This window comes from Lactuca sativa, chromosome 3 (assembly GCF_002870075.4).
Source record: "Lactuca sativa cultivar Salinas chromosome 3, Lsat_Salinas_v11, whole genome shotgun sequence".
NCBI lineage: Eukaryota > Viridiplantae > Streptophyta > Magnoliopsida > Asterales > Asteraceae > Lactuca > Lactuca sativa.
The window spans coordinates 156526942-156599030 of record NC_056625.2 but is presented as its reverse complement, the minus strand read 5'-3'; the positions used below and the strand labels follow the sequence as shown (position 1 = coordinate 156599030).

The following is a 72089-nucleotide window of genomic DNA, read 5'->3' as shown; positions in this document are numbered from 1 at the left end:
AAGGACCATGCACCATCGGGTCAAGTACATACCAAAATATTTATGGACTTAGACACTAATCCAACAATACATTCAAAAGGATGGAGTCTAACTCCTTGGAAGAAAAAATGTGTAGTCGGGAAGCCTTGGAGACCTTAGGGCGATGCCCAGATTTATCTACTTGAGATTACTGGGGGGGGGGGGGGGGGCTGTCTCCACGTTCAGATGATGAAGGTGATGAAACAATCTCACATGATGAGGTTGAGTGGCATTCGAGTGTGGTATTGAATGGATGTGTGGCCATCCCAAGGACTACCGGAGCTTGTTGAGAGGCTTCAGTATCAGTTCGGTCACGCATTTGGCTAGAGGTTTCGGTTGTTTTTCTTTTCTTGAGGATAGATATTGGTTGTCTATCTTCCTCAGAGTCACTGCTCGATACAGTGGTGGGTTTGGATTTGCGTTTCTTGGAGGGTGCGGTTTGTTTTGGGGCATTCTTCTTAGGTGTACTAGATTTCTTCTTGGATGCCACGGTTTTTCTCCGTGGAGAAAGGTTAGATAGTGTGGTGGCAGAGGGGACTGCGGTACCCTCAGGGTTAATGGTCACAGATGGAAGAGGTGGGGTAGAAGGTATGGGATAATACCCTCCGTAGCCTCTATGTGATCTGAGACATCAGCAGTCTCAAGACCAAGAAAGGTGAGAATGTGGGTGGGAAGCCTGCGGATAGGTCCAAATAAAGTTTGATCAGAAGAGGGGTTGTACCTTTTTAGATCCTTAGTGACAAAGAAGTTGATGTCACTGCCCATGTTGATACCAGCATCCGTGTAACACCCGAAATCTGAAAGGTCAAGAAAGGAAAGGAAAAACCCTAAGTTAAAGAGGGTTGACTCGGCGAGTCTAGGGAGGAACTCGGCGAGTCGGATCGGGATCCGGGTGTAAAGTAAGTGACCGACTCGGCGAGTCGGCAAGTGGACTCGGCGAGTCTGGTCTGGGTTGGGAAACCCTAATTTTGGCACTTGGTACCCTATTTAAGCATCTTATTCTCTTCCCTAGGGCTCATTTGCGGCCCCTATAGTCCAGAACCAGAAACCCTAAGCCTTCATTGCTTATTCAAGCTTTCTTGCCATTTTGGGTGATTTGAAGGAAGAAGGAAGAAGGCACCCATTGGGGATTCAAGGATTGGCAGTAGATCCAAAGTTAGTGGGGTCTTCCAGAACATTTGAAGGTAATGAGTCGCTACATTCCCTCTTTTGCATATAGATCAACCTTTATCATGAGATTTGGGGCTATTAGGACAAGTTTATGAACCATTTCGAGTTAGAAGCCCAGATCTGAAGTTGCTACTTCAGATCTAAGTGTATCTTGGCCTAGAGAATCATAAAGCATCAGTCTATGGGTTGATTGTTAAGCCCCTTTGTCTCAAACCCTAGTTTATAGTGTTTTGAGCCTAGATCTCCTTAGCTACACGTAAAGCCTGCCACTTTACGTAAGGAATAGGCTTTAGAAGAGTGGATCTACAGTTTGGAGTCCATGCGTGACTCAAAAGCCTCTGAATATATGAAGGACTGAATAGACTCGGCGAGTCCTTCGAGTGGACTCGGCGAGTAGTATGAAGATGGAGATGAACTCGACGAGTTGGATGAACAACTCAACGAGTCTGTTGAAGATTGCCTCGGACTCGGTGAGTTTGTTCTTGGACTCGGTGAGTCAAGTCGCGAAACCCCAAACCCTTCAAGTTAAGACTCGAATCGGTGAGTTGAGTAGGGACTCAGTGAGTTGGTCAGGTCAGGACTCGGAAATCGGTAGACTCGGCGAGTCAGGGGCTGACTCGGCGAGTCGAGTCGCCAATGAATGGATTCTGAGCGTATGAACTCAATGAGTCAATAGTCAGACTCGACGAGTAGGGTTGACCAGGACTTTGACTTTGACCAGAGTTGACTTAGTTGACTTTTGGAGGACTGTCAGACTAAGTGTCATATTGATATTGGTAGCTCGGAGAGCTAGAGGAGCAACGGCTCAGAGGGTTGTCGGTTAGTAGCCAGAGGGTTATCAGCAGAGCTCAGCGGTTCAGGTGAGTTTCCTTCCAGTAGGAACGGGTCTACGGCCACAATGCCGGCCCGTTTAGTTAGCAGTAGTTCCAGACTTCGGTCCGATGCAGTAGTTCAGTATGCTTGGTGTCTTGTGATACAAACATGGTGTGAGTTATGTGTTCCGGGCTATGGTCTGATGCGGTATGCAGTATATGTGTTCATGTTATATGTTGTGAATCTGTTATGCTATGTTCAGTTAGCTTCGGACCTCGGTCCGATGCAGTAGTTAGGGTGCTTGATGTCGTTGTGATTCAAGCATGTTTTGTGTTATGTGTTCCAAACTCTGTTCTGATGCAGTATGCAGTATATGTGTTCGTGCTAGTCGATATGTTTATGCTACGTTATGTTCAGTCAGTTCCGGACTTCGATCCGATGCAGGGGACAAGGTCCCAACCAGTTCCGGACTTCAGTTCGATGCAGTCAGTTTCGGACTTCGGTCCGATGCAGTCAGTTCCGGACTTCGGTCTGATGCAGAGGGCAAGGCCCTAGTTAGTTCCGGACTCTGGTCCGATGCAGTTTCCGGACTTCGGTCCGAGGCAGAGGGCAAGGCCCTGGTTAGTTTCTGGACTTCGGTCCGATGCAGTGGGCAAGGCCCAGTAGATGCTTTATATGTTATTGTATGGTATGTGGTAGTTTGGGGGAGCTCACTAAGATTCGTGCTTACGGTTTTCAGTTTTGGTTTCAGGTACTCAGTTTTCAAAAGAGGAGCTCGGGATGTGACATCCCCAAAATCTCGGCCAGAAAAGACCGATTTTCATTTATGCTTTTAAATATTTTCAGAGTAAATCCTTTTGATTTGAAAGAGTTGCGGAATTTGTTCCCAAAACAAAACATGATAAAATAATATTTATCAAAGCATTTCATCAAGAGATGCATTTCATTATATAATCAAAACTCGGGATGTCATGTTCCGATACAGACCATAAAGCATAAACGATAAACATTACAAGTCATTCAACAAATATATACATATACAGACTTGTAAACAAAACAACAAGATGATCCATCCATCTTACGCCCTTGTGCCACTTCCTGTAATACAAATAAAACTGAGTGGGTCAGGCTTGGGAGCCTGGTGAGCATATAGGGTTTTCAACCCACAATAAATAAGTTATATTTAATTTCACCAACCAAACACTATCCCGATTTCCCATTCCCGTTATCCTCACTTTACGTCCCTAAAACAACTATCTCAAGGGACCTAATCTAGGATTTTCATCGGGACGGACATCACTGCGAAGGGGTTTCCTCAACAATAGATATCCTAAAGGCAACCATGAGGGGGATAGAGTACACCGGTGAACACATCGTTCACAACACCTACAGGTTATGAACCTGCTAGCGTTCCACTGGACTGTCTAGAAAGAGTCCGTGGTCGTTATCCATACTCCGCTGAATAACTAGATCAACAACAACAACAACATCGAGGCCTCTCATCTGTTTATTACACACCAACTATCTACCCATGTTCTACCCAACATATTAGTAGATAAAAATATACATTTGTATACATAGTTTAAAGAAAACCTGTATAGCATGCTTGAATCAACACATATATCACATAACAGATGAGGCACACACACACATAACACATATCTCATAAAGAAATAAGCAGATCTATAAGATAGAAGAGAGTGAATACTCATTCACACATAACACAACCAAATATATACACATAACACGTATTTTTATATAAAATACTTCGTATTATTGTATTAGAAGAAATAACTACACACTCACTTGATCAGAAGACGATCCGACAGCACTACGGCTTATAGAAGTAGTAATCCACAGCAGATCTGGAAGATCTCCTCGAAAATCGAACTTCTCGCGGGCAGAGCTTCGACTCGGGAACCGCGCTTCTCGGGATCTTCGGGGTCTCGGGACTTGCCTCGGGGCTAGAGTATGATACCGGGGCTTCGGGGTAGCTTCGGCACGAAAAACGATGCAAAAGACTAGAGAGAAGAGAAGAAATTGAACAAGAAATGAGGCTGCCTTCGGATCCTTTATATAGAGGCTGGAGCCTCGGAGTACGCGGGGCGTACAGGCGTACGCAGCGCGTACGCGTCCGAAATCGTCACTGCATGCGTCATCCGAAGTGTCGACACTATGCGGAGTACGCGATAGCGTACTCACGTACGCGGGGCGTACCTTGGATCAGACGGGTGACTCGGCTTCGGATAATACCTCCGAATTTTGAATTAAAAATAAATACAAAATGATTAACAAACTTCGGAAATTCATAACTTCTTCATACGAACTCCGTTTTCGACGTTCTTTATATCCACGCGAAGGTGAGACCATGCTCTACGACTTTCGTTTAGACTCCGTCGGCTAGTTTTGAGTTTATTTTTTATTAATTATTTTTAATAGGCCGCGACAGAAACTTTCGTTATAAATTCATAACTTCTTCGTTTGACGTCCGTTCTCGCCTAACTTTTTATCGTTTCGATACCAACAATGAGATCTTCGATCCTCGTTTAGATTGCTTCGGCTAAAAACCGCTCGATCTCAAATCGAGTATTTCGGGCTGCACACCGCTAAGCCGGAACTTCGATAAATCATAACTTCCTCATACGAAGTCAGATTTGGGCGTTCTATATATATTCGGAAACCTTGTTCCGACTACTACAACATTAACCAAAGATATTAAGTTTATTTTACACTTAAATTTTGACGCTTATTTTTATTCTTAATTAATCAGACCACATAATTAAGCAATTAAGCACAAAACACATAATACTCAAATAATACAATCTTATTATTTCAAAACGGGTTACAAAGGTTAACCTAGACTATTATATTGCTAATAACGGCAAGCCCGGAAACACAGGCGTTACAATTCTCTCCACCTTAGAATGATTCCGTCCCCGGAATCACACATCAACAAACAAATGCGGATAGCGACCCATCATGTCACTCTCCGTCTCCCAGGTGAGATTCGGCCCATTCGTGTGTTTCCATCGGACAAGCACTAACCCAACCATTTTGCGTCGCAACTTCTTAGTCTTTCGGTCAACAATTGCCTCTGGTTCTTCAATCAACCTTTTGTTCTCATCAATTCTCAATTCAGAAATTGGAATTATGTCGGGAACTTCTCCCGTGAACTTCCTCAAATAACACACATGAAAAGTGTTGTGAATTCCATTCAGTTCTTCGGGTAATTCGAGCTTGTAAGCTTGGTTCCCAATCCTCTGAAGAACTTTAAACGGTCCAATAAACCTTGGACTTAACTTTCCCCTTTTACCAAATCTTATAAGTCCCTTCCACGGTGAGACTTTAAGCAAAACCGAATCTCCAACTTCAAAAGTCATCGGTCTTCGCTTTTTGTCAGCATAGCTCTTTTGACGATCCTGAGCCGCTAACATTCTTTCCCTAATTACTTTCAGCTTTTCAGCAGTTTGATGAACCAACTCCGGTCCCATAAACTGCTTTTCCCCAGCCTCAAGCCAACAAGACGGCGTACGACACTTCTGTCCATACAAAGCTTGGTAAGGTGCCATCTTAATGCTCGAGTGAAAACTATTATTATAGGAAAATTCTACCAACGGTAAATGTTCATCCCAATTACCTAGGAATTCCAGAGTACATGCTCTCAGCATATCTTCAAGTGTTTGTATCGTTCGTTCGCTCTGACCATCAGTCTGCGGATGGTAAGCTGTACTTAAACACAACTTGGTACCCAATTCCTCTTGTAGACTTTTCCAAAACCTCGATGTGAAACGGCTATCACGATCCGACACAATCGTTAACGGAACACCGTGAAGCCTCACAATTTCCTTCACGTAAGAATTCGCAAGCTTCTCCATAGACCATTTCTCCCTGGCCGCTATGAAATGCGCACTCTTAGTGAATCGATCAACGACCACCCAAATCATGTCGTGACCATTCTTTGTTCTGGGCAGTTTAGTGACAAAATCCATAGCAATGTCTTCCCACTTACCCATAGGCACAGGCAAAGGTTCTAAACTCCCGTACGGTTTCTGATGTTGTGTCTTGACTCTCGCACAAGTCACACACTTGGCCACATACTTTGCAACATCAAGCTTCATCGTCGGCCACCAGTAGTAGGGTTTCAGGTCCCTATACATTTTAGTGCTACCCGGATGAATCGAGTACATGGTCTTGTGAGCTTCTTCCATCAGAAGATCTCTGACTCCTCCTGTCTTAGGTATCCAAATCCGATCTTGGAACACCTTCAGTCCATGACTGTTTACACCGAACACCAACGTTTTGCCCAAACGTTCCTCCTTTCTGTCATTCTTCTCAGAAGCTTCGCTCTGAGCTTTCTTTATACTTTCCAAAATAGTTGAGACAACTTCAATTCTCAACGCTCTTGGCCTTTTCCTTTCGGGATTGACTTTCCGACTGAGAGCATCAGCAACAACATTAGCTTTACCGGGGTGGTAAAGTATCTCGCAGTCATAGTCTTTAAGTAATTCTAGCCAGCGTCGTTGCCTCATATTCAATTCTTTCTGATTAAAGAGGTATTGGAGACTCTTATGATCAGTGAAAAGTTTGCACTTCGTGCCATAGAGGTAATGCCTCCATATTTTCAGAGCGAAAACTACCGCTGCCAACTCCAAATCATGAGTCGGGTAGTTCTTTTCATGCTCTTTCAGCTGTCGAGACGCATATGCTATCACCTTTTCTCTTTGGGTCAAAACACAACCCAAACCAACACCAGACGCATCGCTATAGACAGCGAAGTCTTCAACTCCATCGGGTAGAGAAAGTATCGGTGCCTCGCATAGCTTCTCCTTTAGCTTCTCAAATGCTTCCTTATGCTTCTCACCCCAAGCATAAGTAGCTCCTTTGTGGGTCAAAGCTGACAATGGACTAGCGATCGAAGAAAAGCCTTGGATAAACCTTCGGTAATATCCAGCTAATCCTAAAAAGCTTCGAATCTCCGTGGGACTTTTCGGTTGTTCCCACTTCGTCACAGCTTCGATCTTTGCTGGATCAACCATTATCCCTTCTTGGTTGACCACGTGACCCAAGAATTGGACTTCACGAATCCAAAAATCACATTTGGAGAACTTAGCATACAGCTTCTCCTTCTTCAAGACTTCTAACACTTCTCGCAAGTGTCTGCCATGCTCCTCCTGGCTTTTCGAGTAAATCAGAATGTCGTCTATGAACACTATCACGGATTTATCGAGGAACGGGTTACAAACCCTATTCATCAAATCCATGAACGCTGCTGGAGCATTGGTTAGTCCAAACGACATAACCAAGAACTCATAGTGTCCATATCTAGTTCTGAATGCAGTCTTCTCGATATCTTGCTCTCTTACTTTTAGCTGATGATATCCTGACCTAAGGTCGATCTTCGAGAAATAACTCGAACCTTGCAATTGATCAAACAGGTCATCAATCCTTGGCAACGGATATCTATTCTTTATTGTTGCCTTGTTCAGCTCTCTGTAATCGATGCACATTCTCATACTTCCATCTTTCTTCTTTACAAATAACACCGGAGCTCCCCAGGGCGATGAACTAGGTCTAATGAAACCGTTGTCCAATAACTCCTGAAGTTGCATCATTAGTTCCTTCATCTCCGTCGGTGCTAATCGATAAGGTGCTTTCGCAATTGGCGTTGTTCCTGGCAACAAGTCAATACGGAATTCCACTTGTCGATCAGGCGGTAATCCAGGAAGATCTTCGGGAAATACTTCCGGATAATCACACACCACTGGAATATTCTGCATCACCTTCTTTTCCTTCTTAGCATCAATCACGAATGCTAAAAACGATGTACACCCCTTGGTCAAACATTTTCTGGCTTTCATCAATGAAATGATTCCAGAATTCACTCTGCGTTTATCTCCATACACCATAAACGAATCTTTCCCAGGCGGGTTTACTTTGACTATTTTCTTCTTGCATAAAATTTCGGCGTCGTTGGCGCTAAGCCAATCCATTCCCAATACGATGTCGAAACCATTAAGTTCGATAGGCAATAATTCCTCGTGGAACTTATTCCCATTCAGATCAATTAAGATGTTTTTCATGCGATAGCTAACAGGTACAAACTTGCCACTAGCAACTTCGACTAATAAAGCATTATCTAGCCTAACAACAGGCAAAGCTAGCTTTCTACCAAATTCATGCGATATAAAGGAGTAGTTGGCTCCAGAATCAAATAAAATTTGGGCAGGCAATTCGTTAACGAGAAAGGTACCTGAAGCGACATCAGCTTCATCTTTAGCAGCTTCCAGTGTCATCTGGAATGCTCTCGCCTTTGGCTTTGGCGGAATGTTGGGTCTAGCTGCATCCTTCTTCTTCGGGCAGTCTCTCGACATATGACCCTCCTCACCACAACCATAGCAAACTTTCTTTGTGAGGGTACACTCATTGGCATAGTGCCCTGGCTTTCCACACTTGTAGCATGTGTTCGCCACCTCACATCTTCCATGATGCTTCTTCTTACATTTGTCGCACCATTTCGCTTCACCTCCACCTCCCCTCGAACCAGACTTCGAGAACTTGTTTTTCTTGTTGGACCCTGAAGTTCCATCGAACTTCCTCTTTTCTCCAACATCTATTCTTTCCAGACCCTTTTCCTTCTGCTGGGCCTCCACATTCTTAGCTGCACGAACAGCCGTTTTCAGAGTGGTTGCCATTTTGACTGTCGGACCAAAGTCAGCAGGCAGTCCGTTAGCAAACCTCTCAATCTTGGAGAGTTCCGTCGGCACTAGGTACGGAAACAACTTCATCTTCTCAGTAAATGCAGTAGCATAGTCATCTATGCTCATCTTCCCTTTCTTCAAGTTTTGAAACTCATTGTTCAGATCAATCAGATCTATCTCCGAACAATACTGCACCCTTAACTGTTCCAAGAACTCCTCCCATGACATTTTCAGAGCTTCTCCTCGTGGCATAGTATCTGCCAACAACTTCCACCAACTCAAGACTCCAGTCTTCAGTTGTCTAACCGCAAAGACGGTCTTCTGCTTGTTGCTACAGTCGCAACTTTCAGATACCATCTCCATTTCGGAGATCCAATCCATTATCTCAACCGGCTTTGGGCTCCCAGAAAGACTTGGCGGTTTGGCGCCCAAGAAATTCTTGTACATACGCCCATCCTTGTTGTTTCTCCTTTCTGGATTGTTCCTTCGTTCCTCTTGAGTCCCAACTTGACTCACCATGCGACTATTGTTCCCTTCCTCCGATTGCTCGGGAATCAATTCCGGTTCCTCAATAGGTATGATAGGTTCATCCCTATTACTATGCAACATTTGTCGCATCTCCTCCCTTTGTTCGGCTAGCATAGCCCGAATCATGGCTTGCACCGCAGCCATTGTTATTGGTTCTGGTGCTGCTGCTACAACAGGTATTTGCTCAATCACTGGCGGTTGATTCCTGTTTTCATCTGCGTTTCCAACGCCACTCCTTGTTCTCACCATTTTGATCTACACACCGAATAATTTCACCTTATTACTCCAAACGATTACATGCTAGTTCTAATATCGTATACATACGCTTAGAATCCTAAACACATAAACCTTCAGATCCGGTTGGCAACAAACCGTAGATCCGAACAAATAATATCATATATGGCAACATATATCATTTAGCACATAAAAGCATTTTAGGCAACTTTCCTAAAATAAACTAGTGCTCGTGTCTAAAATCCAACAGACACACATCTCAAAATTCCACTTAGCATTCTAAGTTTAAGTCTAGAAATCCTACAAATTCCTAGTTCGCTTAAACTAATGCTCTGATACCAACTGTGACATCCCCAAAATCTCGGCCAGAAAAGACCGATTTTCATTTATGCTTTTAAATATTTTCAGAGTAAATCCTTTTGATTTGAAAGAGTTGCGGAATTTGTTCCCAAAACAAAACATGATAAAATAATATTTATCAAAGCATTTCATCAAGAGATGCATTTCATTATATAATCAAAACTCGGGATGTCATGTTCCGATACAGACCATAAAGCATAAACGATAAACATTACAAGTCATTCAACAAATATATACATATACAGACTTGTAAACAAAACAACAAGATGATCCATCCATCTTACGCCCTTGTGCCACTTCCTGTAATACAAATAAAACTGAGTGGGTCAGGCTTGGGAGCCTGGTGAGCATATAGGGTTTTCAACCCACAATAAATAAGTTATATTTAATTTCACCAACCAAACACTATCCCGATTTCCCATTCCCGTTATCCTCACTTTACGTCCCTAAAACAACTATCTCAAGGGACCTAATCTAGGATTTTCATCGGGACGGACATCACTGCGAAGGGGTTTCCTCAACAATAGATATCCTAAAGGCAACCATGAGGGGGATAGAGTACACCGGTGAACACATCGTTCACAACACCTACAGGTTATGAACCTGCTAGCGTTCCACTGGACTGTCTAGAAAGAGTCCGTGGTCGTTATCCATACTCCGCTGAATAACTAGATCAACAACAACAACAACATCGAGGCCTCTCATCTGTTTATTACACACCAACTATCTACCCATGTTCTACCCAACATATTAGTAGATAAAAATATACATTTGTATACATAGTTTAAAGAAAACCTGTATAGCATGCTTGAATCAACACATATATCACATAACAGATGAGGCACACACACACATAACACATATCTCATAAAGAAATAAGCAGATCTATAAGATAGAAGAGAGTGAATACTCATTCACACATAACACAACCAAATATATACACATAACACGTATTTTTATATAAAATACTTCGTATTATTATATTAGAAGAAATAACTACACACTCACTTGATCAGAAGACGATCCGACAGCACTACGGCTTATAGAAGTAGTAATCCACAGCAGATCTGGAAGATCTCCTCGAAAATCGAACTTCTCGCGGGCAGAGCTTCGACTCGGGAACCGCGCTTCTCGGGATCTTCGGGGTCTCGGGACTTGCCTCGGGGCTAGAGTATGATACCGGGGCTTCGGGGTAGCTTCGGCACGAAAAACGATGCAAAAGACTAGAGAGAAGAGAAGAAATTGAACAAGAAATGAGGCTGCCTTCGGATCCTTTATATAGAGGCTGGAGCCTCGGAGTACGCGGGGCGTACAGGCGTACGCAGCGCGTACGCGTCCGAAATCGTCACTGCATGCGTCATCCGAAGTGTCGACACTATGCGGAGTACGCGATAGCGTACTCACGTACGCGGGGCGTACCTTGGATCAGACGGGTGACTCGGCTTCGGATAATACCTCCGAATTTTGAATTAAAAATAAATACAAAATGATTAACAAACTTCGGAAATTCATAACTTCTTCATACGAACTCCGTTTTCGACGTTCTTTATATCCACGCGAAGGTGAGACCATGCTCTACGACTTTCGTTTAGACTCCGTCGGCTAGTTTTGAGTTTATTTTTTATTAATTATTTTTAATAGGCCGCGACAGAAACTTTCGTTATAAATTCATAACTTCTTCGTTTGACGTCCGTTCTCGCCTAACTTTTTATCGTTTCGATACCAACAATGAGATCTTCGATCCTCGTTTAGATTGCTTCGGCTAAAAACCGCTCGATCTCAAATCGAGTATTTCGGGCTGCACACCGCTAAGCCGGAACTTCGATAAATCATAACTTCCTCATACGAAGTCAGATTTGGGCGTTCTATATATATTCGGAAACCTTGTTCCGACTACTACAACATTAACCAAAGATATTAAGTTTATTTTACACTTAAATTTTGACGCTTATTTTTATTCTTAATTAATCAGACCACATAATTAAGCAATTAAGCACAAAACACATAATACTCAAATAATACAATCTTATTATTTCAAAACGGGTTACAAAGGTTAACCTAGACTATTATATTGCTAATAACGGCAAGCCCGGAAACACAGGCGTTACACGGGAAGATTGCAGTGCACACACCATTTGTTCAGCCTGGGATGTTTATACTCTGATATACTTGACAGTTGTTATGACATTTTGAGATACATTGCTCATGATTTTTATATGAGGTTTATCGACTATGGTTTTCATTATTAAATTAAATGAAATTTTCAGACTATGTTTTTGGGACGTTTCAATCCGCATGTAGGTCAAATATGCATATGGACCAGAAGCGAGCAAATGTGAGCTCGGTTATGTTCTCCTTTGGGTGCTCTTTGGGGATATAATGGAGGAAATCGTCCCAAAGAATCTGGCCATAATTGACATCGTGGCCTGTGTAGATGCTCCACACTAGTTCAAGTAGCTTCAGCCCATGTTGTCGATGCCTCCGGTTCTGTCGGATAGACAGTGGATGATGAAATAGCATACGAACTGCCAAACCGCAGACAGTTGGTTCTTCTTAAACTCACCAATCCCTCGGATCGGTTTTTGATAACCCATCTGGTAGAGTGCGGTGGTGATGTCAGATAATGATGGTGTGAAAATCTTGATGGAGGGGTGGATAAGAAGATTAACGGCGGACAAGAACTTCTTTTTGGTCAAGATGACCAAAGAATCATTGATGAGGTTGAGATGCACTTCTTGGGGGTTCTCCAATGGTCGGTATGCAGAAAAGGCACACTTGAAGAGCGTAGAAACAGGGACAATGTCGGTGAATGCATCAAATGGACCAAACAAAATATGGTTCTTGAGAAACTTGATCATCAGCTTGGTTGGGGCATTATACGACGGATGATCTTCAAAAACGGCTCTGAAATTTCTTGAAGCTAACGATGGAGAAGTGGAACTAGTTGGATTCATGGAGCCTGAAGCCTTGGATTGCTTCTTTGATGCACCTGATTTCGCCATTGTGAGATAAGAGAATGGAGTTATTGAGAGTTATGGAAGTTTTTTAGAGTTGAGAGAGAAGAAACGATAATCAGAGAGCGTAAAAGATTAATGGGGGAGAAGACTGGTTTATAATGGGGGTGAAAGGGTTTTAACCCTAGGTAAAAGATAGAAGAGGGTAAGAAGTTGAATGGGGTTTGGGGGGGAATCAATTGTTTTGAGGATTAAATCTCAGCCACACGAAGATAAAACGGGTTTTAAAAGATTTTGAGAGATTTCCAAAAGGGATTTGCATTTAATGTAGGATTAGACGCATGTCAATACGTCAGGTAAATGTGGGGTGATGAGAGAGAAAGTTGTAACTGATGGGACGTGGTTGGGAGAGGAAAGGACAAATTGAGGATGGATTTATTTAGGAATCGTTCTTTTTGTCATCATCCCTAAAATAGGTCTGATACGGGGTTTATTCAGAAAGGGAATGTGACAGTTTCTAAAGAGAATGTTTGTATTTTATTTAATGAAAGATCATTAAATAGCACACAAAGATTCGAGAGTTAATGAAATTGTTGGAAGTTATTTTAAGATGATTGCGGATGGAATCATCATTGCGGTTGAGAAACTTCATCGCGGATGAACAAAGGAAAGATTGCAGTGAGAGATTGAGAGAAAAACACTTATGCAAAAGTTAGAAAACAAAGACAATTTAGGACCCATGAGAGATACGTATGATATATGGTTGCGGTATATAGACTGCGGTACCAAAATCATCTATCATATGTAGTTCTCTGCTAGAACCGCAACAGAGACCAATGATGGTCTGCGGTAGCTAACTCTTCAAAAAGAATTTCGGGTCTGGATTCATCATTCCCAACATTTTTAAGAATGCATTGAGTTTTGTAGAGTCAAGTGCTTTTATAAAAACATCAGCAATCTCTTCATGAGTAGGAACAAAGACGAGTTCAATATTACCTTTCAGAATATGATCTTTGATGAAGTGATACCGTAACTCAATATGTTTTGTCTTAGAGTGCTGAATAGGATTATGAGAGATCGCTATAGCACTTTCAAAGTCACAGTAAATTGGTATCCGCAGCATTCTGTACCCGTAGTCTAGCAATTATGTCTTCATCCAAAGAACTTGGGAACAACAGCTGGCTGTGGCCACATACTCGGCTTCTGCAGTAAATAGAGATACACACGTTTGTTTCCTTGAAGACCAGCTGAAAAGTCTTCCTCCTAGGAATTGGCATCCACCAGATGTACTTTTCCGATCGAGCTTGCGTCTTGCATGATCAACATCTGTGAAGGCTTGAAGACTAAAGTCATTGCCTGCGGGATACCATAAACCCATTGATTTTCTTCCTTTAAGATACCGAAGAATTTGTTTGGCTGCGGTCATGTGAGACACTTTTGGATCAGCCTGGTATCTTGCACACACACCAGTTGCGAAGACAATGTCAGGTTTGCTTGCGGTGAGGTACATTAGTGAACCAATAATACCTCTACAAGTCTTGTGATCCACCGATTCACCGGAGGGATCAACAGAGATCTTATAACCAAAGGCCATAGGGACCTTAGCAGAAGAGCAATTGTCCATTGAATATTTCTTCAGAAGTTCAATGGTGTATTTTTCTTGATGAATGAAAATTCCTTGCTGAATTTGTTTGACTTGAAGACCTAGAAAGAAATTAATCTCTCCATTCATGCTCCTTTTGAACTTGTTGGTCATGAGCTTAGCAAATTCATCTACCATGCCTTGATTAGTCAACCCAAAAATGATGTCATCCACATATATTTGTACCATCATGAGATGATCACCATTTTCTTTTCTGAATAGTGTGAGATCAATCACTCCTCTCTTGTACCCGGATGAAACAAGGAATTCAGAAAGTGTTTCATACCAAGCTCTTGGGGCTTGTTTCAAACCATAAACTGCTTTTTCAAGCTTGTAGCAGTGGTCTGGAAATTCAACATTTTCAAAACCTGGAGGTTGCTGAAGATAAACCTCTTCTTTTAGTTCCCCATTGAGAAAAGCACTCTTAACGTCCATCTGGTGTACCTTGACATTTTTGTGAGCTTCGTATGCTAGAAAGATCTGGATGGCTTCCATGCGGGCTATCGGAGCATACGTTTCATCATAGTCAATGCCTTCCAATTGACTATAGCCCTTTGCAACTAGTCTTGCCTTATTCCTGATGACAACACCAGATTCATCTAGCTTGTTCTTGAAAACCCATCTTGTACCAACAATAGTATGACCTTGTGGAAGGGGAACAAGTTATCACACTTTGTTTCTTTCAAATTCTTCTAGTTCTTCTTGAATTGCGGCTATCCATTCCGGTTCAAGCAATGCTTCTTTGATCATTCTAGGTTCTACCGCGGACATGAAAGCTACGTAGTGGCAGTGATCAGATAAGTCTTTGGAAGATCGGGTCTGGATACCTGCGGATGGGTTGCCAATAATTTGACCTGGTGGGTGGTCTTTCGTCCATACATGAAGATGTGGCAGCAGATGATCAGCAGTTGCGGTGGAAGGAATATCTTGGATGTCAGAAGAAGCTTCGGTTGGAAAAGGCAGTTCCCCTTGAATTTGAGAGCATCCTACTGAATCATCTTGATCTATTGGAGCAAAATTTTCTTGAGTAGGGAGAGGTTGAGGTTCCCCCTGGATTGCGGACGGGAGTTCCTCTAGAACCCGAGAAGGTTCCCCCTGGACTGTAGATGGGAGAGTGACAATTCTTGGATCGATTCTAGTGTCAATATTCTCTATGAATTCATTATCCGAATCTGAAGGTTTGTTTGATGGTAAAGCTACGCTTCGGGTAGGAATGTAAGGAGCATCAAGTACTGGAACCTCATCGGTTGTGACGAGATCCGAAGCAGAGCTTTCCTCCTCAACCGGAGAGGTGGAAGTATTGAGTGATATTACTTCAGATAGAGATGGACCAGATACATCGGCATGTTGTTGTTGAGTTGCGGGTGATTCTAGAACTTCGGATAGTTTTGCCGTTTCAATAGGATCAAAAAGATCATCATAGTTGACTTCAACTAGATTCAAAGATCTGGAAGCGGCTGGAATGTCACATTCCATGATAGTAGTGGTTTCGGTGGACGGAGGTGCGTTGCGGATGTGAGAATCATCAAATTTCTCATCAAAGCTTTCAATGATAAACCTTGTTCGTCTGATGAGAACTCGATATGCAACCTTGTTAGTGGAATAACCAAGGAAGATACCTTCGTCATATTTTGGTGCAAACTTGTTGATTTGGTCTCTATTGTTGATCACGAAGCATCTACATCCAAAGATATGAAAGAAAAGAACATTGGGTTTGCGATTGTTGAGACCTTCATATGGTGTTTTATTGAGACGCTTGCACACGATACTTTGGTTTTGAACAAAGCATGCGGTTGCTACTGCTTCAACCCAGAAGTAGAGAGGAAGTTGGGCGAAGTTAAGCATTGATCTGGCTGCTTCAACGAGTGTGCAGTTCTTTCTTTCTACTACACCATTTTGTTGTGGTGTATATGGTGCGGAGAAGTTGTGAGATATACCTTTGGAAACCAGGAAACTGTTGAGAAGATGATTAGTGAATTCGGTTCCATTATCACTGCGGATGCGTCTAACTGGAAGCTTGATTTGAAGTTCGATTTCTTTGATGAAGTTGATGAAGATCTGTGGTGTCTCTGATTTGAGTCTAAGAAAGAAGACTCATGTGAAGCGTGTGTAGTCATCAATAATAACCAGTATATACTTTTTGTAGTGGGGACTGACTACGGTTGAGGGACCACAGAGATCAATGTGTAGTAGCTCTAGTGGTTCAGAGATAGAAGAATCAATTATCAGAGGGTGGCTTGCTTTTGATTGTTTACCGCATTCACAAGCTGGACAAAGAGTATCGTTGCTGAATTTGAGAATGGGGAGACTGCGGACTAGCTCTCCAGTGACTAGGTTGTTGATGTACCGAAAGTTGAGATGAGCTAGCTTGCGATGCCACAGCCAGCTGACTTCGGAAACGGCTTTGGAAAGAAAACACAGCTGCGGTTTACCAATGATGAGAGAAACATCCAGAGGATACATCGTGCCTTCGGAGCGAGATTTGATTAAGCAAGTGCTTCGATCACCCGCCATTATGTAATAGAATTGATCGTCAAATTCAACACGATGTCCTGCTTTACATAGTTGGCCAACACTGATGAGATTGTGTTTAAGGCTTTCTACATAAGCAACCTTCTGAATGGAAAAGTTCCCCGTAGTGAGAACACCGTAACCTCGGATGACACCGTTTGCATTGTTGCCAAACGTGACATTTCCACCATTGCATATAGGCCTGAAATCCTGAAGGTACTCTAACCTTCCGGTCATGTGCAAGGAGCAGGCACTGTCAATTAACCATTCTTCTTCTTGTTCCTCCTTTCACAAAGCCTGAGAATTACACGGTTAGTTTAGGCATCCAAACAAGTTTGGAGCCAGGGACAATTGATGTATTTTTGAATGATGCATAGTCTGAGGTTGCATGGACAGGTCTTTTGTCAACTTTTAGACCTAGTCCTGGGTGTTTGTTCAGATTTGGATTGTTGCGAGTTTTTTGAAAAATACGAGGTTTATGACTTTGATTTGACTTGACATGAGATAAAACCTTTGGACAGTTGCACTGACATCTATAAAAAGAGAGTTTGTCATCGAATCTAACATTATGCTTGGTCAGCGGTTTATAGAGTGAATTGGACTTGGTACTGGTTCAAGGTGTGTAAGTTCTGAAAAGTTTGACAGGCATGTTGTTTGGTTTCTGAAAAGTTTGTTTTGAACGAGGTTTAGCACGTGTAAATCTTTGAGTCCCTTTAGGCGGATTTGGTAAGAGACCCTTCCATTTGTTGAAAGTTTGATGTGATTTTAAAAGTGTTGGAGTGGGTAAAATTCCTTTCCAATTAGGGTGATTTGAGGAATAGACCTGAAAAACGTAGTTTCTTACAAGTTTGACACCTTTTTGGGTTGTGTCAGAAGTAGCAGGAATGACTTTTAAAACTGAACTTCCCTTTTTGATTTTTTCCATGAAAGAAGAGTTTTTTGAAAGGCAGTTTGTGAAAACAAATTTTTCTGGACTCTTAGATTTTGGAATTCTCACATGTGTCTTATTTTTTTGAAAAACTTTGTCTGCTTGTGCCTCGAGATCTAATTTCTTCTTTGAAAGCCCTTTTTGCCAAAAATTTTGGTGAACCGCAGTCATTGTTATTCAACTGCGGTTTCCTGGAATTTTTCGAATGATTTTGAAAACGTGGGCTTGAATCATCAGAACTTGAGGGTTCTGGAATTTGAGAGCATTGGCCTACTTCGAAATTTTCTATAGGTAACTCATGAAATATTGGCTGAAGAGTTGTGGTACCTTGAACTGATGGTTTGGGTAGAGATGATTTGACTACCACAGAGTAGGTTTTAGATGAAACTGTGGTGGAACACTTCTGGGACATTTGACTACAATGTGGGACACTGTGATCTGAGGACAAAGATGGTAAGTCCTTTGAGACTTCGGGGCTTTCAAAAACAATTTCTTCATCAATTATGGATGAAGTTTGAGAATTTGACTAGATGGTGCCACTGATAGGAATTTGATCACATGTGTGACCAGAAGCCTCAGACACAATTTCCTCAATGACACAATTATTGCTTAAATTGTGTAGTCTACCGAAGTGAGTTTTGATATCTTCGGGAGAAGTCTTGTCATTGACAGGGAAATGAAATTCTCTATCAGGAGGGACATACAATCTGTCTTTGTTGATCCGGGGTGAGGAATCCATTACGGTAGGATACCCATTTGACCAACCCCAATTATATGTATTGTCCACGGTTCCATTGTTTACCAAATTTTCAATAGTCGCACTTTCATTAAACAATTTTTCAATTAAGATATTTAATCGTACAATTTCTCTCTGAGCTAAATCTCTCTGATTCAAAGCTATCTCTAATTGGGTTTCATTTAACATTCTAGCATCTTTTTCTAACTCTAAATCCTTCTCTAACATTGCCATCTTAAGTCTCTTGTTATTTAGTCGTCCTCTCACATGGAACATCTCTTGGGACGTAATGTTCTTCTCATCTAAGGCTTTGTTATAGTCTGTAAGGACGGCAGCACAAGTGTCATTAAGATCATCTATGTAGGGTTGACAGTCATGCATACTATAATTTAAAGTTTGGATCATGAGTTTTACCTGTTCAACGATGCTTAGAGTCCCATCCTTTGCCATGTAGCAGTAGTTTTTGTTCGTCAATGTTGACCCATTATTATCCATAGTGGCCAACATGCAGATTTTCCCTTTTCCTTTAACACTGCTGATGGTCTCTTCTTCATCTCCTGATGACCAAACTTGATGGTCTCTTTTAACATGGGCCACATATGCCCTTGCCTTTTCTTTTTCTTCCAACTCTTGAGCCATTCTAAGATAGAATGCTCTGTCATTGACTACATTGGCCTTACAATCTTTTGCGAAGTGATTTTCTTTATTGCATTTGTGACAAATCACAACATCTGTCTTATCTTCTGATTGAGTACTGGAGTCAGTGGTCTGAGAAGACTGTGGTACCTCCATTGGTTGGTTGTTCTGAGGTCCTTTGGGATATCGAGAATGGTTGTTCTGAGAACCGAAGTTACGGTTGAATGGAGGTTTGTTGAATTGTTGATTCTTGCGGAAAGAAGAAGGTGGTATGCGGTTGAACTGTTGGCTAACCAGAGCAATAGCCTTCTGAAATTCTTCTTCAGCATCATACTCAGAATCCGCTTCGTATGACTGCGGTGGGGTGTCATACGATGATGAGTAGGGTGAATGCGGTGGAGCTTGTGATATGAGAGCAAGCGGTCCTCCGAAGTCAGCACAGTCTTTGAGTACAGTGGATTCTTGCGCTTGGAGCTCTCCATAGAGCTTGTAGAGTGATAAAGAGTGAATCTTCCCGTTGCCTTGGACTATCATCTTAGCCGTGGTCCAATGTCTTCCTAAACTATTAAGGAACTAAAGATTGGTTTCATGGTTGCAGCGGATGGTACCAGCATTTGATAACGTTGTGACTATCCGGTTGAACCTCTTGAAGGAGTCTTCCAAACTTTCACCAGTATGAGCTTTGAAGTTGTTGAAGTCGTTGAGTGCGGTAGTGAGCTTCTTGTCTTGTGCTTGTTCTGAACCTTCGTACAGGTTCTTGAGTACATCCCAGATCTCTTTTGCAGACTTGCAGTTTATGATAATATCAAAGTTGTCAGGAGCAACACCACAAGAAATTTCATAAAAAGCAACAACATCATTTTCCATTTTATCGAGATCATCCTTGGTGGGACAGCTCATGGTTGGTTGACCTCCTCCTAGCCTGGTTGCAGCGCCGTCAGTTTGGACTGGTGTAAGGACCAGAACATGTGGTCCTTCTTCCACGGATCGCCACACATCTCTTCCCAGTCTTCTTAAGTACCTCTCCATTCTTTGTGACCAGTGATGATATTCATTAGCTACCAGTATTAGAGCTCAGTTAGAACCACCACACTATTTGAGACATTCAAAGATAACGATTGTGCCATTTGATTTTTTTTTGTTTTTTTTTTTTGTTTTAGAAATCAGCTTTAGTGGTATAGAAGGCCTTATGAAAAATCAGAGTTCCGATATTCAAAAAGCAACCACTTTGGCTATGATACCAATTGTTGAGAGAAGAACTTGGAGACACACTTGAACAAACGTTAGAACAAGTATATTACGGAATAGTTAATATCAAAGGATCATAAAGCTCAACAATAATATAGTTAGATAGTTAGTTGCGGAAAGTAAAGAAATATAAATGACAACAGTTTTTATATCAAGAATACACTTAAGCTGATTCGTAACAAGGAATGCATTCACTCGAGTTAATAAGGAAGATCAAGCTTAGTGATTAAGTCTAAAAGACTTGCTCCGTAGAGAGGTTATAGTTAGATATGTTTCAGTAGCAATTTAGAGTAAGAAGAATAGAAAGATAGAGAAATGAAGAAGATAACTTAGAAATATATTCAGAATAATTCATAAGTTATCAGAGATGAGTAGTACAGAGGTAGTAGAGAGAATTTCAAGAGTAAAAGAAGTGAAGTATCTAATACAAAGGAATGAGTCTCTATTTATAGAGACTTAGAACTAGACTACAACTCTATAAGCAGCGTGCAAGGCATGCAGGACAATAGAGTATATTACATAAAGATAAGAAAAATATTCTAGATAAGTAGTGACAGAAGTCTTATTGCGGTTGCTGATGAAGAACTGACTCCGGATGCTGAAATGGTTGCGGGTGTTGAACTGTTGCGGTAGGTAGATGGTTGCGGTATCTGAGTTCAAGAGGGTCACTTTTATGTTTCAACATAAATAATTTAATTAAATATAACTGGATTATTTTATTAAACCAAAAATTTTGACGGAAAGGTTAACGGATCTGAAATTTCATTAACGGAAAATGCGAAACATAAACGAAAAAAGTTTCGGGTTGTCACATCATCCCCCTCTTAGAGGGAATTTCGTTCGGAAATTTAAACCTAGAATACAAATCATGGATTAGGAAAGAGATGCGGATACTTCTGATTCATATGGTCCTCACGCTCCCAAGTGAATTCGGGTCCCCACTTGGCATTCTAGCAAACCTTCACTATCAGGATGCGACTTTGCTTTGCTCGTTTGATCTCTCTGTCCATGATTTCGACTGCTTCTTCCAAAAAGTTGAGGTTCTCATTGATTTCAATCTCGTCAAGAGGAATCACAAGTGTCTCATCGGATAGACACTTCTTTAGATTCGATACGTGGAAAACAGGATGAATGTTGCTGAGTTCCCGTGGTAACTGAAGTTTGTATGCTACAGGACCAATCCTAGCAAGGATCTCGAATGGTCCAATGTAACTTAGGTTTAGCTTTCCATGCTTTCCGAAGCGTATCATGCCTTTCCAGGGTGAGACTTTCAGAAGGACGCGATCGCCAACCCGAAACTCCAAGGGCTTACGTCTCTTATCGGCGTAGCTCTTTTGTCTATCTCGTGAGGCTTTCAAACGTTCCCGGATTTGTACAATCTTCTCAGTTGTCTCTCATATGATTTCAGGGCCAGTGAGAGTACTGTTGGAGATTTGACCCCTGGCTAGCTGCGTGTCGCCCACCCCAGCCCAACACAGAGGGGATCTACACTTGCGGCCATAGAGGGCTTCAAACGGCGCAGCCTTGATGCTGGTATGGTAGCTGTTGTTGTAGGAAAATTCAACCAAAGGAAGATGAGTATCCCATGACGCGCCGAAGTCAATGACGCAGGCTCTCAACATGTCTTCCAATGTCTGAATTGTCCTCTCACTCTGTCCATCAGTCTGCGGATGATAAGCCGTGCTCATATCTAATTTAGTTCCAAGAGCCTTCTGCAAAGACTGCCAGAACCTTGATGTAAACCTGCTATCTCGATCGGAGATAATGGATGCAGGTACACCATGAAGGTGAACTATCTCTTGAAGGTAAATCCGTGTGAGTCTCTCCATCTTGAAGCTTTCTTTGATTGGCAGGAAGTGAGCGGACTTCGTCAACCGATCGACAATTACCCAGATAGCATCGTGCCCACTCGGAGTTCTGGGTAACTTGGTGATAAAATCCATGGTTACCCTTTCCCACTTCCACTCAGGTATTTCTAGCTGTCGAAGTAAACATGAGGGTTTTTGATATTCAACCTTCACCTTGGCGCAGGTCAGGCACTTACCCACGAAGGTAGCAATCTCTGCTTTCATTTTTGGCCACCAATATAGTTGTTTGAGATCCAGATACATCTTATCCGAACCCGGGTAAACGAAGTATTTAGTCTTGTGGGCCTCATTCATGACAACCTCTCTGTAACCACCGAACTTTGGGGTCCAGATTTGGTTCATGAAATAGTACACTCCGTCTCCTTTGATCTCCAAGTTCTTGTCCATTCCTCGCAAATCTTCATCCGTCACGTTCTCGGGTTTTAAGGGTTCCCGCTGAGCCTCCTTGATTTGCGCGGATAGATGGGAATGGATGGTCATTGTTAGTGCCTTCACCTTACGCCCTGAATACTCCTTTCGACTGAGGGCGTCTGCTACCACATTGGCCTTGCCGGGATGGTAGCGAATTTCGCACTCGTAGTCACTGAGTAGCTCGACCCATCGTCGTTGTCTCATGTTTAACTCCTTCTGATTAAAGATGTGCTGCAAGCTCTTATGGTCGGTGAAGATAGTGCACTTGGTTCCGTAAAGATAATGTCTCCAGATCTTTAACGCAAATACCACTGCTCCCAACTCCAAATCATGAGTTGTGTAATTAACCTCGTGTGTTTTCAACTGTCTCGATGCGTAGGCGATAACCTTTCCTTGTTGCATGAGCACACAACCTAGGCCCTGATTAGATGCATCACAGTAGACCACGAAGTCTTCCGTCCCTTTGGGCAGGGACAAGATAGGTGCGCTGCACAGGGTCTGCTTCAATGTTTGAAATGCAGTGTCTTGCTTGGCTCCCCAACTAAAGGTTACCCCTTTTTGCGTCAGGGTAGTTAAAGGTTTAGCGATTCTAGATAAGTTCTGGATGAATCTGCGATAGTAGCCCGCGAGACCCAAGAATTACCAGATTTCTGTGGGTGTCTTCGGTGCAGACCAATTCTCAATCGCTTTGATCTTGGACGGGTCAATGTGTATCCTTTCCTTGCTAATCACGTGTCCAAGGAAATTCACCTTCCTGATCCAGAATTCGCACTTCGAAAATTTCGCGTATAGCTTTTTTGCCCTTAAAGTTTCCAACACCTGCCTTAAGTGTTGTTTATGGTCGTCCTCACTCTGCGAATAGACAAGTATGTCGTCGATGAACATAATCACGAACTTGTCTAAGAAAGGACGGCACACCCGATTCATCAGGTCCATGAATGCTGCCGGTGCATTAGTTAGACCAAAGGGCATTACTATGAACTCGTAGTGTCCATAGTGAGTTCGGAATGCTGTTTTGGGCACATCATTCTCATGAACTCGCAACTGATGGTACCCTGATCTTAGATCGATCTTTGAGAACTAACTGGCTCCCTATAGTTGGTCGAAGAGATCGTCGATCCTGGGTAGGGGATAACAGTTCTTGATCGTTAGCTTATTCAACTCTCGGTAGTCAATGCACATCCGAAAGGATCCATCTTTCTTTTTCACGAATAAGATCGGAGTTCCCCAGGGTGAAGAACTAGGCCTTATGAATCCTTTATTGATCAGCTCATTGAGTTGACTGGATAATTCTTGCATCTCCGCTGGCGCTAAACAGTATGGAGATTTAGCTATAGGAGTAGCTATGGGGATCAAGTCGATACGAAACTCGACTTGGTGATCGGGAGGAATTCCTGGGAGATCTTCAGGGAAGACATCAGGAAAGTTACAAACTTCGGGGATGCTCTCAAGGTCTCTAACTTTTCGCGTTTCGTCGACAACATGAGCTAGGAATGCATGACACTCCTTCCACAGATATTTTTGGGCCTTGACGCACGAAATGATACGGAGATTCGAACTGAGCTTATCACCATAAATCATAAGGGTTTCGCCAGAAGGAAGATTGAGGCGGATAGTTTTTTTCGAAATAAAGAATATCAGCATGATTGGAGCTCAACCAGTCCATGCCGATAATGAAGTCGAAACTGTTGATGGACACAGGCATAAGATCGATGGGAAACAAATAATTGTCTAGAGTAAGAGTACAGTCTATGAATATGTCGTTAGTGCTCTCCTTCTTTCCGTTAGCCATCTCGACGGTAAATGTTTCGATTAGAGGTTGGGATTTACACTTGATTAGATGTTTGAATGAATGACTAACAAAACTCCTCTCCGCACCAGAGTCGAAGAGAATGCATGCATAAGAGTTGTCAAGGAGGAACGTACCCGTAACAACGGTAGGATCAACAACTACTTCATTCTGGCCCGTAGTCAAAACTCTCCCTGTATTGCCACCAGTTGTTGCCTTGGGGTAGTTTCTCCTGTAGTGACCAGCCTCTCCACATCCATAACAAGTTTGACCAGCGCCCGCTCCCGGAGCCTGGTTGGTTGGTTGAGCCGGTGTCTTGCAGTATCGAGCTGTGTGCCCCTTCTTCCCATAGCTGTTGCAATTCAACTCACGGCAGGGTCTGTGATGATGGAAGTTACACTTGTTGCATAGGGGTAGTTTTCCAGCATAACCAATGGCAGGAGATTGAGTGGTTGGAACAGCAGTGGGAGCAGCAGCAGGAGCAGTAGCAACATGAACTGTTACTATTTGTTGCTTCTTGGAGGGCTCCTACGAAGACTGGCCCTTGCGCTTGTTACCAGACTTCTTCTTCCCACCGCCATCCTTTTGGGGTTCAGGGACAGTTGTCACTTCATCCAGATCGATTCCATTATCGATCAGAGTCTGTGCCAGATCCTTGGCGCTTTCAAATGTAGTCGGCCTAGCAGCCAAGACATTTCCTTTGGTGGGTTGCGTCAGTCCCCAGATGTACCTCTCGATTTTCTTGCTTTCCGGGGTGACCATTCTCGGACAGAGAAGAGCCAGATCACAAAATCTCGCGGTGTAGGCACAATTTCAGAACCCTTCATCTTTAGGTTCCAGAGTTCGTGCTCCAACTTTTGCACTTCGCCCCTCGGGCAGTACTCCGCTAGCATGAGCTCCTTAAGTCTTTCCCAACCCATGGCATTAGCCACTGGCAGGGTTAGGGTTTTGACTCGACCATTCCACTAGGTCAAGGCTCTGTCGGTGAAGGTGCAGGCGGCGAACTTCACCTTGTTGGCTTCAGAACAGACTCAAATTTCGAAGATGGATTTGATATTCTCGAACCATCGAGTCAGGGCGATGACACCTCCATTTCCATCGAAGGACTTGGGTTTTGCAGTCATGAAGTGTTTGTAGGAACACTCTTTCTGATGTCCCTGACTTCCATCTTGTCTATGGTGGGTCGGTTCCACCTCCAGCTCCACCAGCATTCACTTGTGCCATTGCTGCAGTCACGGCGGCTGTAACTGCTGCCTGGAACATGAAAAGGTCGAACTGAGGAGGTGGTGGTGGTGGCGGAGTGTCGTTGTTCCTTCTGATGGGTCTTGGTCGGGGAGGCATCTTGTTCTAGAAACAATCAGGAAGAAGAGGACGGTAAGTCCTCGAGATATATAGAAACAAAATATATCTCGTCCTGATAATGAAAGTATTCTACCAAGCGATAATCATAGAAAGGTTACTAACACAAGTAAGTTATCGCTTAAGGAAAGAGAGGTAGCAATACTTAGAGTGAATCTGCGTACTAAGTTTGTCTCTAGCGAAAATACTCCTATATATGTGAGATGATTTTTGGTAAGTTCCAGGCCTACTGTAGCACCACAGTCACCCCCAAACACATGTTGGTCATGTCTTGACTGAATATAGTAGATCAAGCTATATTCACCCTAGACATGATTACATAACTGCCCAGGTTTAACCGCAACGTTCCAGCATCCATAATACTTTTGTTCGGCTCTACTAGCGACACGAATCCTGTTATGTATGCATGCTCGTATACTTTTATAAAAATACTTTATATTTTGAAAGTATACTTTTAGTGTAGAGCACTTAGGCCCCTTAGTGTTTATAGTTGTATACCACGTAAGGTTCGGTATACTAGTTCGCTATAAACATGGGCTCTGATACCAATCTGTCACACCCCGAAACCGTTGGCGGAAACATTTCGGGGCGGAGGACGTCATGTATAGCATCACAACCAATGAATAACAACAATCATAGCAACACAACCATTACAGTGAATATTAAAAAAAAAACGTTTACATCTGTTTTGAAACTCAGTTTGAAATACATCCAATAGTTTTGCAAAATAAAACTTAAAAACTCTTAATGCTTTGGTTCCTCGAAAATCCAGCAAGTACCTGTCTACTGATTTCCTGAGAATACAAGCAGTTTAAAAAATATCAGCTTAAAGCTGGTGAGTTCATAAGCAGTAATTTGTAATGAAAACTTATTGATGAGCGAGCCGAAATGATTTTGTAGTTTCAAGAAAATTCGATATTTTCTTTAGTGAAAAACGTAGTGTGATCGATTTCGTATACAACCATAAATGTTCAATTTTGAAAATTGTATAGATATGCAAAATACTACTTCATGTGACTAGCTAAAACTAATCATGAAGTATACGTATTTAAATATAGAACCGTAACATAAATGATTTGGTTTTGAAAACCTTGGCTCGGCCAGTATGCATAGTGTGTTTAGTTCTATTTGGTATAAATAAAACTACTGAAGAAAACCAGGTTGGTAAACTATCGGTGATTTATACATAATGTGGGTCGTATAACCATGCTTGATATGATTAGAGACTTTTCCAACGTTCTTCAGGCGTTGACGTTAAATGACATTTGTACATCTCAGGCGTGCCCGCCTAACTGTAGCTAGCAGTCCAGATGTGGGATTGTCAGTCCTGAATAGATCTATTCACAAATTTCACGCTCTCCCTCCAGGAGACTCTGGTTATACAGTGGTAGGATTTATCCCTGTACACCTAAGGGTATAGTAATGAAGTAGCGCCTCACAGTATCGTACAATCTAGTTTACATGTAATGCAGTAGCGTTTTACTGTAGTAGAAATCAGAATGTATACCGCGAATAATGATAAATCACGGTTATGAAAATGATGATAAATGTGCCAACCCTATTTTTCCCAAAAAGCATTGTAAACACTCGAAAGCTAAAAAGCAACGAAATTAACCTCGAAAATAAAGTGTTCAAGTATCTAAGTTGGGATACATCAAATATTAGATATCATGCCAAGGTTTCCAAGAACATAAAGAACGCTCAAAACCGGGTTATATTGAAGAAATTATAACCACTCGTATATTTACGACACGAAGTTAAAACATTTTTTGACATAAAAAGTAGAATCTCAATAAAATACATTTTAGCCTTAAGTATCTAAACCAAAGTCGTAGATCTCGTTGAAAGGTGAGCGTACATAAAAAGATCGCCCAAATTGGACCCCGTATGAAGAAGTTACGAATTTTCAAAGTTTCGTAACAGTAGTAGAGGGTTAAAAACTCAGATTGAAGATCGAGTGTTATTTAGCTATCACCACCTAAACGGAAGTTGAAGATCTCCTCAGTGGTAATAAAACAATAAAAAGACAAACGAAAACCGACGTCGAATAAAGAACCTATGAATTTTTAACGAACTTTAGGAGGCTCGGCCTATTAAAAATATATCATTAAAAATAAAGTCAAAACTAGCCGACGGAGTCTAAAGGAAAGTTGTAGAGCATAATCTCACCTACGCGTGGATATAAAGAACGCGAAAAACGGAGCCTGTACGCGAAAGTTACGGAATTTAGAAGTCGGAAGCAGGGATTACGCCCCGCGTACTAGACCTAGAGTCGAGTCTCATCGACCCGCCCAAGCTACGCTCGGCTAGACCCAGTAGTCCCATCGACCCGCCCAAGCTACGCTAGCTAGACCCGAGTCGTAAGCCATGACGCCACTTTACGCCCCGCGTACTCCGGAAGTACGCGCCGCGTAAGGGGTTTTCCAGCCCTATAAATGGAAGGCATAAGCTTCGAGTTTAGGCACACCTTCACCATTTCTCAGCCATTCTTCCAGCTCCAGAGACCCTTTTCTTACCTTGGTTTCCGCACTCGAGCCCCCGACGAAAGATTTACGCTGCAGAAACCCCCGAAGAGCCCGACGACGCAACCATCCGCGATCGAAGTTCTGCTCAAACCTAGCCTCTCTCTTCAAACTTAGCGGGTGAGTTCATACCCCTACTTTTCAATTCTTTTCATGTTTTAGGGGGGGAATACAAGTACATTATGAGTCGAAGTATCATTTTTATAAACATCTTTATGCTTAGAAGGCTATTATATCACCAAGTTATTCTTACTAAATGAAAACATACTTTTGAGAAGCTATAACGAACATAGCTAACAAGTTATTCATACACTTTACGTATACATCTTGACAAATGAAATACTTTCAAAAGAAGTAAAGTCTTTTATCATCGTAAATCTGTTTATACCTAGTAATGTGAGACAGCTTCACGTACGTTTGAGTATGCATTATTAAGTCCTGTATTATATACCATAATCCCTTGTAGGGGGAGCGTGATACTTGTGTATAGATCTATACGGGATTGACAATCCCGCACCTAAGCTGTTAGCTACAGCTAGGCCGGCAGGCCTGGGGTGACAAATGTCATAACAGTTCCAACGCCTGAAGAACGTTGTTACAGGCCATCATTGTCAATAGCATGGTTATAAAACTCACATAAAAGTATAAAAACAAGTTAGATTTACGAGATTCATACATGCATTTCAGTTTTCCATTTTATTGTTAATACAAATTTTATCACCATTATTCAAGCATGGAAAACACTAATGCACTCCAACACGGGAAACTTTTCAAATCATTTATAGAAAATATTGGATTTTCTGAAAACCTCGTTCATCGATTTACTATAAAAAAGGACATACTTTTCAATGCAAAAACACTTATGAACTCACCAACTTAATTATTGACACTTTTTCGAAACCACTTGTATTTCTCAGGGAATCAGTAATACAGGTAACCACCAGCTTTTGGAGAAGGAAACACTAAAGATGTTTTATTATTGAACATTTATCATCTCATTGTAATATTCTTTTGCTATTATGTATAACGCAACAACATACGTTTTCATTATATATGTGATGGTTGTGTTACTTTCTTTACAATATTCAATGGTTGTGATACTACGTGAAGTCATCCACCCCCGAATGTTTCCGCCATTCTGGTTTGGGGGTGTGACAGATTGGTATCAGAGCATTGTTTATAGTGAACTAAGTATATCGAACCACATACGATATACAAACTATAAATACAAAGGGGACCAAAAACCCTCTGATGAAACATTTTCATGAACAAAATACTTTCTTTTAAAGATATACATTTTTAAAAGCATGCATTAATCTCGTATCATAACAAGTTTTACTAAAAAAGTATTAAGGCAAGTTACGACACTACGATTGAGCCTCGGGGTATGTAATCAGGTCGAGAATAAATGTAGCCTAATCAACTATATTTATCCTGGACTTGACCAATGTACGTCGAAGAATGGTCATAGTGGACAACAAGCCAAGAACTTACCAAATACAAATTAATTTAGTTTCGCCAAATTGAAATATTATAGGAGTATTATTAAAAATAGTTGTACAAATTATAGTTAAAAATAATAAGTCGTTAAATAAAATTTTCTTTTCTTATAAAGTTCTCATACATCCATCCTAGTACAGACAAATGGCCGGATTCCATTTACCAGGAGATCCCTACTACCCAAACCAAGGCAACGGCGGTTGGATAGAAGAAGACCCGGAAGAAGACCCAGAGGAAATCGAAGAAGAGGTCGAGGAAGAACCCGAAGGGGTGATCGAGGGAGAATTCGAAGTCGAAGTCGGAGAAGAATTCGAAGTCGATGAAGAGATCGAGGAGATTTCTAGCGGGACAGACTCCGAGCCAGAAGTGTACGACCCTCCCATCCCTCATCCTCCCGAAATCAGACCATATCAACCGGGACCCATTCCCATGTGGGGAAGTCACCTCTACTACTGGAGCCGCCAACAAGGTGTACGCCCTCCTTTCGGCATGTGCCGAGATTTTTACAATGTCAGTGGGGGAAGCTCAGCTGATCGAGCACTTCCTGTTCTTGTGAACGCTATAGCTACCCAGAATTACGAGACGGACAGGCAAGCAACCAGAGTTCGCGAGGTCAATGCTGCTACCCAAGGTAACGCCGCTGACATCCGCCGTTTGGAAGGACTACATGAGAATACCCAAATCTACACGGGGACGCTTCAGAATCAAATGATAACGGCTCTGGCAGAAATAAGAGAAATGAAGGAACAACAAGCAGATCTTGAGAGGCGACTGATGGGAGTCAAACGGTCGGATGCCGAGTCTAGCTCCAAACGCCGCAAGTAGAGCTTGTACGATGCCCAACAATTTTGTTATAGATTAGGATTTCGGATAAAAGTTTTCCTTTATTTCCCTTGTTTTCCCTGTTGTATCCGTAATCGGAGATCTCTAAGAGGATCAAATTTTTCCCGAACAAGATATGCAATGTAACACACCTCAGGTGTGACCTATATGTATAAATATGAAGTATTTCTTATTATATACCTCTCAGAAATTTCGAGTTTTAAATTTCTATGCCTACCTTGAAACCATAAACTAAAGTCAAAACAAATTACAAGATGCAACTAACACACGATTGTCAAAACATTAGAAACTTATAGTATTCATTCTTATTTTTCTCTACCAGAACATGCCTCCTCATAGATCAACACGCAGAAACTCAACTTCAACACCACCTCCACCACCTCCTCCAATTATGGACACCGTTATGTTCTAGACTGCTGTAACCGCTGCTGTAACTGCAGCAATGGCACAAATGAGCAACAACGGATCGGGGGGAGGAACAAACAGTTTTACAAATGGCCAAGGTCAAGGCCGTTCAGGGGTATGCACTTATAAGGACTTCACCAACGGAAAACCTATTCCCTTTTTCGGGACTGGGGGAGTATTGGCTCTATCTCAACGGATAGAGAAAACAGAAGCTGTATTTGAAATCTGTGCATGTCCTGAAGAAAGCAAAGTAAAGTTTGCCGCTTTTACTTTCTCCGAACGCGCCCTGACATGGTGGAACGGCCACGTCCAAACACTAACCCTGGTGGTGGCAAACTCCATGGGTTGGGAAAACCTGAAAAGAATGCTCCTTCGAGAATACTGCCCAAGGGGCGAGATTCAGAAGCTTGAACAGGAACTGTGGAACCTCTCGATGATAGGTTCGGATATAGCAGGTTACACCAACAGGTTCAGTGACTTAATAACGCTTTGCCCAGGCATGTTAACCCTGGAGAGCCAAAAGGTCGAGAGATACATCTGGGGACTATCACCCCAACTTCGTGGAAGTGTGCTAGCTTCCAGACCCTTGACTTTCGCTAGCGCCAAGGAACTAGCGCAATCTCTTGTTGATCATGGTGTCTGTCAAGGAGTCGCGGTTATCATGGCTGAACCAACCAAAGGGAACAACAACAATGAAATCAATGCCAACAACAACAACAAGAAGAAACTTTGGAACAAAAGGAAGGGACAAACTTCGCAAGAACCTTCAAAGAAGCAAATGGTTGCGGTTCATGCTGCTACTACCCCCACCACAACTCCTGTTACCTCTGCGCCAACAAAACCATATGCAGGGATTCTGCCCAAGTGCAGCAAGTGCAACTACCATCACCATGGTATTTGTCGCGAAATGTACTGCAAGAACTGTGACAGGAAAGGGCACACAGCCCGTTTCTGTAAAGCACCGGCACGACCAATCACTCAAGTTTCTGGCACTGGAGTAAGCCGGGCATGTTATGGGTGCGGAGAGACTGGACACTTCAGGAGGGATTGTCCCAAGGAAAGAAATATTGGCGGTGTGGGGAGAGTGCTGGCAGTAGGACAGAGAGAAGCAATAGCGGACCCCACGGTGGTTACGGGTACGTTTCTACTCAACAACACTTATGCATGCATAATTTTTGACTGCGGTGCGGAGAGAAGTTTTGTGAGTCATAAATTCAAACACCTACTTAATCAAAAACCCCAACCACTCAATAAAATATTCACTGTAGAAATGGCAAACGGTAAAACAGAACACGCAAACGATTTGTACGTAGGGTGCACACTAAGTTTAAACGAGCGCTTGTTTCGAGTCGATCTTATGCCCATTTCCATAAGAAGTTTCGATGTCATCATCGGTATGGACTGGTTGAGCCTTCACCATGCCGATATCCTTTGCCACGAAAGGGATGTTCGCCTAAATCTGCCAAACGGTGAATCTCTTGTCATTTATGGCGACAAACCTAGTTCAAGTTTACAAATCATTTCCTGTATTAAAGCACAAAAATATCTTCGTAAGGAATATCATGCCTTTCTAGCCCACGTAGTAGACAAGAAACGAGAATCGAAAAACATTAAAGATATTCCGGAAGTCTGCAACTTCCCGGATATTTTCCCAGAAGATCTTCCAGGAATCCCATCGGAACGTCAAGTCGAGTTCAGAATCGACTTAATCCCCGGGGCTACCCCTGTAGCAAAGTCGCCATACCGTTTAGCCCCAGCCGAGATGCAGGAACTATCCAGTCAATTAAACGAGCTGCTGAGCAAGGGATTCATCAGACCAAGTTTTTCACCATGGGGAGCGCCAGTCCTATTTGTGAAGAAGAAGGACGGATCCTTTCGCATGTGCATCGATTATCGAGAGCTAAACAAACTCACGATCAAGAACCGATATCCCTTACCGCGCATAGACGATCTATTCGACCAACTTCAGGGAGCAAGCTACTTCTCAAAGATCGATCTAAGATCTGGTTATCACCAACTGCGAGTACTGGAAGGAGACATCCCCAAAACGGCTTTCCGAACACGTTATGGTCACTACGAGTTTGTAGTAATGCCCTTTGGATTGACGAATGCTCCAGCAATGTTCATGGACTTAATGAACCGAGTATGTCGTCCCTTCCTGGATAAATTCGTGATCGTATTCATAGATGATATACTCATCTATTCAAGAAGCCAGGAAGAACACAGCAAACATCTCCGCCAAGTACTGGAAACATTAAGGGCAGAGAAACTTTACGCAAAATTTTCCAAATGTGAATTTTGGATTCGGGAAGTGGATTTCCTAGGACATGTTGTAAGCAAAGAAGGAATACACGTGGACCCCTCCAAGATAAAGGCAATAGATAGTTGGACTACTCCAAGAACCCCTACATAAATCCGGCAATTTTTGGGACTCGCCGGATATTACCGAAGGTTCATACCGAACTTTTCAAGGATTGCCAAGCCACTTACCACCCTAACCCAGAAAAATGCGACCTTCGACTGGGGAGAAAAACAAGACAGCGCATTTCAGACACTAAAACGAGCCTTATGTAGTGCGCCCATCCTAACCTTGCCAGAAGGAACGGAGGACTTCGTGGTCTATTGTGATGCTTCAAACCAAGGACTTGGGTGTGTCTTAATGCAAAGAGGGAAGGTCATCGCCTACGCCTCAAGACAACTAATGACGCACGAAGTGAACTACACAACGCATGATCTTGAGCTAGGAGCAGTCGTCTTCGCTCTGAAGATATGGAGACACTATCTCTACGGCACAAAATGTACCATCTTCACTGATCATAAAAGCCTCCAACATATCCTCAACCAGAAGGAACTCAACATGAGACAGAGGCGATGGGTAGAACTACTAAGTGATTACGAGTGCGAAATCCGATATCACCCCGGAAAGGCTAATGTAGTGGCTGATGCACTCAGTCGGAAGGAGTACTCAGGTCGCCGAGTGAAATCCCTAACTATGACAATCCATTCACACCTGTTCACGCAAATCAAGGAAGCCCAAATAGAAGCCTTGAAATCCGAAAATGTGACAGGAGAAGCCCTAAGAGGAATGGATAAGAACCTTGAGACCAAGAACAACGGAATTCGTTATTTCATGGATCGAATTTGGATACCGAAGTATGGTGGATTCAGAGAAATCGTTATGGACGAAGCCCATAAATCACGATACTCCATACATCCCGGCTCCGATAAGATGTATCTCGATCTCAAGAAGTTGTACTGGTGGCAAAACATGAAAGCCGAAATTGCTACCTACGTAAGCAAATGCCTGACATGTGCCAAAGTCAAGGTGGAATATCAGAAGCCCTCAGGTTTATTACAACAACCAGAAATACCCGAATGGAAGTGGGAGCGGATAACCATGGATTTCATAACAAAGTTACCCAAGACAACAAGCGGACTCGACACCATTTGGGTAATTGTCGACAGGTTAACTAAGTCAGCACATTTCCTACCGATCAAAGAGACGGATAAATTGGAGAAGTTAACAAGGACATACCTCAGAGAAATTGTACGACTGCATGGTGTGCCCATATCCATTATCTCGGACTGAGATAGTAGATTCACCTCAAGGTTCTGGCAGTCGCTACAAAAAGCTTTGGGGACAAGACTAGACATGAGTACCGCTTATCACCCACAAACCGACGGCCAGAGCGAGAGAACTATACAAACCCTAGAAGACATGCTGAGAGCTTGCGTAATCGATTTTGGCAAAGCATGGGACTCACATCTACCATTGGTCGAGTTCTCGTACAACAATAGCTACCACACCAGTATCAAGGCTGCCCCATTCGAAGCCCTCTATGGACGCAAATGCAGGTCACCTTTGTGCTGGGCCGAAGTGGGGGACACGCAACTAGCAAAAGGACAAGCAACTGACAACACGCTCACTGGACCAGAAATCATAAGGGAGACTACGGAGAAGATTGTTCAAATCCGAGAACGGCTAAAAGCATCAAGAGATAGACAAAAGAGCTACGCAGATAAGAGACGCAAACCCTTGGAATTCCAAGTTGGAGACCGTGTCCTACTCAAAGTCTTGCCTTGGAAAGGTTTAATACGCTTCGGAAAACGTGGAAAACTGAACCCTAGATACATCGGACCATTCAAGATCCTTGCCAGGATCGGTCCAGTGGCCTACAAACTTAGACTACCTCAGGAGCTCCACAACGTACACCCTACCTTTCACATATCGAATCTGAAGAAGTGCTTATCCGACGAGACCCTTGTCGTCCCTCTAGACGAAATTGCAATAAATGAAAACCTTCAATTTGTGGAGGAACCAGTAGAGATCATGGATCGGGAAATCAAAAGGACTAAACAAAGCCGCATACCCATTGTAAAGGTCCGCTGGAACGCCAAGCGAGGACCTGAATACACCTGGGAACACGAGGATCAGATGAAACAAAAGTACCCGCATCTTTTTCCTAAAACTGTAAACTCTATCTTAGATTAAATTTCGGGACGAAATTCCCTTAACAGGGGGATGATGTGACAACCCTATTTTTCCCAAAAAGCATTGTAAACACTCGAAAGCTAAAAAGCAACGAAATTAACCTCGAAAATAAAGTGTTCAAGTATCTAAGTTGGGATACATCAAATATTAGATATCATGCCAAGGTTTCCAAGAACATAAAGAACGCTCAAAACCGGGTTATATTGAAGAAATTATAACCACTCGTATATTTACGACACGAAGTTAAAACATTTTTTGACATAAAAAGTAGAATCTCAATAAAATACATTTTAGCCTTAAGTATCTAAACCAAAGTCGTAGATCTCGTTGAAAGGTGAGCGTACATAAAAAGATCGCCCAAATTGGACCCCGTATGAAGAAGTTACGAATTTTCAAAGTTTCGTAACAGTAGTAGAGGGTTAAAAACTCAGATTGAAGATCGAGTGTTATTTAGCTATCGCCACCTAAACGGAAGTTGAAGATCTCCTCAGTGGTAATAAAACAATAAAAAGACAAACGAAAACCGACGTCGAATAAAGAACCTATGAATTTTTAACGAACTTTAGGAGGCTCGGCCTATTAAAAATATATCATTAAAAATAAAGTCAAAACTAGCCGACGGAGTCTAAAGGAAAGTTGTAGAGCATAATCTCACCTACGCGTGGATATAAAGAACGCGAAAAACGGAGCCTGTACGCGAAAGTTACGGAATTTAGAAGTCGGAAGCAGGGATTACGCCCCGCGTACTAGACCTAGAGTCGAGTCTCATCGACCCGCCCAAGCTACGCTCGGCTAGACCCAGTAGTCCCATCGACCCGCCCAAGCTACGCTAGCTAGACCCGAGTCGTAAGCCATGACGCCACTTTACGCCCCGCGTACTCCGGAAGTACGCGCCGCGTAAGGGGTTTTCCAGCCCTATAAATGGAAGGCATAAGCTTCGAGTTTAGGCACACCTTCACCATTTCTCAGCCATTCTTCCAGCTCCAGAGACCCTTTTCTTACCTTGGTTTCCGCACTCGAGCCCCCGACGAAAGATTTACGCTGCAGAAACCCCCGAAGAGCCCGACGACGCAACCATCCGCGATCGAAGTTCTGCTCAAACCTAGCCTCTCTCTTCAAACTTAGCGGGTGAGTTCATACCCCTACTTTTCAATTCTTTTCATGTTTTAGGGGGGGAATACAAGTACATTATGAGTCGAAGTATCATTTTTATAAACATCTTTATGCTTAGAAGGCTATTATATCACCAAGTTATTCTTACTAAATGAAAACATACTTTTGAGAAGCTATAACGAACATAGCTAACAAGTTATTCATACACTTTACGTATACATCTTGACAAATGAAATACTTTCAAAAGAAGTAAAGTCTTTTATCATCGTAAATCTGTTTATACCTAGTAATGTGAGACAGCTTCACGTACGTTTGAGTATGCATTATTAAGTCCTGTATTATATACCATAATCCCTTGTAGGGGGAGCGTGATACTTGTGTATAGATCTATACGGGATTGACAATCCCGCACCTAAGCTGTTAGCTACAGCTAGGCCGGCAGGCCTGGGGTGACAAATGTCATAACAGTTCCAACGCCTGAAGAACGTTGTTACAGGCCATCATTGTCAATAGCATGGTTATAAAACTCACATAAAAGTATAAAAACAAGTTAGATTTACGAGATTCATACATGCATTTCAGTTTTCCATTTTATTGTTAATACAAATTTTATCACCATTATTCAAGCATGGAAAACACTAATGCACTCCAACACGGGAAACTTTTCAAATCATTTATAGAAAATATTGGATTTTCTGAAAACCTCGTTCATCGATTTACTATAAAAAAGGACATACTTTTCAATGCAAAAACACTTATGAACTCACCAACTTAATTGTTGACACTTTTTCGAAACCACTTGTATTTCTCAGGGAATCAGTAATACAGGTAACCACCAGCTTTTGGAGAAGGAAACACTAAAGATGTTTTATTATTGAACATTTATCATCTCATTGTAATATTCTTTTGCTATTATGTATAACGCAACAACATACGTTTTCATTATATATGTGATGGTTGTGTTACTTTCTTTACAATATTCAATGGTTGTGATACTACGTGAAGTCATCCACCCCCGAATGTTTCCGCCATTCTGGTTTGGGGGTGTGACAATAAAGCAGTGATATAAACTGTAACCGGTTTCTGTTCCAGTGCATATGTTTAGTAGAGAAGTTTCTATGCTTGATAAGTTTTTAGAGAAATACCAAACCATACCGATTATAGTTTATAATGTAATGAATAACGTATCTGTAAAAGCTATGCAAATTTTTAATGGAAACGCCCCTTATGCTCAATAAAGTATGAAGTTTGCATAAGTTTTATGTATATTCCTGAAAACGTTTATGTTTAGCTTTTAAGAAAACATTTATGTTTAGCTTATAAGAAAACATTTATATTTAGCTTGTATTCCCCCCTGAAAACCTTAAAAATACGGAAAAATATAGGGGTATGAACTCACTGTTGTTGCATGGAGCGGTTGACTGAAAAGAAGGTTCCCGAGTTTTTGCATGCGACACTTAATGAAATCCTATTATCAAATAAATACGTATATGTATCTAAATTAGTGATTTCGATAAATAAAGTGTTGGAAAACACTTGAATTTGGTTGAGGAATGTTACCGAGACTTGCTTGAATCGAAGGAATGAGTTTACTGCATTAGAACACGAGTTTACGGTTTCAAAACACGAGTTTACGTTTTTTGCAGATGGCCGAGTTTACGGCCATGAACTCAAGAACTGAGTTTACGGTCTTTGAAGCCCAGACCGTAAACTCGGAAAACGAGGGTTGGATGTTGACTTCGATGCGAGGAGTGATTCCAGACGTTCCAAAGTGACTCCAAACGTGGTTTTGATGATTTCCGAAGTTTGAAGGCGTTTTGAGTGTTTACGGTTAAGGTTCTTAGAGAGAGGATGAGAGAATGCGACCATAAACGTCCCAATAAACCAGTTTACGGTCGTAATCCCATTTTAGATCAAAAATGTTGTTTTCTCGAGATTTTCGGGTTTCCGCGCTATTTTTGGTTCCGACTCGTATATAATTTAATTAAATATAACTGGATTATTTTATTAAACCAAAAAATTTGACAGAAAGGCATTAACAGAAAATACGAATAACAAACCGAAAAAGTTTAGGGATGTCACAATTCCTCCTCTCTTGAAAACCACAACCCCAAAATCACATTCTTCCCCTCCTGATTTGTTCGATCGATCACCCACCGACCTCCACTATTCCGTCGTTGAAATCTCCATCGGAGGTTTTCGTTTTCTTTATCTCCTTTCCAAATGCTCTTACATTGTTTTTCCCCAAAGCTATCACTACTCACTGCCACCACATGACCACAACCTCCTAAACGCCACCACCACACACCGTGACCACCAGTTCTGAGTATGACGGTGGAGGTCCTCTACAACCATGGCTTGAGTAAGTTCTATGTACTTTGATATCCCTTGAAGAAATGCCACTTTTGGTTTCGTGTTTGATTTGAATCTCTTATTTATAAAGATCATCCTTTTCTAATCCTCGTTCTTTTGAATATCAGAGGTCAAGCTTTAATTATTTTTTCACTAGGGAATTTTGTATATCTAAACTTCATCGATTAATATGTCGCCACTTCCTCTTATTTCCATCGGTTCCTAAAACCGTATTCTCTGCTTCTATTTCCCTAAATTGTATGCTTCATCTATTCATGTGTTTCCTTTTGTGCTTATGAGTTCATTTTGGGTAATATTGGAGATTGAAAGTTGTTAACGTCTAGGAGTCCTTGTGGTATGGTAGGATTTGATAGATGTAAAGAATGCAAATGCCCCTTTCAAGCAACTATTTGATTGAATTAGAAAAGGGAAAACCTGTAAGATCTTACTTTCTACTCTACTTTACTGTCACTGAAATCAAGTTGTGTTTAAGATTTTCAATCATGGTGATTGTATGTTAGTTGGATTACAGGTGATTCTTCCTTCTTTATTTCTTCTCTTCCAATCATACCACGTATAATCATTCCATTGAAGTTGTTCAAGTTGTTCATTAGCTTACATTCTTTTTTTTTCACAACCACTTTTGGTGTACATGTGTAAGGTGGATGAACAACACCACCCAAACCCAAATACAGGTCTCAACCTATTTCTCAAAATCTTCCTTGCATCTTTCAAAATACATTTCGATATTGTTTTCTTTCATATTTATTTTTGTGCTTAGATTTTCTGTAGTTATGATTTTTATCAGGAGCTAGAGGAGTTTGTGGTGGTAATCTTTTGAGGCAATTATGATCGTTTTTCCATACAGTATTTAAATGTTCCTTTTTCTTATGAAAAGTTGCAGGTGGTGATGAAAAGGTTATCTATTTGAAATAGGTTTGTCTATATCAATAGAAAAAACAACCAAATCATTTCAACCTTCATTATTTTTATTCTATTTACTGCATATTAGGTGTTTGTGAAAATGCCACAATGAATCCATTTTAGGAAAGGGCCAAGTTGCCAACTAGGGATGAAACTATAATGGTATTTCACAATAAAAATCGTTTTCATCATATGTTGTACAAGACACCCTCTTATTTAAGATGAGGTTAATATGAAGGTAACTTTTTTACAAATTTATTTTTCCTTATTTTATTTTTGTTAAGTACTTATTTAAAAATCTTTAAAGATCTCAAAATTTATTCTAAGAGGAAGAAAAGAAGAGAAAGAAGTTATTACTTTTTATAGTAACCATTTCATAAATGGTGGTATACCATCTGGTTACTCAACTGGATGAAATCGATTGAGCAATAAAAAGGTCCCAAACAAATTTCAAATTGGATTTTTAACTAACTCATTAATTATAATTCACTGATGTATAAAATAAGAGTAAAAACAAAAAAAAACTCTACATTGTGTTTACATATATTATATTGTCACATTTTAGCAAATGAGTTAGACTATTAATTTAAGCTACAAAGGAACAACTTTAATTATATGGGTAAAACGGTCATTCGTTCTGAATAGAAGGGTGAAATGGTCATTCCCTCAGATAAATAGTAATTTTATATTCAACGGATGGCTTTCTCATATCCGGTTCAACTTTTGACCATTTTGCCACTGGTGTTATTTTGGTGAAATCCAACATTTCTGTTTTAACATTTGAAAAACCCAAATCTTGGATATTGGTTTCTTTATATTTTTTTTAACAGCATACTGTTTTTTTAATAAGTTCAATTATATAATAATATTACTTTCTAAAAGAACTAACTATAGATACTTTCTCATTAAAATCTTAGTTGGGTTTTGATATGCTTTTATTGCGTTCAATATTTTTCTTTTGTAAACAAAAGGCTCTTTAGTTGTTATTAAATAAAGTATTAGAACAAAGATAAAACTATACATTTTGCTTACATAGGATATAAGAAATTTATATTAAAATTCATCTTTTAATTGTGTAGTGGCTTAAACAAGAGGTTTAGCTCCATGCAATTATGCCACCCTAAAGTGGAAGAATTTCATAATGGATTCTAATTTATCAACCTTGTCGAAAACTAATTAATGAATGAAACTTTTTAATAATTGTTTTCAGGAAAATGACTTGAAAAGATAATGAGGTATCAAAATTAAAAAAAAAAAAAACCATTATTGTTATTTTAGTTTTTTCAAAAAAAGGAACAGGTTACCTAATTTCCATATAATCTGAAAATGAATTAATTAGTTAATTGAAAACACTTTTGAAAAAAACACAAACATCCCAACCACACTTTGTTGTTTTCTCTCCTGATATGGTAATGTCTCAAGTGCAATGAACTTTTATTGTTTTTTAATAAAAACGATTTCTTTTTTGATTTTCTTATCACAATAAAAATGTTTTTATATATTTTTTTGCTAGATGTAAGATTTTAAAATTTCAGATTTGGTGTTCGATTTAACGGAGATCTGGTGCTCAATGTAACTAAATAAAATCTTCCCGTTTTGTCCATTTTTTTAGCGTATCCATCCCCATAAAACGGAGATTCTTCCTAGTTAAAAGTAATTAAAAGTAACTTTCTTGAAGTCTATTTTATAAATAAGAGGAGGCTTTATGAGTTTGTTTTTCTCAAAAATAACCATTTTGTGGTTATTCCTCTATTTTTGACATTTTAATGAAAAATATAAATAATATTACTATGCTGTGTCGTAGTTAACTTCTTCAACAACAATATATTCATTTCATATAAAAAATTTAGCAACAATAATTAAATGACTAAACTAACTATTTTTCTTAACCATTTACACAAAATAAGGCATTTTTTTTACCTTTTCCTCAAAGTAGCCATACAGGCCACATACAAAATAGGATATATTGACTACGAAAATATGAGCCAAATGCAACACGGGCAGAGAAATTTGTGATTTTTTGTATTTGGGTTTAGTTTTCACAAAATATTAATAACATTTAAAGAATTATTTCACCAAAAATGAGTTGGGTCTATGTCCTAAATAAGTAACCAACTTTTTGTAATGTATTAAACGCTCTCTTATAGGAGGAGACTTTTTTCCAAAAATTATAATGTATACATAAAAGGATGGAGAGTTTATTATAATATTGAAGATAGATAGAAATAAATTAGTTAATTTTATAAAAAAAATAGTTTTAAAAATGTTAATTGTTAGAGAATTTTTTTACAATATGTTTTTGTTAAATAAAAGTTAGTAGACCGCTCATGTAATAAAAGTAACATTTTTTTTAAGGTTAATCATTGAAAATGTCCTTATAAAATATGATAAAGTACATGTTTGATGAAACGCCCAACAACACTTAGCCATCAGAAGATGAAAGTTATACACTAAACTCCTAATATTTTCATTGATTTGACAAGAAAGTTCTAAACTTTATTTTTTTGACAGAAAAGTCCAAATTACTGGCAGTTTTTGATACTTTAACCATTTTTTCCGGTTAACCGGTAATTAAGATTTTTTTGTCAAAAAAATAAAATTTAGGACTTTCTTGCCAAATCGTCAATTAGAACTTTACTGTAAAAAAAATACAGTTTAAGATTTTCTTGTCAAATCGTTGAAAATATTGGGACTTTAGTGTATACATGATTTTTTTGTTAGAAATTTAATGGTATGATATTCTTTAAGCATAAAAGTTACTGAAACCTTTTCTAGTCAACTAGATCCTATTGAAATCCTTAACGTTTGCTTCTTGTTAAATCGTTTTTTTAATCTCAACAAACCGACATTAAAAAAAATGGAGATAATAAAAAAAGAAAGAAGTAACCAGGGTTGTGTTGGCTTTTTGCAGTCCTAAAGTAGAGAAATAAGAAACCGAAAAAAACGAATTGCCCTTTTTTCAATATCGATTTGTTTAGATTAAAAAAACGATTTAACAAAAAACAAACGTTAAAGATTTAATTAGGATCTACCCGACTAGAGAAAGTTTCAATAACTCTTATACTTAAAGAGTATCATACCATTAAATTTCTAACAAAAAAAAGATATATACACTAAAGTCTCAATATTTTCAACAATTTGACAAGAAAGTCCTGAACTTTATTTTTTTGACAATAAAGTCCTAATTGACGATTTGACAAGAAATTTCTAAATTTTTTTTTTTTTTTTGACAAAAAAGTCATAATTACCGGCTAACCGGAAAAAAATGTAAAAATGTCAAAAATTGCAGTTAATTTGGACTTTACTGTCAAAAAAATAAAGTTTAAGACTTTTTTTATCAAATCGATGAAAATATTGGAACTTTAGTATATATATCCATCGTTAAAATTGCACGTTAAAATTGCAAAGGTAGTAGAAACCATATTCAATTTATATAAAAAGGTCGACAAGATAGTTCATACACCTAATTTAGTAATCATTGGAGTCTCTTTTGGGTTTTGTTTATTGGTATACAACAAAACTTGTATACTTTGTCATAAAGTGATACATAAGACACAAAAGTGGTATATTCTTGAGTGAATCTTTCACTATCTTTCTAAGTTTACTTCTTTTATAGATATAGGAAATATGCTTTATCTTTTTACCAACAATACTTAAATATTTTCACATGTAATATTAATGTACTTATAATTAGAGTAAGTTACAAATATGGTCCCTATGTTTTAATCCCAACGAGTCTTTAATACAAAATGTCATTTCCGTTTGATGATAGCAACCTAGTTTTACAAGCAAGCAATGTAAAAAGCCCAAACCTACTTTGATTTAAGGTAACTTCTAAGCTTCAAACAAAGCTTAAACTCTTAGCTTTTAAGTTTTAATATCAATAAGAATGTCACACACCAGTTTTCAAATGAAAAAGGTCATAAACAAATCTTTCACAAGATTTGTTTTAATATCAATAAGAAGGGGTATGTTCAAATTGAAGTAGCCACAATGCAAAGTTTTAATTCCAATGTGACTTGGACTCCTTACGGTCATTAAGCTCTAACAACAGTCATCGAGTAGACAACTGTATACCTGATTTACATCTCACATAACAGACAACTAACTGTATACCTGATTTACATCTCACATGATGATATGAGTTAGTTGCAGAACATGTAGGCCAACTAAGAGATTGCTACAACATGTCATATGACTTTCCTAAGGTCAAAAGAGTAACACTTTTTGCAAAAGTACAAAGGACCAAACATTCTTAACAAACTAACTTCCATGTATAACCAATTTTCAACAAGTATAGATAAGTGTCAAAAGAAAAAAAAATCAAAATTAGAAGCCAATTCCTTCACTTTAGTAGATCGATGCATCGAATCTTGGCTCATAGAAACAAACTTGACCATTATACAACCGAAGACCACAACCCGCAATCCAAGACCACACCTTTTTGTCCACATCATACAACAAACCTTTCCCTTGATTCCAAGAAGTAAAAAGAATCAAATTATCTTGTCCAAAACACTCAAATCTCTCAGCCGATAACCTCAACAAACCTCTAAAGTACCTCGGGGGCATTCTTGTAACTTCAACCCACATCACCTTACCATGATCCAACTCCCAAATCCTCATACTTTGTATAGTACTATAAACCCCAACTCTTCCAACCAAAAACAATCTCTTTTTTACCCCTGCAATCAAATACCCATCTAATAAAGATCTTGGAAACTTAGCAGGAACATGTTCCCAATACCCCGTGTCCACTCTATACACCATTAAACCAATCGGTGAAAGGGTTTCAAGATACAATCTTGAATCACAAAATGCCATTTTTGATGAACAGAAATTGACAGCTGGCATAGTTTGGTTGACTGACCATTGACCGAATCTTGAATCGTATACTTCAGTTGGTAAGGATTTGTCCCCGTAAAGATCGTTTGCAGCTATGATTTTGAAGGTGCGTTGACTTCGGTCAACCACCATTGTTAATTGTCGTTGAATGTTGTAATGCATGAGTGGAAGGATTTGAAATGTTTGTGTGAGGGGGTTGCAGATTAGGGTTTTGAAAGTTGACCCATCGAGACCCGAAAAGCAAACAAGCCCACCTGATGACCCGATTAAACAGATTGCCCATTGAGGAAGAAAGGTGAATGGGATTCTGTACCATTGTTTTAAGGGTAAGCTGAAAACTGAACATTGTGGTGTTTGAGATTGTGAATTGATGGAGGTTTTGTAGAATGTTAGAAGGCAAGGGCCATGGGAAGGGACTTGGGAATGGAATTGAAGAAAGGCGGAATCGAGTAGGATTGAATTCCATCTTTTGCAAACGGAACGGAGTCGGAAGATCATGAAAGGTGGAATCCGAGCTAGGATTTCGTTTAATAGATCTTCGGGTAACATGGCCCAGATATCGTCTTCCATTTGAACATCGGGTTGAGGAGATTTAGCGAATTTGGCGATTGTTTCTTCATCTAAACCTCTTGGTTTCGTCTTGATTGCTTTCTGCTTTGATGGACTAACGTTCCTTGACCCGACCCGTCGACCCATCGGGCTCGTGTTCCTCGACCCGCTTCCACCATTCGCACCCATCTTCACCAACTGGGTCATCAAATCTCGAGACTCCCCGATTCCGATTCCGATTCCGATTCCATTTCCGATCCCAACCACCATTTTTTCAAGAGCCCTAATTTGAAACTGAGTGCTCCTAAATCAAAAGCTCATTGATGACCCAAATACAGTTCGATTGTGGGTTAATAAAGAAAAAACCCCTAAATCTATCGGATTCAAAATTGGCCGACTTTTAAAAAAGCAAAATTGAACGGATCGATCAAAATATGAACAGGAAGATTCAAAGTATTTCAGTCAGAAATTACCTTTTGATGGCGGAATGGGTTCTTTTTGTTCTTGAAGGATTGATACTCGAATAACAATCATGGAAGATGATGAGTTGTGGATAGAAACAAAAAAAGAGTCAGGGTCAGGGGAGAGAGTAATGATTCGGCGTTGGGTGGTAATGGGTTCTGATTATTTTGGGAATAGTTGTTGAGGGGTTTTAATTCGGTGATAAATTAATGCAATATTTTAAAGAGTTTAAAGTGGGTGATTAATGCTATTATTATGTTTTTTTGTCCCCACAATTGATTTAAATTCAAAAGTTGCCGCTATTTGTTTGTTATGTCTCGATTACATGTGTACTTTGGAAAGGCCATGTTAATTCATTCATATGATTAGGGAGTAAGAAAAACCAAAACCAAATAATTTATCCAAACCATTTAGTTTGGATTATTCGGTTTTCCGGTTATTCAATTTGATTGATTGAATAAAAAAATTATTCAATTTAGGTTTAGCTAACCTTTTTTTTTTTTTTTTTTTTTTTTTTTTTTTTTTTTTTTTTTAATTCCGGTTCATCGAATAATCCAAATATGATATTAAAATATTAATTTTAAGTTTTATATTTATATTTTAAAACTTAGAATCATTAGTTAAACAAACCTAAAATCATCCAACTATGCTTAATTAACTTGTTCCTTGAAAACTCTTATAGAATCACTTCTAGTTATTTGTTAAACATTCTATACAAAATAAGACATTTATCGTTTTTAGGCTCGTTATTTTTTTTTAATGTTAAAAAAGAAAACTAACAATTGGTTTTTGAATTTTATTGAAAAACATTTTTAGTTTTATAAACTTGTAAATTGTGATATGTTATCTTCTTTTATTTAAAACTATGGAACCGACTTTTATTTTTCTTTGAGGAGCCACATTGGAGGTCTAGAATCTTTTGATCAATTTCCCTCCTATTTAAAAGCATGAAGCTTGAAGTAGACTTGATACTTTATTAGGTTATTTGAAATTTTTGATATAAATGAAATTTGGTTGAGCTTAAACTACGTTACCTGATACATGAATTATACCCAAACTATAACATCCTGATTTTCAAGTATTTTACATTTTGACCCTTGGTATGAGTATTGTTTGCAAATTTGGTCATGCATGACATTTCTGTAATTTTTGGGAATTGCTTGCGTACGTTGGGCGTACGTGGCCTGGACCCAAAACCCTTTATGGTTTATGCACTATTTATAGATCCTTAACTCTCAAAGCTCATTTCATTCATCAGCCTCCAACCTCATATTCGACCCTTACAATCCCTAATCCATTTTCAGAGCATCTTTGAGCCTTGAGTGTGTATTTTGGTAATCTTGAATGAGGAATAAGGATGAGGAGACCGTCTTAGAGGAATGGAAAACTTTGTATCCATAAACACATCATCATTTAACACTACTTAGAGGTAAAAAACTCTAATCTTGATAAAGGTTTGCTTAGATCTTAATTAACCATGATTGTATTCATTTTGGTGACATAAGCTTTATGTATTTGAGTATGGGTTACTCTAATTCATTTGAGTTGTCCTTTCATATGTTTTGGAGTGTCTAAGGTCATTAAAATGCAATCTTGGTTATTAGTTTTCTTCCATGCATGGGTTATAGTATCTTAATGAGTTAAGAAGTTAGGGTTTTTGGTTTTGAGCACCTAATAGCCATGTAAGATCATAAATTTGGAAACTTTATGATTAAGGACATCATTTGAGGACTAAATCTGGATTTTGGGCGAAAGAGCTTAAAGGATTAAACTCTTAATAGAAGGAAACGGTGGTAGATATATACGTTGGGTGTACGCTATATTAAGTTGGACGTACGAGGTCAACACCCTATTTTTTTTGTTAAGACCTTGAGTACGCTAAACGTACAAGCCGAGTATGTTGGGCGTACTCAGCTTAGTCAACTGGGCTGACTTTTTGGATTTTTTTGACTTTGATCAGATTTTGACCTAGGGGTATTTTGGTTATATTTATTTATAGTGAAGTTAGGTCATTTTCCAATGAATAGGTGACCGATAGAGCCAATATTCGGATCAGTGTGCTGTTCAGCTATCTTTTCAGACTGAGAGGTGAGTTTTCTTCACTATACTTGTTGGTCGAAGGCACCAATGTCAGCCTACTCGGTTATGTATCATGGTATGTAGGATGTTGCTATGCGATAGTGATTTGTAGATCTGCCTGTGAGTCTTTGGATTGGTTATGTGATTATTTGTGTTATTGGAAATATGTTATCTGTTATGTATATGTCGACATTGTATGGTTGGGTTGAGGCGATGTTGTTTTGTGCGAAAGCCAACAAACCTGGGAGCAAGCCAGACATAAGTTGTGGGCCTAAGGGGCAAGCCAAACTTATGATGTGGGATTGGGAGTAAGCCAGAAATAGGTCGGAAGGCAAACCAGACTCATGTTGTGGACTCATGGGTAATCCAGTCTGTTAGCTGTGGACCCAATATGCATGTTGTTATATGTTTGTGTAGTGGTACCTTGGGGGAACTCACTAAGCTTTGACTTACAATTTCAATTTTATGTTTTAGGTACTTCAGATGTCCGTGGAAAATCAAAGGTGTGATCGTGCACATCCTCTTGGTTTTGATGATACTGATTTGAGATACTCTAATATATATGATTTCTACTTTTGAGAACAATGTTTTGTAAATGTTTGGTTTTGATTTGGGTTTTATCTGAAAACAATGATTTCTCTGGATTTAAAAATGAAAATTTTTATTTTGACTTTTGGGATGTTACAAGTTGGTATCATAGCCCTGGTTTGAGAGAATTTGATGAGCATTCGAGCAAATCCAGAATCAAACTAAGGATCTGTAAAATCTTTCAAAAAAATTTTCAAAAAAATTGTTTTCAAAAGTAACCAAAGAAGGATGAGATGTGTACGATCAGCCAGAGCAAGAAAAGTATACCCCAAGTTACCTACACTGTTATTTGTTATTGATGATTATGATAAAACTGCATACTAGTGGTAGATTAGGGATCTTCAAAAATTGCATGATAGAATTGCCTAATATATGATGCCGGATAGCCTAGGAGGACTTCTTATGTGCTAGACGGAACTGAAATCATTACTGTAGTTGCTCGGTGTGTGCATCATAGTTGTACATAACTAAGATTTTATAGCCTGAGAATGTTTGGTTTAGCCTTATTTCTTGTTCCTTGTTTGGGTATGGGATTAGGGTAGACTCAAGTATTCGACTGTTTATAGGATCCAACGTTATATATGATTAGCATGAACGAGCAGCTACAGGGTTAGTGGAAGTTTCATGAGTGAGTATGTGTGTGAGTAGTCGGCCAGATGAGGAATGATTAGCCACTCTCAAGAGAGTGAGGATAGAATGTGTGGGTATCCTGATTGTTGTATTTGTTTTCGGGAGGTTGTAATGATACTTGAGACAAATACGGGTATGTGTGGAAGGTAGTATGGGCCCATAATACTGAAAGCACAGGACCCGTACGTGTAGCAAGGAAGTCACAAACCTTGGGGGTTTGGTCTCGTCATGTGATTGTAGCAATGTGTTTTGTTGCCTTTCTTATATGTCTTAATTTATTTTCAGAATGGTGGAGACGATAGGATCAGGATCTGGAGCTGGTGTCCAGGGTAGGCAGGATTGTCTGATGATCAGACACGGGAGATCATCGCCACTGAGGTGGTTTTTGTTTTCCGGGGTTCTATACCAGAGATGTTTGGGTCTATTAAGACCACTATGATTGAGTTCTGTGATGATCACTATGTTGTTCTTTTGGAGGGTGCTACTGTAGGGATTCGAGGGGAGAGATCCTTCTAGTACTGGGACTTCGACAATATGAAGCCCCTGGAGTTTGATGGGGTCAAGGACCCGATTGTGGCGATGAGGTGGTTGTCTGATGTGTAGGGTTGTTTCTTTACATGTTCATTTCCCGAATGACCAGAAAGTCAAGTGCGCACTAAAGATGAGGTAGTTAGTGACTGGTTTGTACACTCCTGAGCAGAGGCTACTGTTCCTTGGGAGTAGTTTTCAGAGATGTTTCGTATGATATTTGTTCCCCTGGTGGAGAGGGAGAGATTGGCTCAAGAGTACCTGGATCTGAGACAGTCGAATGGGATGGTGACGGAGATTACCAAGATGTTTACGAAGAGGGCTATTTTTTGCGTTGAGTTTGTTGCGTCGGAGCAGGCTTAGATGACTCGGTACTTGAGCATGCTCAAGACATTTATCCGATAGTTCGTGTCCACCCAAAGTTATGGTACCCTCTCCGAGCTTTAGGATACCGCAAGGAGGCGAGAGATCAAGATGGAGCTATAGATGAGAGAGCAGTGTCAAGCTTCCGTTTAGTCACAACTGGTAGCGAAGCGGTTCAAGCCCGCTGATTCATGTTCTTGGGGACATAGGGGCCGCATTTGTGAAAAGTGAGGCAAGGTTTATGAGGGTTCTTGTCATTCTTCTTCTGGGTGCCACATTTGTGGCCAGATAGGGCATTATGCGAAGGATTGTCGTCAGTAGGCCCTAGTACCAAGCACCAAAATTTGTTACCACTATGAATAGGTTGGCCATGTAATGACCAATTATCCCTTGCTCGTTGCGAGACCAGCTCAGGCTCCATCATATGCTACTTTAAGGATTACAGATGGATGTCAGGGTAGGACGGATCCCCCGAGGGATCGGGTCGTGCTTTTCAGCTCACATCGGAGGAGGCCAGGGCGGTGCCAAACGTCGTTATTGGTACCTTCCTAGTATATTTATTTTTATGCTTATGAATGTAATTATGTTAGGTACCTTCCTAGTGAACTCATTGCCTGCTCTTGTGCTATTTGACTCAGGTGCGAGTCAGTCTTTTATATCTCATTCTTTTAGTAAGGGTTTTGATATGACTCTTGGATAGTTGGAGTGTCCGTTGTGGGTTTCTATCGGTAACGAACATGAGATTTATGCATCGAGCGTTTATCAGGGTTGTGTTTTGGAGATCTTCGAGGTGTCTTACCCGATTGATCTGATCCCTATCCCCATAAGGGCATATGTGTGATGGTAGAGATGGACTGGTTGAGCAGGTTTGGTGTGATGATCGACTGCGGGGGTCAGTGGGTTGTAGTTCAAACCCCAAGTGAAGGAGAGCTCATTATTTATAGAGAGGGTACCAGGATTGGATCGGCCTTTTGTTCTGCTGCTAGGGCTCGACAGTATCTGCATCACAAGTGTATAGGTTATCTTGTGTATATGGTTAACACCCGGGTTGTGAAGGAGGATTCAATTTCGGATGTGCCTATTGTTAGAGAGTTTGCTGATGTGTTCCTAAAGGAGTTACCCAGTGTGCCTCCTGAGAGGCAGGTTGAATTCAGGATCGATTTGGTCCCCGGTAAGGCCCATATTGCTAAAGTGGCATAACGATTGGCACCACCGAAGATGCATGAGTTGTCCTCTCAGCTTCAGGAGTTGTTGGGCAAGCAATTTATTAGACCGATCAATTCATCGTGGGCAACACCAATCTTGTTTATATAGAAGAATGATGGTTCAGACCCGATGTCATTGATTACCGGTAGTTGAACAAGTTGACAATGAAGAACCATTACCCACTTCTGTTTATTTATGACCTCTTTGATCGGTTGCAAGGTGCATCTTGGTTCTCCAAGTTTGATTTGAGGTTAGGGTATCATCAGATGAGGTTTAGAGAGGAGGACATGGAGAAGACCGCATTTCAGACTCATTATGGTCATTACGAGTTCGTGGTGATGTCGTTTGGGCTCACCAATGTGTCTGTGGCATTTATAGACTTGATGAATCGGGTTTGCATGACAATGCTCGATCGATCAATCATTATTTTATTGATGATATACTGGTCTATTCCAAGACTAGGTAGCAATATGAGGAGCACCTTTGAGAGCTTCTGGGAGTTTTGAGACGAGAATAGTTGTATGCCAAGTTCTCAAAGTATGAGTTTTGGTTATGGGAGGTCCATTTCTTAGGATAGATCAATAACCAGAATGGGATTCTAGTCGGCCCGACCAAGATTGAGTCTGTGGTGCAGTGGGAGGTTCCGAAGTCTCCCTTGGAGATCAGGAGTTTTTTGGGATTAGCAGGGTATTATTAGAGATTTATTCATGACTTCTCCAAGATTGTTGTACCCCTCACTCGTCTGACGAGGAATGGCATGGATTTCCGCTGGGAGCCTGAGCAGCAGGCTGCATCCGAGACTCTGAGATAGAAGTTATGTGAGGCCCAGGTGTTGACCCTCCCTTATGTAACAACGTAAAATTCCAATTAAATTTTTAATTTTTAAAATTACCAAATGTATATCATATCATAATTTCGAATCCGAAACAACAGTTTTTTCAAAACAAATTCCCAAGATCTCTCAAATGTGAACTCCATCGGTGTGAGTGTGTACGAGTCAAGCCGTCGCCTTCCCACGGTCCTCGTTGGTACCTGAGACATCAAACACAACAACTATAAGCATAATGCTTAGTGAGTTCCCCAAAATACCACATACCACAAATACGCCACTCGAGGCTAAACCCGACCCTCTGGTCAAGATGTCTCAGCGGGACCCTCCAGTCCCGCAGCTCGTCGGACCCTCTGGTCCAGTCATAGCTCATTGGGCCCTCTGGCCCGTTCTGAATCGTTGGACCCTCCGGTCCGGTCCATATAGTCATACAACATACAAATAACACATAACATACAATCTCATAAATAGCACATAAGACCCTCTGGCCAAACCAGAATACCACTCAAGGTAACGTATAGTGAGAAGACTCACCTTGTGGAAAGTCTAAGATCTCGCGTACTCGCTATCTCCAAAACCCAACGACGAATCTACCTCGCCTAATCATAAAATATCATTTAATAATCAAGACTTCCACAACTAAACTTTAACCCTTATCATCATCCTCAGAGGGTAGAAGACCATTTTACCCCTCCTTGACCCAAAGTCTTCATGTTGACCAAAACCCTAAAAAGTCAACAAAAGTCAACCCTACGAGTACGCGGGGCGTACATCGCCAACTCATGGATCGGGGTCTCCACCCAGTACGTTGCGCGTACTGGAAGTTACGCCCAGCGTAACCATCAGACTTTAGCATACAACATTTCTGGTCTTAATCGGTTAAGCCATTACTCCAACTTCTAGATCCGGCTCAGTTTATGCGTCTATACGCATAAAGTCGAGACCTTTAAGCCTTGGCATGGCTGTAAAGGCTCCAACACTTCATAACATCACTCTATTCCAACTCAAGGACCTAGATCTCATGCATGGTGCAATGTTCACGACCAAGATTGCATTTTTATGAGTCTACAACTCAAATAGACCAGAAATACGAAGGATGTAAGCTTATGGAGACCATTTGCTCAAAAGTCTCCACCTTTGGGACTAAAACCCTAGAAAATGGTACATGAAGCATATTACAAGAACTATAGAACAAGATCCGAGCTTTTTACCTTGAAATGAAGCCTCAACCTTTGCTAAGCTCAGATCTACACTTGAGTACCACTTCTAGCCTTCCCTAATGAGCTCCTCTTCTCCTTTGCTACCTAGAAATGGCACCACCAAGCTTAGAATACTCACAAATGGCCTAAGAACGGTTGCACACTCTCTTTAGGGTTTCTTTCTGAGGGATGGTGGCTGAGAAGTCGAGCCACACATTCCTTTTATAGCCCTCCAAATGAATTAGGGTTTTTAGGTCTGGACCGGTTACGCCCCGTGTAACCTTGGGTATGCCCAGCGTACCTGAGGGTGAACGCGTCCAAATGAAGCGCACGAGTACGCGCAGCGTACCTCTTGTACGCCCAACGTACTCGCAAATCATGCAACCCTAAAAAGAGAACATAACAAAGATGAAGGGATAAATAGAAGGGTACCTGGTTTTCGGGCTGTTACAATTCTCCCCCACTAGAACCAGACTTCGTCCCTGAAGTCTCATACCGAAAACAACTCCGGATACTGATCCCGCATCTCAGCCTCGGGCTCCCATGTTAGCTCGGACCCCTTCCGATGTTGCCACTGCACTTGTACCAAGGGTACTTCCTTGTTCCTCAGAACCTTAACCCTTCGATCCCTAATCGCCACTGGCCTCTCCACATAATTCAGGCCTGCATCCACCTGAATATCATCCAAAGGCACCACGGTCGACTCGTCGGCAATGCATTTCCTCAACTGAGAAACATGAAAGGTGTCGTGGATCTGTCCCAATTCAGTAGGTAGGTCCAACCAGTAGGCTACCCTTCCTACCCTAGCAATTACCCTGAAGGGTCCAATGTATCGGGGTCCCAACTTGCCCCTCTTCCTGAATCGTATCACTCCTTTCCAAGGAGAGACCTTTAGGAGCACAAGGTCACCAACCTAAAACTCGAGCTCGGACCGACGCCTGTCCGCATAACTCTTCTGGCGACTCTGCGCGGTCAACAATCTCTGCCTGACCTGCTGTATCTGCTCGGTCGTCTGGAGTACAATCTCTGTGCTACCCATTACCCGTTGCCCCACCTCTCCCCAGCAGATGGGGGTGCGATACCTCCTCCCATACAACAGCTCAAAAGGTGGCATACCAATGCTCGAATGATGGCTGTTGTTGTACGAAAACTCTGCCAAGGGTAGATAGGTGTCCCATCTCCCTCCAAAATCCAAAACACATGCTTGGAGCATATCCTCAAGCGTCTGACTCGTCCGCTTCCTCTGTCCGTCTGTCTGCGGGTGGTATGTGGTACTGAAATGCAGCCTCATACCTAACTCCTCGTGGAACTTCTTCCAAAATCTGGAAGTAAATCGCACGTCTCGATCTTAAACGATCGACAACGGAACCCCATGCCGCGATACCACCTCCCTCACATACAACTCTGCCAACCTCTCAGCAGAAGAGCTCTCACTGATAGCAAGAAAATGAGCGCTCTTCGTCAACCTGTCCACAATCACCCAAATTGCATCGACTCCTCTCGTAGTCCTTGGCAATTTGGTGATAAAATCCATGGTAATCTGTTCCCACTTCCACTCGGGAATCTCCAACGGCTGTAGCTTACCATGCGGACGCTGGTGCTCGGCCTTAACTTGGCGACAAGTTAGGCACCTCTCGACGAACCAAGCAACATCACTCTTCATACAGGGCCACCAATACTCCTTCTTTAGGTCCAAATACATCTTGGTAGCCCCGGGATGGATCGAGAACTTCGATCGATGCGCCTCCTCCATCAAAATGGTACGCGTCCCGCCCACAAACGGTACCCAAATCCGACCCTGAAACGTCATAAGCCCCCGACTATCGGTAACGAACTCCGACACCTGCCCAACGACCCGCTCCCGCTTTCGGTTCTCTGGTCTCGCAGCCTCAGCCTGGGCCCCTCGGATGGTGTCTAATACCGGAGTCATCATCGTCAACCTCATACAAATGTCTCGTATCGGGGCGCTCTCCGACCTACGGCTCAGAGCGTCGGCTATGACATTAGCCTTGCCCGGGTGGTACAGGATCTCACAATCATAATCCTTCACCACATCCAACCATCTCCTCTGGCGCATATTCAGGTTTGGCTGATCCATCAAGTACTTTAAGCTCTTGTGGTCAGTGTATATCGTACACCGAACCCCATACAGATAGTGACGCCAGATCTTGAGGGCAAACACTACAGCCCCCAACTCCAAATCGTGGGTGGGATATCTCGTCTCATGAGGCTTCAACTGCCTCGATGCATACGCGATCACATGCCCTCTCTGCATCAACACCGCTCCCATCCCCAATATCGAAGCATCACAATACACCACGAAATCCTCCATCCCTTCCGGTAGTGCGAGTACAGGAGCTTCGCACAATCTCTGACGAAGGGTCTCAAACGAGGTTTGCTGCTCCGGACCCCATGAGAAAGTAACACCCTTCCGGGTCAACTTGGTAAGTGGCACGGTGATCTTGGAGAAATCTCTGATAAATCTCCTATAGTAGCCTGCCAGCCCCAAGAAGCTCCTGATCTCCGTAGGTGACCTCGGCACCTCCCAACTCATCACAGCCTCAATCTTGGCTGGGTCAACCAATATCCCGTTCTGGTTAACGAGATGCCCTAAAAACTGGACTTCACGTAACCAGAAATCGCACTTGGAGAATTTGGCAAAGAGCCTCTCCGATATCAGAATTCCGAGGAGCTCCCTCAAATGTTCTGCATGCTGCTCTCTGGTCCTCGAATACACCAGGATGTCATCAATGAAAACAAGCACCGAACGATCCAACATCGGCCTACACACCCTGTTCATGAGATCCATGAACGCCGCTGGTGCATTGGTGAGCCCGAATGGCATCACCACGAACTCGTAATGCCCGTAACGAGTCCTAAACGCCGTCTTCTGGATATCCTCATCCCGAACTCTCATCTGGTGATATCCCGATCTCAAGTCAATCTTGGAGAACCAAGACGCCCCTGCAACTGATCGAATAGATCGTCGATCCTCGGTAACGGATAACGGTTCTTGACCGTCAACTTGTTCAACTCCCGGTAATCAATGCACATCCGGTGTGAACCATCTTTTTTCTTAACAAAAAGGATCGGCGCTCCCCAGGGAGAGCTACTGGGACGGATGAACCCTTTCCCCAACAGCTCTTGCAGCTGTGAGGATAACTCCTGCATCTCTGGCGGTGCTAGCCGATACGGCGCCTTGGCGATAGGCGCAGCTCCGGGAACCAAATCGATACGAAACTCCACCTGCCTCTCGGGAGGCACACCCGGCAACTCCTCGGGAAACACGTCCGGGAACTCACGCACTATCGACACCTCATCCACTGAAATTGGCCTCCCAGCGGCCTCTCGCACATCTGTCACATAGGCTACGAACCCCTTGCAGCCCTGCTGCAAACTTCGCCTCGCTCTAGCGGCCGAACATAAAACCGAACCACCACGAGTCCCTTCTCCGTAAACCGTCAGCGCTCCCCCACTAGGATCTCGGATATTCACCAATTGACGCTCGCAATCTATGACAGCCCCAAAACGGCTCAACCAATCCATTCCTACTATGACACAAACATCCCCCATAGCGATCGGAATCAAATCAATCGGGAACTCCACCCCGAAGATCTCCAGCATGCATCCACGTATCACCTCGGTAGCACATACCTCACACTCATCTGCTATGGAACCCGCAGAGGTCGACTCAACGCCTCCCTCGGAATACTAATGTGCCGACTAAAAGCCAAAGATATGAAAGACCGACTCGCACCCGAGTCGAATAAAACCAATGTAGGTACAGAACTCACAAGAAAAGTACCTACGCATAACATATAGCAATTACAATAGCATAAACTCAGCATAAAATAGATAAAGATTACATACCCGCCACGACGTCAAGTGCTGCGCGGACCTCCTCCGCAGTCAGCTGGAAGGCTCTCCCCTAGCCTTCGGTGCTTTGGCCTTCACTGGCCGGGTCTCAGCAGCTCGAACCGCAGGTGCAGATCCCTGCGCTGGCCTCTGAAGCTGGGGGCACTCGGCCTTCCGATGGTCGGTCTGGTTGCAATGGAAGCAAACCGAGAACCCCTTCGGACAGTCCCTCGCAAAATGTCCTTCCTTCCCGCATTTGTAGCATACCCCAGTCTTGCACGTCCCATCATGGCTCTTGCCGCACTTCCCACAAGTGCGGCCCCTCGAACTGCCCATCCTCGAATCAGTGGGCGTTGCCCACTTGGCGGCCGGCTACGACTGCACCGGTCGTCGATCACCCCTCTACAACTCAGTCTCCTCCCTCGCCTGAGTCTCAAGCTCGATCTCCCTCTTCCTGGCATTTGCCTGGAGCTCGGCAAATGTCTGGTAAGTCGAGTTCGCCACGAACTCACGGATGTCCCTCCTCAAAATACTCAGATAACGGCTCATGCGAGCCTGCTTAGTGGACACCAACTCCGGGCAAAACAGCGCCCGCTCATGAAACATCCTTGTAATCACTGTCACCGACTCTGTCCCCTGCTTGAGGGTCAGAAACTCCTGAGCTAAACGTTCCCTCTCCACCTGGGGAACATACTCGTCACGAAACATCATAGTAAACCTCTCCCAGGTCACTGCAGTCAGCTCAGCTGTAGAATAGCTCGCGGTCACGAATTTCCACCAGTCCTTCGCCCCCAAGCGAAGCTGGTTGAGTGCGAATCGCACCCTCAAGTGCTCCGGACACGAGCACGTATAGAAACACCCCTCCATGTTTGAGATCCACCTCAGAACGGCGATTGGGTCCTGCGTACCATCGAACTCTGGTGGTTTTGTGTTGCTGAACTCTCGGTACAGCAACGAATCACCACCCTGGGGTCTTGCAGCAGCAACAGCTGTTGTGGCTGCAGCAACAACAGCATCAGTTAAGGCAGCATAACGCTCGTCAAACGTCTCGATCAGTGTGGTCTTAATAGACCTAAACATCTCCGGAATCTCGGCTCTGATGGCAACAGCCACCTCCTCATGGATGATCCGACGGATCTCCTCGTCGCTCACCCCACTGCTCTCGGGGTTATGGCGTGTCCCGACCATGATCAACCTCTGAAACACAACATAAGAAATATTAGGGATACTCTCGAGTATTCCCACACTCGATAACTCAAACATCCTCACTCCTGGTACCCCCAAGGATTCTTACTTGGACTGCGCACCAATCCGGTGTTTTCAATAGTACGGGCCCAATACTATTGTCCACATCGAATCAATATACAATCCAAGTCCTCCTCCTAGGATCCCAAGTCGTAAATACTCTACTCTCGCTATGCATTGGCTACCCTCAGTAGACCTATCATGAGCTCCTCACTGCTACCTACTCACTCTCAAAGTATCTCATAGCAGCAGTAATCTCCTAGGCTAAGGCATCATAAATCAGGCCACTCTAGTCCTTATAGGAATACCTAGCCTCTCTATCATGCATAAAATAATATCTCATAACTCATAACATATAATGTAAGGGTATTTTGGGGATTCACCGTTCGGGCGCTGGCTGACCGTACACACCATCCACTCTGCTCGTTTCCAAAACTTCTTTTTCTTTTTAGAAAATTTGCAGTTTTGGTTGTAAAATTTCTCAAATCCTCGGTTTGAGTTCAAATACGCCCGAAGGTGCATCCGAATCCCTCAAACCTGGCTCTGATACCAACTTGTAACAACGTAAAATTCCAATTAAATTTTTAATTTTTAAAACCACAAAATGTATATCATATCATAATTTCGAATCCGAAACAACAATGTTTTCAAAACAAATTCCCAAGATCTCTCAAATGTTAACTCCATCGGTGTGAGTGTGTACGAGTCAAGCCGTCGCCTTCCCTCGGTCCTCGCTGGTACCTGAGACATCAAACACAACAACTGTAAGCATAATGCTTAGTGAGTTCCCCAAAATACCACATACCACAAATACGCCACTCGAGGCTAAACCCAACCCTTTGGTCAAGATGTCTCAGCGGGACCCTCCAGTCCCGCAGCTTGTCGGACCCTCTGGTCCAGTCATAGCTCATTGGGCCCTCTGGCCCGTTCTGAATCGTTGGACCCTCCGGTCCGGTCCATATAGTCATACAACATACAAATAACACATAGCATACAATCTCATAAATAGCACATAAGACCCTCTGGCCAAACCAGAATACCACTCAAGGTAACGTATAGTGAGAAGACTCACCTCGTGGAAAGTCTAAGATCTCGCGTACTCGCTATCTCCAAAACCCAACGACGACTCTACCTCGCCTAATCATAAAATATCATTTAATAATCAAGACTTCCACAACTAAACTTTAACCCTTATCATCATCCTCAGAGGGTAGAAGACCATTTTACCCCTCCTTGACCCAAAGTCTTCATGTTGACCAAAACCCTAAAAAGTCAACAAAAGTCAACCCTACGAGTACGCGGGGCGTACTGCTTGATGTATGCGGGGCGTACATCGCCAACCCATGGATCGGGGTCTCCACCCAGTACGCTGCGCGTACTGGAAGTGACGCCCAATGTAACCATCGGACTTTAGCATACATCATTTCTGGTCTTAATCGGTTAAGCCATTACTCCAACTTCTAGATCCGGCTCAGTTTATGCGTCTATACCCATAAAGTCGAGACCTTTAAGCCTTGGCATGGCTGTAATGGCTCCAACACTTCATAACATCACTCTATTCCAACTCAAGGACCTAGATCTCATGCATGGTGCAATGTTCACGAGGGTGAACGCGTAACCTTGGGTACGCCCAGCGTACTTGAGGGTGAACGCGTCCAAATGAAGCGCACGAGTACGCGCAACGTACCTCTTGTACGCCCAGCGTACTCGCAAATCATGCAACCCTAAAAAGAGAACATAACAAAGATGAAGGGATAAATAGAAGGGTACCTGGTTTTCGGGCTGTTACACCTTAGGGTGTCGAGGATTTTGTAGTATATTGTGATGAATCCGTCACCGGTTTGGGAGCGATGCTTATGCAATGTGGGAGAGTTATTGTGTATGCTTATAGGCAGCTGAAGCCGCATCAGGTTCGGTATCCGACACATGATTTGGAGTTGGGAGCGGTGGTGTTTGCTCTCAAGATTTGGCAACATTATTTGTATGGGGTCCAGTGTACTATCTACATGGATCACAAGAGTTTGAGATATCTCATGGATCAGCTGAATCTGAATATGAGACAACGTAGGTGGCTCGACGTGATCAAATATTATGACTGCGAAAATTTGTACCACCTGGGAAAAGCAAATGTGGTCGCTGATGCTTTGAGCTACAAGTCGGTTAGTTCTGCTATGGATAGCCTATGTATGAGGATTTATATTGTTTCACCATTACTGGATTTGATTAGGGAGGCTTAGGTTAAGGGAGTCAAGAAGGAGAATTGGAATCGGGATCAAATAAGGGGCGAGATTGACAGGTTTTCATTGTTGACCCAATGCATTCAGGTTTGGGTACTAGATTTTGGTGGGATCAGGCAGTCTGTGCTGGAGGAGGCACATAAGTCCAAATTTTGTATACACCCTGGAACCACCAATATGTATCCGGATTTGCATCTTAGTTATTGGTGGCCATGCATGAAGAGGGAAATAACCTAGTATGTCGATAGGTGCTTGACCTGTCAGATGGTCAAGGCCGAGCACTAGAGGCCATATGGAAAGCTTCAGCCTCTGTAGGTTCCTATCTGGAAATGGGTACACATGACCATGGATTTCATCACCAAGCTACCTCGGACGGCTAAGGGGTTCGATGTGATATGGGTGATAATGGTCCGTTTGACCAAGAATGCCCACTTCTTAGCTACCCGGGAGAGCTCTTCGACTGAGAAATTGGCTGATGTGTATGTGCATGAGATCGTCGCCCAACATGGTGTTCTAGTTTCTATTATATCAGATCGGGATGTTCGGTTCACTTCGCGGTTTTGACTGAGATTCCACGAGGAACTGGGTACGAGACTACACTTTAGGACTACTTATCATCTGCAGAATGACTGTCAGAGCGAGCGGACCATTCGTACACTTGAGGACATGTTGCGATCCTGTGTGATTGCTTTCGGTGGGAGTTGGGACTCCTACCTTCCCTTAGCTGAGTTTTCGTACAATAACAGCTATAACTCTAGTATCAGTGCACCGCCATTTGATCTTCTCTATGGGATCGTACCCCAGCCTGCTAGGGAAAGGTCGGCCACTAGGTTATGGAAGGACCGAAGTAGTCCTTCATATGATAGAGCTTATTTAGCAGATCAGACATAGGTCGCACACAACTCAGAGTCGGTAGAAGTGTTATGCCGATAGACGCCGATCGGAGTTGGAGTTCCAGGTCCGTGATATGGTTATGCTGAAGGTATCACCCAAGAAGGGTGAAATACGCTTCAGGAAGAGGGGAAAGTTAGGCCCCTAGTTTATTGGGCTATTTTGAGTGATTGCCAGGATTGGCAGGGTATCTTACCGGTTAGATTTTTCTGAAGAGCTCAGTGATATTCACAACACCTTCCATGTTTCTCAGTTTCGGAAGTGTATGCTTGATGATTCAACAGTTGTTCATCTGGATGATATTTAGGTTGATGATCACATGAATTATGTTGAGAGACCAGTGGAAATTTTGGATAAGAAAAAGAAGGCCTTGCGCAACAAGGTGGTATCTTTGGTCAAGGTCAACTGGAAACATCGGAAGGGTTCCGAATGGACTTGGGAACCTGAGTCAGAGATGCAGGAGCAATACCCTAAGTTGTTCATAGTAGCGGACTTCGAGGTTGAAGTCTAATTCAAGCAAGGAAGAATTTTAACATCTCGATTTCTAGGTATTTTACATTTTGACCCTTATGTTTTGGTCAAAAATCGACTAAGATGATATTAACCAAATTGAATGAGAGGATGTGATGTTGTGAATAATATGAGTACTGAATTGAGATAAACATAACACGGGTAGTTTACAAGGAAAGTCCTTGATCATTGCTAGGGTCTCCAACATAAAACCTTGGGAGGTGATAATGATCACCTGCCTTTAATGATCTTATTGATTTGAATGTAAATTACAAAGATGATGATAGAAATACAATTACAAGTGTTTTCCTAGCTCTAGGTCTATAAAGTGTCAAAAGATTGTGCCTGTTGTGTGCATGTTACAAGTGTATTTATAGTCTAGGGTATGTAAGTAAAAGTCTGATATTTTCAGGATCCTACTGAACTGATATTTGCAATGTGCTTTGACTTGGTATTCCCGGGTTTTAAGTGTGGTGAAGTGATTCTTCATTATGAATGAGTCTTATGCTGACCATTTCTACACATGTGAGATATATACAAGAAAAATATATGTTAAACTTGTTAGTAAATAATAATAGCGATGTTCATAATCTTGATGTATGTTCGGGATCCTTAGACTCCTTTAAGATCTGGGATCCTAGGTAGGTTTAAGGATCCTCATATGTCTTTGAGATTCGAGATCTTGGATAGGATTGAGGATATCAACCCTAACAATTGCCCCAAAATTATACTCACAAAGTATTTGAATTAATTTCAAGTATTTAAAGTTTATAATTTAATTAGTTGTAAATAAAGGATTTGAGATTCAAACCCTAACAGATAGAATTGTATCCGTTCAAAAGATATGATTATGTGGTGAAATCTCTTCTCTATTCTCTGCGATCCACATAAATAGGGGTTAATGGTTATCAATATTCTATTACTTCTTTTAGCTCTCTTTCAAGCGTTATCGGTTATCTTGAAGGTAAATTTCTTGTTCTTTTCTTCTCATTTTTCTTGTTTATTGATCATGGGTAAGAGACACTCTGTTTTCGATTGAGCATCCTTACTCTTCCTGATGAGGGCTTCCTCGATTAAAAGATCTTGCCTTATGAGGGGACTTTCTCTTTTGACGATAATGACACTGAGTCCTTGAAATCGATCAGAGCTTTTCCTACCAATATCATTTTCATGCCTTTGATGCTAAGGCCAAACCTGGCTTCGTCTTTCCTACATGGGTTTGTTTTCCTGAATATTCTTTCTCCTTGGGCTTGACATACCCTTTTTCTGGCATCATCTCTGAGTTCTTCGAAGTTACAAAAATTTATTGTTCTCAAACTTGTCTGTGATCTAGAGGATATTTTTCTGGATCTGTTGGATGAATCCATTTAAAAACATTGACACGGGGTTACCTGAATTGGCTAATGTTTACGATCTTTAAACTTTTTGATCTTCTCATTTTCCGCTCAAAGTTAAAACCAACAAATCACATTTAATTTTGAAATGAAAACAAAAAGTTGGTGCCTGGAAAGTAAGGTTTTTGTTTGTGAAACACAACTCTATTCCCATCAACGATCTCCAGTCAATAAACTAGGTTAAAAAGGGTACGATATTATTTAATTATGATAAGGTTCCTGAAATTCACGTGTCCTTATTTTGTTTGTTTTGGCACATTTTCAAGTTCGAGGAAGTTGGTTCATCTGCTGAAGATACTGAGGAGAAGGTTGAAAGCTTTCTCGCTTTGCTTGAGGATGAAAGATCTTTCAATTTTGACCATTCCAACTTCCAAGAGGGTTCTTCCACCATTACTCTGATGTCTATCGGTAAGGATCCTTCTTTTTACTTGTTTCATTTGGGGGATCTCAAACTGATGAGGATTCTTTGCAATTTTCAGGATCCAAGGCTACACATTCTAATGCTCGCTTCTCCTTCCTTGAACTTGATGAGGCCATGTCTAGCGGTCAAATCTTGGCAAAGAAGGAGAAGACATCCTCATGGAGCACGCCTTGGAGATCAAGGAGGTGGTTGTTGAGGTTAAGAGCAGTACCCTAGAATCCATCTGGGAGACGAAGATTAAGTTGGCGCAGGATCTTGGAATGTGGCTGGTTGGCGTGAAGCTTTGGCCAAGTTAACTAGTAGGCACATTAATGTCATTCAGGATCCTGTAGAGAAGAAGAATAAAAGGGAGGAAGAGAAGAAGGAGACAGAGGATACCCTAGTTAGGGATGATCAAACCTTGAATTAGGTTTGATTAAATTTTCAAACAATTTAAATTTTTTGGTATGTAAAACAATATTTTCTTTTCTTGGGTTGGAGGGCATCCCCTTTTAAATTTGATGCTTTGGTTTTTCTCTTTTTCTTGCATGGTTACTTTGGTTGTATAAATAGGATAATGAATTTTTCAAAAGCTTTCCAAATAATTAAGATCCTAAGAAGTTTAGAGTTTATAAAAACTATTAGGATCTTAATAATATGAAGTAAATAACTACCTGCCTGGGATCCTGTAATATCCGGGATCCTTAAATTTTTTTTAAAAAAATCTTGAAAGTTGTTGTAGAACTTTTTCAAAGAAAAAGAACTATTAATGACAATCTTAGGTGTAGTGATAGATAGAACCTGCTGCCAGCTTAAACTCCAATTGATCTTTTGGTCATCTCTCTGAACATTACTTTGGATAGATTTTATCATCTTGAAGAGAGTTCTTCCGAATATGTTTTTGAGAGATAATCCCAACTGTAGAATTCACTGGGAAAAGTCCCAACTCAGGTAAAATTGGGACAGATCCCATATAGTAATTCACTGGGGAAGATCCCAACTTAAAGTTTTACTGGGGAAAATCCCAACTTAAGAAATACTGGGGAAGATCCCAGCTTAAGAAATAATGGGGAAGATATTAGGGAAGATCCCAAATTATATTATATTAGGAAAGATTCCAACTTAGATTATACTTGGGGAAAATCCCAACTTTAGATAATAACTGGGTAAAATCCTAAGTTTAGATAATAACTGGGGAAAATCCCAATTTCAGATAATAACTGGGGAAAATCCCATTTCGTAATATAACATGAAAGTGTTATAAACCTTAGAAATTTACTTTAGGATCTTAACATATGTTCAGAAATAAAAGGGTTTCCAAGTCACTAAAGCGTGAAATGATCCCCTTATTCACATCCCACAGTTAGATATCATGCGTCCAAGTGAAGTGTAGAAACCTAAACTCGTGAGAAAGAGGTCATTAAATTTTTAAACCTTAGGATCTGAACATATTTTTAGAAATAAGAGGGTTGTCAAGTCACTAAAGCGTGAAATGATCCCCTTACTCACATCCCATAGTAAGATATCGTGCGTCCAAGCGGGGTGTGGAAACCCAAACACGGATTAAAGAGGTTATTAACTCTTTAAACCTTAGAGGGGATTAAGTACCCTTAGTCGAAGGAGAGATGATTAGTCTTTATTCATAGTGGCTAGGATCCTTGAGTTTATGCATTTTACAAATTTTAGCTTGGGGTGGGCGTTATCTTAGCTAGCATCCCTCTGATGCTTAAGTCAGTAGTTGTTAGGTGCATAAATTGCACCTTTTCATAAGCTAATTTCATGTTTATTTGTAGCATTGCATTGAATTTTTAGTGAAATATTCATTCATTTTGCATTTAAGGACATTATCGAGGATCTATCGATATTTCACCATTTTTTATGGATGTTTCAGGGTGATTTGAAGATTGGAGCATGCTTAGGATGGTCAAGGGAAGCTCTTGGTGAAATTTTGGAACTTTCAGAGCTAAATTGAAGAAATGAAGAAAATTGGAGATTGGCTATCTTACAGTTCATTACATGGCCCGCACTTTGGCAAGGCATATGTTACGCGGCCGCGCTTTGGAAGTATTTCAGCACATCAGAGTCATTACACGGCCGTGTAATGACAAGGCATATGTTACACGGGTCGTGTAACACGATCTGATGGAATTTCAAAATCTTAACTTCCGATTTATCTACGGTTTTTGGGACATTCAGAGAGAACTTCGACTTGGAACTTCAAGGGGGCGATTTTAGGGAGTTTATATCATCATCTAACACTTTGGAAACACTTTAATTTGCTTTTTGTAAGTTGATTTGAAGATCATACTTGTTAGATTTGTAGTTAACTTAGACATGTGTGGCTGATTTCTTTATCATTTCTGATTCTGGATTCCTAAGTGTTTGTTGTTAAGTTGTAATTTGCATTTGATTTTATGTTTATCATCTAGTAATATTTGATTTGATCTTAATTATATGTTTGATTGGTTCTCTTTTCACTTAATCAATGAATTAGGGTTCTTATCAATCTAGTTAATCAAATTATGAAATTCGTATATGTTTTATGATTTGATGTTAGTAACATGCACTTAATTGGTTGTAATTAGATCAAAAATTAGTTTAATCAAAGATTAGATGTTCATATTCCCAAACTTATGAGGAATGTTGGATATTGTTGGTAATTGTTGCAAGATCTTAATGTCATTTAATGATTTGATGCAAGAGCTTGTTTGAATTGAATCAATTAAATGAAGTTTTATTTAAAGAACATTTTTTGAATAAAACACTTTTGTCAACTTGGGTATTAGAGCTTGTTAATATCTAAATTACCAACCTTGATTGAACATGAATCACCGTCATATTACATCCTACAACATAATGCATGTATAGGAATCCGAATCAGAAATGTATTTCTTTTACTGAATTTAGTTTTCAATCTTACTTCTTTATGAATTTTAATTTTAGTTCAAACATAATCCCCCAAGTTAATATTGTTTGTATGATGTGTGAAAATATGGCTAAATAAGAAGTCCCGTATTCCTGTGGATCGACCCTACTTACTCTATACTATCTTTAGTGTATGAAGTAGCAGTGACTTGAGTTTTATTGTTATATTTTATCCCATTATTTGTTGGTTTGACAGCCAAACAAATTGGTGCCGTTGCCGGGGATACGGTAGTACTAATTGTTTATGCCAAGATCTTTTCGCATAGGTACACCTTTACCAGTTGATTTGGAGATAGAGAAATCTGCAAAACAAAGAAGGAAGCAAACCAAAATTTTAAAGAAACAACAATCTGGAGCTTCTTCATCAAATCCATCAACCACATCTTCTCCAACATCCAAAAGTATCACCCCACCATCTTCACCTACTCCTACCATGGCAGACAACCATGGAGGAAACCAAAATCCTCCAAACCCACCACCTGAACAAACCTTTAGATAGTGGGCCACTCAAGATGTCATCCAACAACCTTTGTGCATAAATTGCCCTGCAACAATCAACTTTGAACTCAAGTCTAGACTCATCCATTTGTTACCCTCATTCCGTGGTCTTGAGAATGAAGACCCACATAAATTCCTTAAGGAATGTCATGTTGTCTGTGTGGGTATGAAGCCACATGAAGTCATAGAAGATCAAATCAAATTAAGGGCATTCCCTTTTGCATTACAAGATTCAGCTAAGGAATGGTTGTATGACTTACCACCGGGGCCAGTCACAACATGGAATGAACTTGCAAGGATGTTTTTGGACAAATATTTTCCAGAGATGAGAGCTTCGGCCTTACGCAGGGAAATCATTGGTATCAAGCAACAAAAGAGAGAAGCTTTGCATTCTTATTGGGAACGGTTCAAGAAGTTATGTTCAAGATGTCCAAAACATGGGATTTCAGAGTATCAGTTGTTGCAATATTTTTGTGAGGGAATGCCATCTTGGGATAGGAGATTACTCAATACATCAAGTGGTGGATCCATAGCTGATAAAACTCCAACATAAATCAGAGCTCTTATAAAAAACATGGCAGAAGAGTCCAAGCATACAACACAAGAAGAAGAATGGTATAGTGATGCACCAAGAGGAGTGAAGGAAATTTCTACTCCAAGAATTAAGAGCCAACTGTCTAAGTTGACTAAAGTAGTGATGATGCTTGCTAAGGACAAGGGTGTGCAGCCCATACCCCGCCCTTGTGGTATTTGCACTCAAGTGGGGCACCCAACCGACATGTGCCCTCAATTTCAAGATGAGGATTATGAAGAAGCAAAAGCCATGGGAGGCTTTTCTGGGTCAAATCAAAGAGGATACGATCAGCCACGGGGTGATCAAAGATGGAGTAACAATCAAGGTTGGGGAGGACATCAACATGCAAATTATCAACCAAGTCAACCACATCAATACCAACAAAGACCACCTTTTCCACCTCAAAACTTTCAGCCAAGGCAACCACAAAACCCTCCTCAACAATCAGGTTCATCAAGTATGTCCTTAGAGGACATAGTGAAGAGTTTGACAACTAGTACACAAGCTTTCCAACAAGAGACAAAAGCAAGCATAAAGAACTTAGATAAACAAGTTTCACAGCTTTCCACTTCCGTAAGAAAACTAGAATCTCAAGGAAATTTACCTGCACAAAATGAAGCAAACTCAAGGTAAAACGTGTGTGCCATCACATTGAGAGGCGGAAAAGAGCTACGATGGTCCAAAAGTTTCGGTTGATCAAAAGGAAGAAGAAACAGTGGTCGAAGAGGCAACCAAAGAAGAGAAGAAGGAAGAGAAAACAATCGAAAAGAAGCCCTTCATCACTGAGTCTAAAGCCACACCTGCTCCATTTCCCGAAAGATTAAAGAGCACGAAGAAAGAATGAGAGGAGAATGAGATCATGCAAATGTTCAAGAGAGTTCAAATCAACATTCCACTCCTCGAGGCCATCAAGCAGGTACCTAGATAGGCAAGGTTCCTTAAGGATCTTTGTGTATCTAAAAAGAAATTAAAAGGAAATCAAGTCGAAACAGTTGGGGAACATGTATCCCCGGTTTTGCAAAAGAGGATGCCCCCGAAGTGTAAGGATCCCGGTGTCTTTACTGTGGCTTGAAAATTGGGGAATCTTTATGTACCTCGAGCTATCCTTGATCTAGTTGCATCCGTAAATGTCCTGCCATATTCTATTTTCAAATCAATTGGTGTAGGAACATTGAGCAAAACCGGTGTGATCATCCAACTTGCTGACCGGTCTTTGGTACACCCAAAGGGAGTATTAGAGGACGTGTTAGTGCAAGTCAATGAATTTGTCTTCCCAACTGATTTTTATGTCTTAGATATGGGAGACGATGACTCTCCAAGTTCAAGTTCCATACTTTTGGGTAGACATTTCCTTAAAACTTCTAAAACAAAAAATTGATGTCTACAACGGAACTTTATGTATGGAATTTGATGGTGAAGTTATCAACTTCAATGTTCATGAAATAAAAAAGGTTCCTTCTGATGTTCAATATGTTAATCTTGTGAATATGACCCAACCATTGGTTGAAAAGAGCTTAAACTTGATTAACCATGATTTTATGGAGTTAGTCTTTTCACAAAAATTAGACAGGAACAAAGCCAAAGAACTTGCAAATGAGTGCGGTGTAAGCGAGGAGGTGCTGGAGATTTTAAAGTTCAATGATGATAAAAACATACGGATTGATGGAAGAGAAGTAGAATCACCTACTACCAAAGCCAAATTCCTTCCACCGGTGGAACAAGTGAAAGATTCAGGAGCAAAAAACCCACCAGACCCTTTAAAGAATATACATGGCGTGTAGGTTGATTTATTGGAGAGGCCCACATATTTAGAATGAAGCACATTCAGGGGCTAAGTCGAGCCAACGACTTAAAACAAGGGCGGCTAACCGGGAGACAACCTGGGGGTATTTTGGTCATATTTGTAAAATTTTCGTACGAACTTTTTCTTTTAAGTTTTTGTGTTCCAAGGTTCTTAGAATAATTAGGGGAGTCTAAAAATAATTTTTATGAAGATTGGAAGTGAGCGAGTGCGGAAATAAGAAAAATCCAGGTGCGTCTCTCAGAACATTACACGGGCCGTGTAATGCATGCCTTTGCAAAACACGGCCGTGTAATGAAGCTTGATTCAGAATTTTTGGCGTTACACGGCCATGTAACATTACTCTTGCCATTACACGGGCCGTGTAACGAGGTCCGTACATAAAAAAAACAAGATTTCTTTAAGAATGTGCAGCTCCTTCTTTTCCTCATTCCAGTCGTGACTTCCCTCTTACTACCCTTCATTGCACACGACCGAACACACACACATACACCTAAAATCTTCGATTTTCCATGGATTTAAGCAAGCAAGTTATGATTTTTTCATTCCCCTTTCTTCTTCCTTACACTCAAGCACCTTCAAAACACCATTTTAATGGTGATTTTCGGATTTTTGGAAGAACCCTAGAAATTGGGGTCTGAAAATTTTGTTTTAATTTCTTCAAATTGTTTGTAGGATAAGCCTGGGGAAGCATTGTGGAAGAGATTACAAGTGATTTCAAGCACCAATTTTGTGTTTCAAGCTCTAAATCGGGCATTCTCTTTCCAATTCTTTGACTTTGCATTATTAGTCATAAAGCTTTAATCTTGGTGCTTAAGCTGTCAAATTGAGTGTTAGTTGTGTGTTGGTCATTTAACGTGGTTATGCATTGTGCTTAAACTCCATTCCCACCTCAAGATCCTCCTCAATAATTTGTCCTGCTCTCTTCCCAAGCATCGAGGACGATGCATATTTTTAAGCTTGGGGAGGGGTGTATCATAAATAATTAAAAAAAAGTTGCATATTCATTCATTGCATGAGTAAAAATTTAAAAAAATAAAAATACAAAAATATTTTTCTTTTTCATTTAGGTTTTTAAGATCATTTCATGAATTTTTCTCTCCTCTTTCTTCTCATCTTTAGAATGCCTTTAACTTTTTGTCACAATACATAGTCAAGTTTAAGGTTTTGTCTGCTTATACCCCTTATACATGTAGTGTCACTAATTTGTGAAACTTTAGAACTAGTGAGAACACACTTATTTTCTATTCACTTAGTGGCGGTGCATTGATGTATATTATGACAAGCAGCTCCTCTTAAATAATTCGGGTCACAGCAGGTGATAATCAAATGTAGAGCGTTTTTAAATACCTGTGAGTACGTTATTGTGTGAATCGGTAAGGCATAAGGAGGCGTAAAAGTTCATTTGGTTGTCTAGTTTCATTTTTTTAGTTTATTTTGTTAATCGTTTGTATATATGTTTGTTTTATTTTGTTTTGTTTTGTAATATTTAGTTTAGACTAATTGACTTTTTGTTGGATTATACATGATCTTCGCTTGGTTCAAAAGATTGGTTCAAAAAAAAAAAACAAAATTAACAAAAAATAATAATAATAAAACAAATAAAAATAATAATAATAATAATAGGATTTATGCAGCTTTTTCAACATTAGTTTTTTTTAAGTCAAATCAATGTGTCCAAAGAATAGTTGTTAAAACTGTTTATTATTTTCATTCTCGTTTTCTAGTTGTAAATATTAGAAGTTTATCGTTATTTTAAACCAATTTGTTTTCCAAAATCAAAAAACCGCGAGATCATCAAAATGACGAATTTCAAAGTCAAATCTCAACAAGTATTTGTCATTTATAAAGAGTTCTTCAAAAGTCAATTTATCAAGTTGTTAAAAAAAGTTTATGTTTGTTTTTCATTTCTTTTGTAATATTTAAGTTGAGTCTTTGTACATATCCATGCTGCTTTCTAGTAAAAAAAAATAAAAAAAAGAGAGAACCGAACCAAGCCTTTCCAGATTTTTCATGATGATATTTTATAGGAAATTCGTTTGTGTTTGATTTTGTTGGCTTTTTTAGCATTACAAGTTTATTTTGAAGCCAATAATTATGATTATATGGTTCTATTTTGTATATTTGTTGTATATTTCTTTTGCGCTCCTGATATGGTTATGGATTTATCTCCTATTATGGATTACCGAGAGTTGACATGGATTTTGGAAGAACATATGAAGATTGTGCAACCACAAGCTATTGAAGAGCATGGGTGAGAAAACTAAGAAGAATGGGATATGCCTTACCGACGTTGAGTGTCCTCCACCCTAAATAACGAGTGTAGATTCTTTGATAGGAGTGAGTTCACACATCTTGTGAAATGAGTGCATACACGAGTTGAGTGCTTCAGTGAGCACGCCCTATAGATTAAGATGCACCTACCTT

The 72089-nt window shown here is 40.9% G+C and overlaps 1 protein-coding gene and 1 long non-coding RNA gene across 2 annotated transcripts; one reads left to right on the top strand and one right to left on the bottom strand.

Moving 5' to 3' along the window:
• Window positions 1-38817: 38817 nt before the first annotated feature.
• Window positions 38818-40308, top strand: LOC111876877 (uncharacterized). The gene is made up of 2 exons (XR_006189409.1): window positions 38818-39140; window positions 39495-40308. It is a non-coding gene; the product is annotated as an uncharacterized LOC111876877 (long non-coding RNA).
• A 3923-nt stretch (window positions 40309-44231) lies between these two features.
• Window positions 44232-45718, bottom strand: LOC111876876 (F-box/kelch-repeat protein At5g15710). The gene has a single exon (XM_042900312.2). It carries the CDS (start codon window positions 45716-45718, stop codon window positions 44405-44407), a length of 1314 nt encoding a protein of 437 aa, XP_042756246.1. The 3' UTR covers window positions 44232-44404.
• Window positions 45719-72089: the final 26371 nt, after the last annotated feature.

What these genes read in the sequence shown, in the direction of transcription:
- LOC111876876 (XM_042900312.2), bottom strand. Translation starts at nt 45,718, where the DNA reads ATGGTGGTTGGGATCGGAAATGGAATCGGAATCGGAATCGGAATCGGG.